We start from the raw sequence: 69605 nt of genomic DNA, 5'->3' as shown, positions 1-69605 counted from the left end.
CATTCGCTTGGCTCCGGTTTCAACGCCCTGCCAGCTCTCAGGATCCGTCGGCGAGACCGGTGCGGTAGGACGCACCATCTCCGTTTGGCCTTCTCGCCTGTGCTTGTGCCTTTGCAGAGACCGCGTCTGGAAGGGGCGTCTGTGCTCGAGGCTCTGGAGACTGGGAAGCCGTCGCCGCACGTCGGCAGTTTCGTTCTCTGCTTGTCAGTGCTGATGAGTGTGTCGCGCGAAGTGGGATCTTCGGATTTGTCTCTCCTCCAACTCACGACGCAGCAGCACATCGACTGCAAGAAACAGTTCGAGCGCGAGATTCTTCTCCCTCTCGTCGACCTCGATCTCTCGCTTCTCAATCTCCTCCTGAAGAAAGGCAACGCCGCCGACGCCCAGAGCTTCGCGGCCGACGCACGCAAACAACGCGACAGCCTCCTCGGTAGGCGGCTCACTGACGAAAGGGGGAGGGGGGGGGGGGGGCGAAACGGGGATGGCAGTGAGGAAGCGAAAGAGTGTGCGAGAGGAGAATGCAACAGACGAGCCCCGCACGCGCGGGTGAACAGCGAGGCACAAGGGCGGTGCTCGCAAGGGGTCGACGGAGAGAAGACGGGGTAGGCGGGGCGGGAAAAGGAAGGCTGTAGAGGGGAAAGCGCGGAGGAAAAGGGAGTGCATGCAGCCGCACTGGGAACCTGCGCAGACACGGAGAGCGACAGGCGCGGAGAGAGATACGGTTCAAATGAGAGACAGGAAGACAGGGAGCAAGGCAGAGACGCATAGCAGGGGAAACAACACGCGGGCCAAAATGTGTAAGCACAAAAGGCAAAAAACTGCGGGGTGGCGCGGGGTGGGGACAGAAGAGAGAGGAAGAGAAGAAGGGAGAAACTGGAAACAGGGAAGGAAACGAGAGAGACGAGCCGGGCAAACGCGCACGGGGACGCCACAGCTGGGGTGATGGTCCTTGCTGTGGCGCTGCTCTTGCGTGTGACTCCCCGCATGGCGAGCTTCCGTGTTTCGAATCTTCCTGGACCATTTCGAGTTTTCTCCTCGCGTGGTTTAGCCAGACGCCTGCGCCACGCCCAAGGGAATCCTTCGTCTTTTGCCCCGTCTCGTGTTGTCGCGCAGCAAGTGTTGTGGGCATCTTGGAGCTGTTGATGGACTGGAATTTCGGGCAAGTGCTGCTCCGCTTCGTGACGACCAGCGACGTCTCGTTCGCGCCGACGGCCGACTGGCTTCCAGTCTTCTTTCCTTCTTCCGCATCTCCTTCTCAGACGTTTCGGCTCGAGGCTTTGGTCTTCCCGCCGGGGCCCGAGCAGGAGCGGCCGAATCTGTTTGCGCTCATTCTCGACTTGTATCGGCACCTGAGTGCGCGGCGGAACGAGGAACCCGCGCTCTTCAAGGTCGCTCGCCTCATCCTGATGCGGCTGACGCGGTTTCGGGCCCACCGCATGGTTGGGGCGCTCTTCGGCACCGGCTCGGCGCCGTCGGCTGTAGGGTCGACAGCCCCCACGCTGGCTGCGAATCTCGCGGCGGCGCGCGGCGAGGCGACGGCAGGTGCGTCTCCGCTGTTGCCCCGCAGCTACTCGGGCCCGATTGGCAGAAACAAGAAGCAAAAAGTCACGGAGTTCGTCTACATTCCTCTCCTCAACGTGCTTCTGGACCTCCTCGACCAGAGCCCGTTCCTCAATTCGCCCTTGTGCGGAGAGGGCGTCACCACTGCCATCGCGACGGCCTCGCCAACTGTCTCCATTGCAGACGGTCCCCTCGAGTTGTCCGAAGATGACGCGGACAACCTGGCGGAAATCCAGGACTTGTGTCTCGCCCTCCACAACCTGGCAGGTACGCGAGAGGGAGAGAAGGAAGCGACGGGTGCTTTGCGAGAGTGAGGGAACTTGGAACGCAGCCTTCTCCCGAACGCGCCGCCCCGGAACAGGCGTGGACCGGCGCGGACTGAGCGAGGAAGCCGGCGGAGGAGGGATCGGGAAGCTCAACGGAAGGACAGAGGGGAAACCACACGAGAAAGAGAGAACATGAGGGAAACGAGAACGCCCGACGCTTCAAAAGAGGAGCTGCAGGGGCGTACAGGCAGATGCACAGCCAACTACGCACTAGCTGGGAGAGACGTGCGCGCGCGTCGCGCAGTCGGTCGAGAGACCGACTGCGCGAAAGGTGTAAGCATGTCGACGGGCAGTCTCGTACTCTTTCTGACGCTCAAGGCCTCTTCAGATAACAGATAAAGACTCGTCCCCGTTCTCTTCCCTGGTGCTCAGAATGCAACGAAGCTGTTCCGGAGTACCTCATGGACGGCACCGCAAACAAGGCACTGCCGCTGTTTGTCCGGTAAGGCGTTTTCTCTGTCACCGGTCTCATGCTCGCCTCTCGGGTGGCTCTGTCCCCGCCGCGTCGCGTTACTAGTCTCGCCATCGTGGGAAGTTACGGCTGCTGGTGGGGAAGCAAACGGACACACAGGAGGTCCGGCATGCGTATGCGTATATGTACATAGATATCTATAGATATATATGCACATATGCATGCATCAGCATATACAGAGAGGTAGACGGCTGTATCTGGGTGTAGATGTATACCTCTAGTTGAGAAGGTGGTCACATAAATGTAGCAGGCCGGAGGGCATTGCTACACCAGGAAACGCGTGTGTCGAAAGATGCGGAGCTTGTGACCGAAAGGTCCGACACGTCCTCTAGATGCCTTCACACACGCAAGAAGAATTCAAATCATGCCTTTCATCCCCGCCTTCTAAGCCGCATACAAACATATATTTATAGAGATAGATCTGTATATGCATGGCTGTATGTGTCTACGTTTGTACGTGTTTGTTCTGCGTGTAGAGTCGCGACGGCGTTGATGAGCGTTATTCTTCGTTCGGATTTGAAACAGCAGGGAAATGCGCACGCAGGCGACTACGAAGAGAGTGTGGAAGCTGCCGTGGGCTCGCTCGAGGTTTTCCTGCAGGCCTGGAGCTTGTGGGCTGACAAGCTGCAGCAACAGATCCTCCAAGAGAAGCCTGCGGCGCAGGCCGAAGCGCGAGGAGGGAATGCGCAGTTACCTGAAACGGGAATCAAAGAGCGGCACTGGTGGTCTGCGTTTCAGCAGTCCATGCAATTCGTCTTCAACGTCTTCGTTGGACAGTAAGCAAATCCGACGCGTAGATCCATTCTGTACGCCGCCAGCGCTTTGCTTCTAGGCACGCTGTGTCGCGGAGAGCAAAACCAGATCTCCACTGCCTGTATAAACGTGTATCTTTGTGCATGTAATGATATATATATATATATATATACTCGTGATCGTGTATGACGCGTGTGTGTTTGTTGATTTGTTTGTTCCCAGACTATGGTCACTGTCGTTCACTGGTCTGTCCCCAGCATCTCGTGACTGCAGTGGCTGACACCGCGTGTGCAGCACTTTTTTGTCGGTCTCTTTGCAGAGAGAAAATGCGTCACGTGCCCTTGGGCCGCTGCAACTCGGGCCCTGCGGACCTGCGTCCCGGTGGCGTTCGCTTTGCCTGCTTCTTGGGATGCCACTGAGACAGTTGCGTGGTGCATGCGATATGGCCGTCGTGCGACTGTGTGCTCCACTGTGTTGCAGAGCGTTGCTGATTTGCTGTCACCGCGACGCAGACGTGGCGTGTCCGAGTGCAGACGCCAAGGACTCGCACGCGTCTTGTCCGTCGCGGAATCTCCTCGGAGGGGCGGGCGGGTCTCCTCTCGACGACTTCTTGCGGTGCTTCGCCATGGTGGGCCGAACGCGGCTGTCTGCGTCACTCATGCAAACGTGTCAGAAACTGGTTTTTCTCAAGGAGCAACTGACCGGATTTCGGCGCGAACAGGCGAGCGCGGGGGCCGAGAGCGTGTGGACGTCGCCTGCAGGCAGTGCCCACCTTTTGGCGCAACAAAGAAAAGGCGAGCAGCTGCTCGACGAACTGAACTTCAGCCTGCAGCTCATTCAGCAGTTGGTCGCGGTGCCGGCCTCGGGAGAAGGCAAAGGGCACCGGCTCACAGTTCCGATTCAAGTCCTCAGAGACGAGGAGACGCAGAGACAGGTGTGCGGGCCGATGAAGAAAAGGGGAAAGCCTGGAGCGGAAATGACGCAAACACACGTGGAAAAACACAGACATGCCACACATATACACATGCATGTGCATGTATAATGTAGATACGTAAAGTATACAAGGAGCAGAGACACATGCATGTGATTATGGGTATTTACATGCCGATATACGGGTGGGCACAGGTACGCACTTGGACGGAGCTTCGGAAACCGGGACGTTGCGGGGAAACGCGAATCGCTGTACGTGGCAACGATGGATATTTATATATACAAATATATTTAAATATATTATGAATATATATATATATATATAAATATATTAGCAACGATGCGTGTATATTTTTATGTGCATGTGGCTGATACCCACAAAACATGGTGTTTTCTTTCCGCTTGTAGCTACTCTGTGCGCCACTTGCTTGAGCGTTAGAGCTCAACGGGTGAAATAAACAGGTGTTTGCGTGCCATTGCCTACCTTTCCTGTGTCCGTGTGTTTTTGGCTCTCTTGCCTTTTGACGTCGGCGGGTCTGCTGCCTGTCTTCCTCTCTGCCCGTCCCGTCACCGTCCTGTCTGAACCGGTCACTGTGGCGTCTCTCGCCCTGTGTCCTGTTCGTGGCTAGGTCATCCAAGTTTCAAGTCAGGTGTTTTCTCTCCTTCAAGAAGAAGTGAATCTGCTGAAGGAGCAGCAAGTGCGCACACTCCCCTCCCACTTCCTCGGCGTCTCACCAACGGTTCTGGAAAGCGGCGTAAACATCTTGTCTGCCATCAGTGCAGCGTACCTTTTGCGTTCGCGTTTCAATCAGCCGATGCTTGCCGACTTCATTCTGCCTGGTACGAGACGACAACTGGGGGAACGTCACAGAGGGCGTCGCGCGAGCTTGACCGGCACGCCCGTACCTGCATAGGTACAGCGCTCGCACGCTTCGTGGCAGTGCAACCGCTGTAGGGGTGTATATCTATGGTGTATATCTATGCGATATCCTTCAAGTATACGCAGATGGTTATATCTTCATGTATATTTATTATGTGTATATGCGTATGTACATATATAAATGTATATATATAAATGTATAAATATATGTATACATCGAAGGTGGCGAGACCCCAAGAGAAGGACCCGGAAAGTGCGAGAGACAGAACAAGGCAAGAGTACGCTGGCGACGGATACGAATGTTGCCGTTTTCTGTTTGTGGCTGAACCAACAGAGAAAGGACAAGAAGCGATGAACGTCGTTGTTCAGATTGTCGCCGAGCTTCTCCATTTGCTTCCCCATGAGGAGTCGCTGACGCTCAGCTGTACACGGACGCTGCAAATGTAGGTTCCTTGCTTCCGGACGTATCTCCAGTTTTCGCCACTTTGTTTTTCAGATGTTGGAATTTTCAGTTATTTGGTCTCCGTCCGTCCCTTTGCCGTGTCTTCAGAGTCTCATCTCCTTTACTTACCCGCCTACCGTAGCTGCTTGCCTGCGCATCTGTCGATCGTTCTCCTTGCTTCCTCGGCGACATGGAGCTCGTCGGCAGGGACGTTCTTGGGGAGGTGTCGTTCTTGCCGTCCCGCTTGCTGGTTCCATCTGCTCTGTTGAGGGCCTCTCGTGGGGCTGTTGGAGAGAGGCGTTTTCGCTTCACGTGAAATGGAATTCGAAAGTTCCTTAGGTGCGGCACACACCGCTCTTCTGCCTTTCTCCTTGTCTCGCAGCGATTGCCACACGTTTTTCCCGTGTCCTCGTTTCCTCTTCAGCCTGTCGTCCGTCAGCAGTCCAACAGTTGCGTACTTGTGGGAGAGCCCCGCGTTTCAGTCTCTGCTCAGTGCGTCGGTGGAGAGCTGCGCCGCGCTGCTTCCCTCGTCCCCGTCGCCGGGGTCAGTCGACATGAAGCAGGGGACCCAGAACGACGGCAAGCCGCCTGCCTCGTTCCCTTCGTTCAATTCCGCGCGGCGGCGTCTCCCTCCTCTCCAGCAGCTGACGCAGAGAACCATCCGCCGTCTGTACAGCTCGTTCTCCGCTTCCACCGCCATGAATGAGCACTTGTGGGGACTCGCCAAGATGCATGTCGCCGAGCAGACGCTGGAGCGATCCGGGACACTCCTCGCCACTGAGGTCGTTGTTTCACGGCAACAGAACCTCTTCGTTAAATGCGAACCTCTCAAAGGTACGGCACACACGACTAACGAAAACTGCGGCACCAAGGCACGGCTAAGAGTAGAGAGACGGGAACGTTTCCTCACGGAGGCGTCTATCTCCCGTTTTCTCTGCAACTACAGACACGTGTCGCTAGAGATACAGCGGAATGTCATTCGTCCACAGCGAATGTGTTCGTGTGAGAGGGCGAAAGAAACAGAGCTTCGTCCCGAGCTTCTACAGTTTCCACGGGTGATATTCAAAATCTTATGTATGCATGATGATACTAAAAATCTTCCTGCATGCGTATTGATACTCAAAATCTTCATGTATGCATATATATGCGGTTGCACGTACAGCGTGTGCGTCAAGAGCAGGACTGCAGCAAGCACTGGAAGCGAAGAGACACAGACGCACGGACGGGGAAGCAGACGGATCGACTGAAAGGAGCTTCATGCTCAGGATAAAGCACTCCTTTCTTTCGGCGGTCAGTCGTTTTCATCTCCCAAGGATTGACTGGCGCCAGGTGATGCACGTGATGTGCATGGCGACGTGTTTGTGTCGCTTTAATTTTTTCAGCAAATCTCCGTCACCTTGCGTCGAACCCAGCGGACACTCACCCTCTCGTCTTCCACGCTGTAAGTTTTGGCCCTTTCTCTTTCCGGATTCTTCGTTTTTCGTTTCGCATTTGCCACACTTGTCCGCTGTTTTCTTGTCTCCTTTTTTCCATTCTCTTTCAAGCGTTGATCCTGTCCTGCGAGCTCTGTTTCCGCCCCTCTTGTTATGCTTCGGTGTTTGACGTGTTCCGCGCTTTGTCGTGCTTCCCCTTCTTTCTTTCCTCATAGACCCCCTTCTAATTGGGCCAGAGTAGGGTGTCTCGTCAGCCGCTCGGGCTCTGACGTGTCAAACGGTCACATTCTAAATTGCTCGTTACAGTTGAATATATATATATATATATAGAGAGAGAGAGAGAGAGAGAGATATGAACGTGCATACCATACGGCATAGTGTCGTATCTGCCAGTCGAAATATTCGCGTGTAAAAACGTGTATGTCTATCGAGATCCGCGTCCAGTTCCAAGTTTCAGGCATGACCCATCGCTATGTCGCGGGTACGGAGATCCGCCTTCTACGCCGTTATCAATTATCTTTGGGGCATGCTTCCTGTGTGGTGGACTATTACGTACCCGTACGCGCACGGGATATAAATGTATATATATAGTATGTATATATATGTATATATTGTTAGGCAGTGGTTTTTCTGAAGCATTTTCGAGGCCTCTTGCTGGGGTTGGAACCTTGGCCGCTCCGCGTGCCTGGAAATGATGCTGTTTCCAGCTGGGAAATTCGTTGTCTATGGCAATCGGTCTCCTGGACGGGTGCTCGAGTCAAGGCGTCGGGGCGTGGATTGCCTGGATCCGAGACGCGCTCGATGCCGTCTTTATGATCGCAAACAAATACCTGCAGTATCCCCATATTTTGCACAAGTAAGTCAAAACAGAGGAACACGGCGTAAATTTATGTCACATATTCGTGAACGTTATAGGGAAAACAGGCAAGAGCGGCATCTGGGAACGTTGGAATTACGCTCGCGCATATATATGTATATATATATAACCATTTGTCCTTCGCAGGCGTGCCTTTCTTCTGTGTGGAGATACAGGTGTACAGAGTGGCTATTTATGTGATGTGTCTGTAGTCATCTATTGAGGAATGCATAAGCATCCGGAGCAGGGAGGCCGAGTATTGTCCAGCTGCGTGGTTTTTCCCCTCTGTCGCTTGGTGTGTTTCCATCCGAGTCCGTTTTCTCCTTTGTTTCCTCTATTTTGTGCACGGAAATTAGAGTTGCCTGTGGAGACACCGAAGGAGGGTGCTCTTTTCTGCTTTCTTGTTTCTCTGCCTTCAGTGCGTTGAAATTCTTTCTGCAGCTCATCAAGAGGGGATACAACTGTTTCGACCAGACTGCGGCCATCTCGCTCTTCACGCAGTACAAGGCTCTCACTCAGCAAGTTGGTGTAAGTAGGGAGAAGCCTCGGTCTCTTCTCGAAGCTGCGGAGTTCTCTCTCATTCAGCACAAGGAAAAACAATGACGTGGGTTGTTGCTGAACTGAACGTCAGCGAGGCAGCACTCGGAACGCGTACACGTTGCGTCGCGTCTCGTGTAGCAATTCCTGCATATATCCGTGCGTGTGTGGATCCTACTGTGTGTCTCCATACACTCATGCATTGTGTGAGTAGGCGCATGCACGCCTAAAGAGTGTGTCGAGGTTTTTGCTTGCATGCGTCCGCTGCTTCGACGATGCTGCGTGCAGTTTTTTTTTTGCAAACATGCATCACGCGAGGATGGGTCATTGGGCATTCGGGAAGGATGCGGATTTTAGTAGGTAGATGGAGACGCAGGGACGTCGCTTGCGAGTCTGCTACCATGGGGAGCTAAAGCCTGGAGGTCGGAAGACAGGGTGAAGCAGAGTGACACGTGCTACTTGGCATCTACAAAGACAACGCACGTTCTCTTCTACACACGCATATATACATGTACATCTGAAAATACGACCGAAGGTGGTGTTTTGTGCCTGCTGGATCAGAACCACTACGCGACCTTGGTGGTCGGGAGCCAGGATGAAGAAAGCATCTTTGGAAATCTCAAACAAAGCTATAAGTACGTGACCCCCCCTTTGTAGTGTGCAGGTCACTGCATATTTCCAAATCAATGCAGCGACCTGTCAATTTCTAAATCTAGCTGGGTGCTCATGTACTGCTATGTGTGTGTGCGTACGCATGTTCATAGGGACAGGGATAAGCAGTGTTGCTTTCCTCTTGCGTTACCTCTCAGAGAAGTGTCGAGTTCCATGCTGACAAAGAACCGTTGGTTCTCACGTGTGTCTCCACTGGTTTTTTCTTAACATGCGGGATTTCTTTTCTCTCTGTGACTAAACGTGGTCTTTCATGTATTCCTTGGAAGACGCCACGCACCCTTGTGCGTGCCTTGTCTCAGAAATAGCTTGTTGACATCGGTCGGAGGGTTCGAGGTTTTTCGTTCATTTGGTTGCCTAAGTCGGTTCTCCTTTTACCGGGCGTTCTTTACGAAACCCCTTTAAGGTTCTGCGAGTTTTTGCTGCTCGAATGTTTTGGTAATCCGTCTCTCTCCTCAGAGTCTTCCAACTGCTTGCGGCGAACAGCAAAGACACCCCCTCGTTCGGCTGGTGAGGCGACAGGGGACCGGGGGTAGGAAAGACAACGAGACGTGCAGAGAGAAAGAGCGAACGCACAGGAAACAGCGACAAGAGGAAGAGGGGCACGAAGGAAGCGCCAAAGACCGGGAATCACACGGGATGTGGGAGAAGCAGCAGGAGCGTGAACCAGGATCAGAGGACCCCGGAGACAGACAGAATACGTAGCGTCAGTCTATGTCAGCGATTCTGAGTTGTCTCGCGTCGTGCTCTGCAAGTCGCTTTCTACTTTTCACTGAACACTGTTCTGGTGTTTCTTCTTCCAGGATTGCAGAAATGCTCGTCGACTGCATGCAGACTCTGCAGCCAATGACCGCGAAGCTGCGGCCGCACGAAAATCCAAAGTGAGGGGATGGATCTCGTACTTGTTCCCTATGTCTCTTCGGGTGTGGCTGGCGGCTTGGCGGTTTGCTTCTTCATGCGTGACTGTTTTTCCTGGGCCATTTCTTCGGGAGCTCTCTCAGTCTCCCAGTTCGAACCCGGATGTGCATTTTAGGGGTATCCTCGGTACTTCCTCGGCTACCTGCATGTTGCGGTCCTCGTCGCTCTGTTTTGGTCTGCGCCTGTAACTGTCTTAGTGTGCACACCTGTGCAGCTGTGTATGCGGCTTCGTGTCGTCGCTGTGTGTCTTCGTGTCAGGGTGGCTGCCCCGCTTCTCCTTTGCGTCCAAATCCTCGCGGAAGAAGACTCGAAGAAATTTGTGGGCCTCGTTCGAGACGTCGACGTCAAAGTTCTCATGCAGGTGGTGAGGATCAGGAGAAAGAGAAGACGACCGGCGAAGCACGGAAATGACGGAAACGTGTTTCGTTACTCAAAAAAGGAGACATATTTGACTCTGAAACGACCGGGGTGGAAGTGTCGTGTGTGCCCCCCGTCTCTTCGCGTCTCAAGCGCCGATCCTAGAGATTCTCTTGTATGTCCTGGTTTTCGTTTCTGCAGCTGCGCGAGGCGGTCATGTCGGACATTGCGCGGATACGGCAACCCGCATATGAGATTTTGCACTCGTTTTGCCGGTACCTAATCGCGTTGCAAGTGGCGCAGCGGGTCATCGACTTCTCCGTGGAGAGGCCGGCTGGGTGCGCGGACCCTTTCGCCTCGCCGGCTCCTGGAGACACAGTCGGCGAGCTGTTCTCGCAGTCGGCGCAGCTGTCGCTGGCGCTTCTCGCGCATGCCCTTAGCAGCCCTCTGTCGAACGCAGACCTCGATTTCTTCTCCGACTGTATCTTTGATCTGTTCTTCATGATTGGCTTGCGCGCGTACGCCCTCCACACACTGCTCGCAAATTTCACGCAGATGTATGCTGCGAACCTCGCGACCGGCCGCGGGGGCGCAAGCAACTCGGCGTCTCCAGGCGGCGCGATGGGTGGCTCCGGCGTCTTGCCTGCAGCTGTCTTGGAGGCACGACTCGCTGGACTTATGCAGACCATTCTCCAGAGCGAGAAGGAACTCGTCGGCGTGCAGTACTGCACTCAACCTGTTGGAACCGACGGTGGCGACGAGAGTGCAAACGGAGGAAACCCTAACATGCCAAGCACATTTTTGGAAACGGGGTCGTCAAGTCTGATCAAGTATCAAAAGCAGCAGCATGTCTTCCGCGACATCTTCAAGTACTTTGTTGTCGAGTGCGCCTCTCCTGCTGCCGCAGGTATTGGCGGCGACTCCGCACGGACGTAGATACTCAAAGAAGAGGCAAACTGTGTGCGCAGCTGCAAAGGGGCAGACGGGCATCGTGGAGGCGCGATCAGTGAAGCTGCGGACGCGGGGGGGGAAGGCAAAACATCATATTGTAGCAGAGATGAAGGACGTCAGCATTTTTTTGTGGTCAGGAAAGACCAGAGATGAGGAAACCGTCGTTCTGCCTTCGACGTGGTGTCCATTCCATAGGCGCGTACAGCGGCATGCGAATCAAAGACGAACGCGAATTTACCCATACACGTTTCCTGTTTCTAAACGGTGCAGCGCAGGCGCCTCGGTCCGCTTTTACTCTTCCTCCACACGGAGAAGGCCAAAGAGGAAAGTGGAGACATACAGGGGGAGGGAGCTCTGCCCATAGTTGAACGCTTAGAGAATCCGCCAGGGGAACGCGAAGCGTATACGCGATGTTAGGATCAGATCGCGCTATCCTGCAGGGTTGTAAGGGGCGGCGTTTTCTCTTCTTTCAGTCGCGAGATGGCGTGTTTCTGTGGTAATGGATATGTGCGCAAAGTGGTATTGGTGGCGCCATCAGTTTGCTGCGCGTCTGTCGAAGCAAGAGGTGTTTGTGTAGGCACAGAACGCGCCGGATGCTTCGAGTGGGAACGTTGTTTGCTCAACATCTTCGCAGGGCGTTCGCCGTGTCGCTTCCGTGCGGCGCCCATGTTGTGAACGCTGGATGGTCAGAAACGAGGAGGGAAAGGTGAAGCACGTAACGACTGGGAAGCAAAGCATGAGGTCCAGTTTCCCTAGGAACAGTGTTCGTTTCGTCGCGAGGTTGTATTTAGTGGAGTGGGGGACACATTTGAAACATGGCGAGGGGCGAATGTGCCGCAGAGGGCACACGAAAAAAACAAAATACCAGGCAGGGGGTGTGCGACGGAAGCAAGCTCGACTCGATGCGTGCAAAAGCAGCGAACAGATCTTTCCTGAAAGCCCCATTATTCTCTTCCCCGGCTGCCTCTATGCATGCATATTTATATCCGCATACAAGAATGTACACGCCTCTATAAGCGTGTGTGTACGACTGTATGTTGTTTGTTCCGGATATCGACATATGGAGCTACGACAGAGATGACCTATGTAGGCGTTGTGGGCAGGACTCAGAATCTGACGCTGCGTTTTTCTGTCTGTGGCGTTTTCACGCCGTATACACGTGAGTTCTCAGGCATCAAAGGATTTTTATATCAACAATAGGCTTGCTTCGAACCCGCTGCTAAGGCCAAGATTGGTTTCAGGGTCTGAGAAGACAGAGCCAGGGCTTTCCGAACTCTCGCTTGCCGCATTATTGGTTCGCGTGATAACGGAAGTCTCAACGATGTTCAGCATTCGTTAGGGCAAGATCACATACGTGCTTCGTGCGTGTGTGACGGAGCGATATGTGTTGTTAACCACCGTTTCCTTGGAGGGTTTCGAAACTGATGTTGGGCTTCCTTTTCGGTGACAAAGCACTCGACGCTATTAGAGGAAAAGTTTGAATCCCGGATCTTGGATTGATTCGATTCCTCATTCCGCCGCAAGAGGCGTGCGAGGCTTTTGACGGCACGCCGTGTCCATGAGATCTCTGTAGTCCGTCCCCCACACCCGCGCACTATCAATCAGGTGACAGTTGAACCTAAATCTTTGTGGCCCACACGGACAGTACGGTGTACCGCAGCTACAAAGAACTGGGCTGTCAGTTGCTCATAACACGGATCGCCGTCAGTGTTTCACGGACTGGTCCGGGAAGACGAAGAGACTAGCACGAAACAGGAATGTACCTTTGTAATTTGCAAACTGAACACAGTTGCAAGGATTGGTGTAGAACGATGCTATTCGGCAGGCCAGGAGAGTCGAAGCCATCAAGGAACACACTCCAGGCAGCACTAATTCTCAGGGGGTGGCTCGTCTTCGATTTCAGCACGGTAGCGCCTTGTGCCGCATCATCCTGCAAGTCAGCCACAGGAGGCACGTGGTCGCAACAGTTATATATTGGCCATTGAAAAAACAAGTGTTCTCTGTCAAAGTGAAACATGGGAGAGGAAAGCAGGAAATACATGTAGTCCAGAAACATGGACCAAACGAAATCGGACGAGGCCAGCAACCTCGTAAAGACAGTTCGGTTCGAATCGATCCCTGCATTTGAGAGGAAATCGAAAAAGGCCAGCAGTCTCTAAGGAAACAGGTACTGAGCATTACAATGTATAAGGGGTCTTTTAAATGGTGGGAAACCGAATGTTTTTGAAGGCTGCTGTCACGCCACTGGACCAGACAGGTGAGCAGAGTCGGCCGGCGCCACAATCCTGGTATATATATATATATATATATATTATAGGGGCACATATCCGTGGGTTGCATATGTCTATATCTTTGCATATTGGCTCCATGTGTCTTTCCAATCGAGGAGGCATCATCGGACTTAACATCGTGTTTTTTAAGCTGTGACGTTGGCGGCGAGGCATTCACACTGCGATGCCGTTCATCGCAGAGCGGGTCAGCAAAATGACGTTGCAGACGACGGAGTAAGTTGAATCAGCGTTGCCTCTTAAATGCGGGTTCTTTTCATAAAGGTAGTATATAGCGGTATCGTTCTTCTAGGATTTCACAGTTTTGGCAAGAATAGGGAATTCGCACCCGGGCGACGGCGAATTGATCCGCAGTGCGGTAGCGCTGGCCGTGGAGGCGTATCGAGTGTCCCGGTCGCTCGGAAGAAATGGATCTCCAAATGCGGTGACTGGACTCGCCTGCAGACGAAATTGCGTTTTCCAGAAAAACGATCACGGTTCAGCTGCGCGTCCTCGCAAAAGATCGTGGTGGCCGGCCTCATTTCGTGTCACAGTTCCCCGTATGTAGTTGGATTCGAGAGGGCAAAGTTGCACGAGTCCTGTTCAGTATTAATTTTAATTATCTTGTAGACTCGACTCTTTCTGCCCCACCTCCAGGGGCGCTTTCGCGCTGTGTCTCACCTCCTACACAGTCGTTTTTGTGCAATGTACAAATCTACATGCAGGTCTGGCGACTTGTGAGGGCCGCCTGTACTATGTCGTTGACGACATGGTTCTTCAGACTAATATCCGTAGATAAGCCACACACCGTCCATGGCCAGAGGGATGTATTATCTCACGGTTAAATCTCTTCCGAAACGTGTAGCGGAGGAACGAGGGGCTGAGGTGAGACTGTTTGCTTTGTTTTCGAAAGGTGGTTGTCCAAGGTTCGGTATGTTGCCTTCCGCTAGTTCTCAGATTCCTGCATTGAGACCCACCTGAGCACTCGCGTCGCGTCTGGCCGCAGCAGCAGCCTTCGCGTCTAACCTCCTGTTTGGTATCGAAGCAAAGGGAGGATACTTCCACCGTTGGCGTAACAAGAATGGAACATGCTCCGGCATGAGCAACAAATAGGTTTCTGTAGCTCCTGGAAGCATCTCTGTAGAAGTGTTTGCATTACACCCACCTCGTTTGCAGCGAACAAGTAAAGTTCTCTCTCAAATACAGATTCATATATAACTCCAATATGAAAACGTAGAGACCACAAAGGTTCCAGATGCCTGACCTTGATGTAGCAGTCATCTTTGGACACGCCTCATTAACGTAGAACGAATCGTGGTGAGTCTTGTCTGCCTAACTGGAGTGTGATGGGACGTCAAGTTGCCCGTTTTGGGTACGTGAAAAAACGAGAGCGCCTTTTTGTACTGAACCCAGTGTCTCTTTACAGGTATACCCGCCTCGTTATGTAGCGGCTGAATGGTTAGATATTTCCGCGGTTATGTGCTTTCCGTAACAGGCCTCGCTAAACACGCAGATCGGGTCTGTTTGCATACTGGTCAGTTAGCTCCAGGTGCTCCCGCATCCATTCTCTTTGATTTTGTCTCCTTCTTCTCTCTAACTCGTCGAGGCGGTCTCGCGTAGCAGCTGCATTAGAGCCGAAAGAAGGAGAAAAACACAGGGGTACAAAGCAAGCGTGGCTTGCTACGGTCGATATCTGGGCTGCCTGCCGGGGCCAGCTCGACAGGCGGCGAGGCCGGGAGGGCACCCGCAGTTGAGGGCGAGATGCGCTCATTCTGTAATGTCTCGTTTCCCCTCTCACCCACAAAAACTTCAATGTATACATACATACATACATACATACATACATACATACATACATACGTCTTTCGTGGTCCTAGAGAATCACCCTTATACGTTAGAGTGGTATTTGTGAAAAGTGGTATGGGCGTACTCAGTGAATCAAATACAGATAGACCAGTGTTCGAGACAACATACTGGAGAGCATCTGGTGTTTCTAGTAGAGAACCACACGCCTCGTTCGTATCGGTTCACGGGTCCTGAAATCTGACTTTCCTTTCAACGACTCGAACGCATGTAAACCGTATGGAGCACTTACACAGTTCCGCTTGCATTTTCTCATTGGCGTGCATTTGTTGGCGGTACTCGCTGACAGGTTGTGACCCAGAGCAGCCGCGCAAGAGGAAGAAGACAAAAACGTTCTGAAAACTTTTTCTTGGACTGTCGTGCCGGAGTTTGAGCACGAGCAGGCAAGAAATGACCCGCCGGCACACACAGAGTTGAATCAGAGGTCGAACATGAGCAGATCGGGATGAGACACCATAACCAGCAGAACTTGAATGTACGCACACGTGTGTTTTTGTTTCTGCCGATTCTTCAACTCCAAATGTAGGAGCAATTCTGCGTTTCGAGAACCTTGCGCCGGGGAGTTCCGTCACACGAGCTCACGTGCTTAGTTCTTCTTTTTGGAGCGTCAGTTCATTAGCAATTGCTCGTGCCTCAGTCAACTGAGCTCTGAAAAAGAGCGAGACAAGGAAGAATTTGGGGCGGGCTGGTGAGGCGCGGTGCTTCGAGGACTGTTCCAGGAAAAAGGAGGCAAATACCCTAGGCAAACAGCTTGGTTCCCACAAACTCCAGATTCCCCTGATCTGCTGCAGTGCCGCTTTGAACCGGCGTTTCGGGCGTTTTAACGGGGACAGGTGAAAATGTTTTTTCAACAGAGACCTCGCCACGGCGCCGACGTAACCCAATGTCAAACGGCTCTGCTTGGCATCCAGTGTTCACCGTATCCGTGGTACCTTGATTTAGGTGCACGATGCGCTATCGGTGCTGTGGTTGTCCTGGTTTCCCTACGTGCAAGGAAATGACTTGAGAGGACAAGGATGTCTGTGTCACGCTCTTGAAGACGAGCACAGTCTCCGAGACGTACCTCAGGCGGTGGTTCTCCAGTTCCGCCGCATCCACCTACAGGTATATGACGTGTTCGAGATAGGGCGCACTTTTGGGCTTCGTTGCCTCAACGGAATTCAGGACTGGGTTTTGACGCGATAACGGCGTCCTGACTCTTGACGACTAACTCTAGCGTTCTCTCGAAAGTGACTCAGGCCACTTTTTTCTGTGTGTTCTCGGAAAGTGCGATTCAGAACTTTCTCCTGTCTTTCTCCCGCTTATGCTTGCAGGACAGACAGAGGAAGCTAAGCATTCAAACCAATGCGTCCAGCTAGGTTGCCGGTTCCCGCCTTAGTTACTGCATGTTATATGTTTTGTAGCGTTTCATGGATGTATCGGTTTCCTCGTTATGCATCTCCAGGAAACGCGTCCAAACGCACCTCCTGACGCAGTTCGGCGACTTGGTCCATCCACCCCTGAACAAAGAGGAAACCGAACATATTATGGATATTCAACTGCGCATGTGCGTACCAGTCGGGCCTTGTTTATTCGTTTTGTTCGTCCGTTCACTGTATACGGTGTTCACGAATTGCAAACTGTTTGTTGCCATTTGAGAAGCTGGAATGTGGCGACTCTGGGAATCGGTTGCTTGGTTGTTCAGCTTGCGCCACGTGCGAATAAGAGTATTGGCAACAGGAGAAAGAATACGTTTTACCGTCCTCCTGTGTACCGGAATGCACAGGGCTCTCTTTCCTCGGAGGAAATTCCCTCAGCAAGCGCAAGACGAACCTGAACGGCACTCTTATGTTTTGCGGCTTCTTCTTTCATCGTATCATGCTCTTGTCGGATCTTCACGAGCTGCTCTCGAAAGTGCGTTTTCACTTCTTTTTTTTCCAGTCGGGCCTGAACGCGCGGCAAACTGAGACTTGTCCCAGGTAAACGATGCTGCATGTCTCTTGAAGCAAACTGCGCATGTGTCTCCTGCCGCGTAACGGCGTTGTCCAGATTGGTCGTCCACAGATGGAACGAGAGGTACTGCCTCTACAGTGCATGCCTGCGTATATTTTTATAGATAAAGATATGGATACACCTCTCTGGAATCGAATACGCACGGGGAAGTACGTACATGCGCGCCAGACGCTCGGTCGTCAGTGCTACGTGTAGTTGTATGTGGAAGCGTCCGTCTATACTAAAGCAGGAGAGTCCATTCTGTGTTGTATATGCATGGGGCAATGTCAGCGGCGCCGCCAGCATACTAAGCTTGGTTTGTCGAGCGACTTTCAGGCTGGTCTTTGCCTTGAGCGAGTTGCTTACAGCGGCAAGTTCGTCGGTCAAGGAATTCTGCAAATCACCTGTGCCAAAGAATATTGAGTTCACACGGCAACCTGAAGCGCGACAAGTTAAACTTCTTTCAGTACCTCAGCAAGGGGGACATGCTCACATGTGGTCAAGAAGCCTTTTCCTACCCTCCCCAACGGCAACCATTTAACTTGCGATTTTCATTTGTGCCTTTTTGAGATGAACACTTGGGATGTGCAAGACGATGGACTGGAAGGCGCGCCGTTTTCAGTAAACAGATCTTGCTTCTAGGCGTGGTGACCCTAGGCTCGCCTGGCGACCGCACAGAAACAGTTGTGAACGGTGAAAGCAACGCACTGGGAAAAACAGCAACTCGACATGAAAGTCACCCGCACCATGCGTTTTCGCCTTTTTGTGTGTAGTCAGCTTAAACAGACGGAGCGTTTGTGCGTCTTACTCATCCCTTTCAGGTTCTTTTTGTACGCCTTAACCTTAGACTCTGCCTTGGCCCTATCGCCGTCGATTGTTTCTGCCTACATCGAAAGCACCGCGGCAAGCATCAAAATCCTTTTTGTCTTTTCTTGCCGGCAACACACGAAAACAGGAAACTGGAAACCACCATCCGCGCCGCAGTCGTTACTCGCATTTCTGAATCACGTAGAGAAACCGTCTGCAACCGCGTATGTGGCCATAGGTACCCTCTACGATTTTTCCCGCGTGGATCTGCGCGATTCGTTCGCTCTACGTCTCCTGCAAAGAGTGTTAAACGGGGAACCAGAGAATATAGAAAACGACAGATACTTGCTTGTGGAGAAGTGTCAGATCATTCTCCCTGCGTGAAAGTTTCTCCTTCAGCTTGTTGATCGTTCGGCACTGCAGAGAAAAAAAACAGAAATAGCGCAGAAAACCGCCGTGGCCCCGGCACCCCAACTTTCAAAACTAAGAATTCCTAGCCTTTCACGAACGCGCTTGCCACGCGGTGAGGACAGGAGGGCATCTGCAGAGCTTGAGAGAGCAAGTCTCAGACCAGAGCACCACTGCGAAGCGTGTTCAGCCAGGAATGCATATAAAAGACATGTGCATTACGCCGGAGAGATGTACGTTCATCCATAGACCTGTAGGTATCTCGAAGGTCTTGGAGGGACAGATAGATGGACATTCAGACAGATACATGCCTAGATGCGTGAATGAAAGTCTGGGCACCCGCTACAGCAGTTCCTATCGACAAAGAACCATATGGATAGTGCTTTCTTCAAACAGGCTCACCAAATCCCTCTTATCCTTGTGCAGCCGATCAATTTTCTCCTTTTCCGTTGTCAATTCTTGCTGAACCTGTACATTGCCCTCAGAGAAAGTTCTTTATTTTGGCTTGCCCCATGCATGAATGAAACTGAACCAATACGGCGTGTTGTGTGCGCAAGGAACGGTTCTTAAACTCGCAAGGTAGTTCAAGCGGCACATACTCGAATTATAGCAGGGGTATCATGTTCAGCGTACATAGCAGAAGAGATTGCTTGGACCGAATTAATGAATCTAACCATGTGAACATGCATATAGGTGTATTTTGCGGAGGGTATTACTTCGCAGTATTGCCCTCGGCCTCCGTATTCTTTAGAACTGCAGAATTCGATCGGAGGTCTATTGACAAGCCCGTTTGCTTGAACGTCTTACAGCGGCAACAACGCTCTCAAGTGTCCGTCGGCTTTTCAATTCCTGTGTAATTCTTGTAGTCAGCTCCTGCGAAAGCAAAATAAAAATATATAGTTGGCTGCTGAGAGGATCTAGAAAGAGCCTCGGACGTTACGAGAGCTTATCAGCTTGTTATTGAGGCCGTAGGTATGCCCTGTGGACTGTAGCGGGCAAACTGAATGCAGTGGGAGCCTCAGAGAGGCGCAAAGAAGAAGGATTGGTGCGGAAGAACATCTAGCTTTTTCTGTGGATCTTCTGCAGAGACGTAATGAGTTCGAAATCAGGAAGACACAGTGAGGGCAACTGACACCGCTGACAAATGAGACCCATCGGAAAAAGGAACCCGTGCGCGCACTCGGCACATCAGCAAAGAACAGTCATATTTTACATTTGAGAATTCGACTGTTTCTTACGTCATTTGTCCTTCGTTCGCGGAGCCATTTCTTGTGGTTTCCAGCGGCCTCTGCCGTCTTGATACGTAGTCGGTCAGTTGTGTTTCTGTATTTGAACTGGGAGGGAAACAATAGTGAGAAACAGATCGCAACAGCCTTGTACTGTCCCAGCTTCCCTGCGAGTCAGGGGGGGGGGCGCTCTTTTCCCTCGACTACTCAACCGTTTTTGTGTTCACCGCTTTTCCAGGTGCTCCCACTGCGCGAGAACCCACACCCTTGTGCACATTTTGTCTCCAGGCACATGACAGACGGGAACGACGCGGAGACAACTTATCAAGGACAACGACGGGGAAGAAGAAAGAGAGGGCAACCTGTCGGCTGCCGCTGGTGGAGCTGACGAAACGAACAAGGCGGGGACCTGGCGCTCCTCCGTACTGAACGTTTTCTTTTACCTCCAGAGCCTGGAGTTGGGCATCCCATAAATCCAGTTCTTCTCGTCGTACGACGACTTCGCCCTTGGGCAGCATCGTTGACAGAGCTCCCTGGGGAATTGCGCAGACACTTGCTGGTGTGTTGTGTGCCAGGGCATCGGATGGGATAGGCCCGGTCATGTGCATTTCCACGGGAGGACTGGACAGAAGAAAAGAGGCGACTCGCTCCCGGCAGCGTGTATGGAACAGGTGGGGCAAACCGCCAACCTCCAAGGCCTCTGGCGTGCGTACAACTGGTGCAGCGCCCTGTATCCCGTACGCCATATTCGTTTGTTCATTATTCGTCTGCCTGTCTCGTGCGGAGCAGCGGTCCCGCTGCTCCGCCGGCAAAGCCCCAGAAAGGGAAATAAGGGCTCCCTGGACAGCAGTCTCGAGTCGCCGACTTGTCGCGGTCTATACAGCGCGTCATCGCAGCGGAAAATCGGATACAGAGGGCGATCTGCAAGGAGAACCGGTTTCTCTTGCACAGGACGAGACTGAGCATCCGGGTCTGTGGTGAGGCATTGATGCAGTGATTGCGAAAGGGGAACAACAGGATTCAACTCGGGAGTTTGCCTATCGAAGATAGTCGACACCCAATGCTGCTTTCAAAGGGAGAGTGAACGAACAAGATACCGAAATGCCTTCACTACTCTCCCCCTCCACTAGCTGTAGAGCCTCCGACGCCACCGAAAAATGGGTGATGAGGTAGCAAATTTTTTCCTGCGCGTATTTTGCAGATTTTGTCTCTCGGGGGCGTCGCTGGACACGTTTGAAGTGTATCTGCCGTCGTCGTATAGTGTCAATGCCGATGTGAACTACATACCTCTAAACATATCGTTTCTGGTTTTACCCCGTGTACAATATATATTTTGCAGAAACAGTTGTGTCATATCATCATGCAAACTAACAACAACTGCCCCTACGTTGGTAGTCAGCTGGGTCGGCTCACCTGAGCCGGGGGAGAAGACGGTGAGGAAGGCCGACAACAGAATATATTTTGTCGTGGGGAAGCCAAGGGATCGCTGGCCTCAAATGAGAGTGGTTTGTGACATTGGGACCGTCGTCCGTGCTCAGAAGAGAAACAGTTAGGCCTCCCAGAATCAACAGGAAAACTGAATCTTCTACAGTCCTCTTGAGAGGACGGAGAGAGGGCCACGGTGGGATCTCTGAGGGGAGTGACGAGGACAGTTTGCTCGGGAACATCGCTCCCAGGACTGGCATGGTGCTGGACGTTCATAAACTTGACTTGTTCGAGAGGATTCGAGAAGCTTTCCACTGAAGAAGTAGGTGAACCTCCCCTCCCTGGGGAGCATAGAGCAACCTCCAGGTGAATGCGTGACAGCCTCTGAGGGCCTCGTAAGACGGGGGAAGGCAGAGCACTATCTGTAACGAGACACTGAGGAGTTTGGCCGGGGGTCGAGGCGGCATCCCGGGCTTCGACGATTGGAAACGGGGGAGCAGAGAATGACATGTCCATATCTCTTCTAAACGGTGACACATCAAGTGGATTCGAGGGTGTGGCCGCCGATCCCACGCAAGCAGACTGCCCTTCGCTGACTATATGACTATCGCTTTTTGTCTTCTCCAGCGAACGCGTTTCGAACACCGACTGCTCCTGCAAGGGCTCTTGCATCCTGGAAACGCAGATGCACGCAAACCTGTGCCGTGGTTTTATTCTTTTTGAGAAAGTGGTGGCCGAGACTGTGGCCAGTCCAACGTTCAAAAGACGAGTCTCGGGGGAGGGTCGGAGGCTGCACACGGCAGCAAAGATGCCTCCTTTCTAGCGGAGTTACGAACTCAAGCAACTACTTTTTCCGAGAAGAAAATTATAGACTGGAAGGAGTGTTTTTCCCAATACAGGAGACTTTCCCTGGTACCTATGCTGTGCTGCATCCTCATAGAACATCGAAGACGAGGTTTCCCAACGGGCTGTCTTCCCGGGAGCGGATGACGCGAAACTGGAGACGTCTCGACGAAAAGATGGCAGGCACCAAGCACGATACGAATGTCAGGGATCACGTTGCTTGAGGCTCTGTCCCAACAAGTCCTGAAACTCTTTGGTCCAACTCTGTATCAATATTCAAAGCCACTAGATCAGCAGGAGACGAGAGGGCAAACGGGCACGGCCGCTGTCAGCCCCCAAGAAGGTATAAAACAGTGCCGATCCAGCTTCCACAGTTTGTTTCACTGCTGACGGAAGGCGGTTTTCTGTATACATGGAGCCATCGTTCGTGTGTGTTACTACGTGGCCGACGGGACCGATTCACAAGCATTCGTATTTCATCTAGCTTTTTACAGAGGTTAGTTATCTCAGGTTTATCCCTTGACTTAAAGCCGGAAGAGAAACAACGTGGAGCCATGTGCAGAGAAAAGCACTGCCACTTAGACTTTTCTCTATTCTCCACAATCTCACAACCAAGCTGTCTGTTCGAGTAGCTGCAATACAGGCTGGTGACGAGTGGAGCGGGTGACCCCGGGTCTTTACAATTTCTTCGTTTCAGGAAATATGATGGAATTAGATTCTCGCCGTACCGAATCCGCAGCACAAAGTTCCACTAGAGGTAAGCTAAAAGCTACACAAACGCTCTCTAGGTTCCCCTTTGTCTGAACAAGCAGTGGTTATCAGCGTTGTGTGTTTCACAGCCGTAGCAGGGATGTGGGCCAGAGTTGTGGGCCACAAACGAAAAGACGCAACGCACAAAAGCAGGAATTCACAGTCCTCCGAAATATGTACGTCCACTCATAACATTCACAGCGTAAAATGTTAGTAGATCACACGGTCTTTGCTGGCTGGCCAAGCCAACTGCTTTCCAAACCACCGGGAGTAGATAAGGCACCTCGACCCCCCCCAAGGTTACCCACTCCACGCCGCATGCAAGTAGGAACAGGGCGAAGCCCAGCGTCTTTCCTAATGTACCGAATACTGACACGTGGATTCCGTGGGAAGTGAAATTGACGATGAAGCCAGTGATAACTTCCTTGACAGCCGAAATCCCTTTCTTAGGCTGTTCTCGATGAGTGGTTCCGTCACATGACACACTGGAAAGCACCACCATATAACGTGTATCTAGCTATCTGTTTTTAGATGCAAATAGAGTATCTTGGCTTGCCTGGTAATATGACGAGGAACCAAGATAAAATTGTCCCCTTGGTGCCGTTTTACCTAGTCAAATTTGCTGCGTTGAGATTTAAAGTGGACGATACGACGCTTGCCCTCTCTCTCAAGGCAGATGCAACACCAAACGGGGACCAGCATATCCAAGTACCGCGTCGGCTTCTGCGGAAACAGCGTCGTAGGCCTCCGTTTCCGAGTGGATAACTCGTGGACACGTCAAAGGCGGTTGTGTGTACTCTACAAGATTTTCCTGCATGACTGTCGTTATGGTACAAAGTTGCGAGATGGTGTCTTGAGGTCGTATCTGCCACATTTGGTTTATACTATGCAGACTCCTATTGTTCCACCCCGTGTGGTTTCTTCAGTTTATGTATCTTGTATTCTCTCCTAACGGGTAAATTTGCTTCTCGGAGCAGTGATAACGGAGATGTTGAAGTCGAAACACCAACAGCACCATGGACTGATACACCGGCAAGCCGCGGGTGCCTGAAACGATGATGACTGCGTGTTGAACAAATAATTCTCACGACATAATTGATACATGTCGAGAGCTCTTGCCCGTTCATGTAATGCAGAGGGTTTATCACACTGGTACCTCGTAGACGGCACAAATGGAACTCCGTGTAGAGTACGCCCCTTGAACTTTGTGCCATAAGATGCACCGCTTCCCGTGTTCGCGTCCTCGTGTTACCACCGGTTGAAATGCGCTTTTACGTGTGATAGAGTCGGTATCAAAACACACGTGGCCACCAAAAGTGATGTAGTTGTGCGCCCTCCTACGGAGGTTATATGACATTCTGATGGTGAAAGGTGAGCTTTTGTCGTAGTAGGCGTCTCTTGATCGTCTTGCTTAGCGCTTGAACGATAATGGAGACCTGTTAGTGCTGCGATATACAGTGGGACTTTGCTTAAGCGAGCATATCTCTCCACTTTACAAAATTGGCTTGTAGTCTTCTACGCGGGACTGGTGTTGGGGATGTACCAGACAAGATTGTTCCTGAAGTTACTAAACCGAAGAGTGCCTTCAGTAAACACAACACAATCCTCTTTCCTTCTCTGACGTCTTGTGCTCGTGCCCTACAATTGCTGTTAATATGAGGCAGCGTTCCGAGCGTTTCGCCCTTCACGTAACTCTACCGTTAGAGGTCGAGGAACACTATCGGGAAGAAGAGGTTCAGCAACGATTACGTTTTTTTCGTGAAAAGTTTTAAACGGACCAAGGTGGTCTTCCCCATGACTTATCGTTCCCGAATTCATTTTTGCTTAAAAGAAAGACATTCGAATCCCATCAAAAGGGCTGACCGCGCACACAACGCACCAGCGTTTCACGGACACGTTCCCGGTTTTTCACGTGTGCTCCAAGGGAGACAAACACAGACCTGGTCGAAGGCTCGCCCGTTTCACTGTACGCAAAAAAACGCGGTTTGTCTCTGCCAATGATCGACTGAGGGTTCTGTGTGCTGCCGATCCCCTGCATCCCCCACCCCCCAAAATTGCCGAACCCAGGCATCTTGGCCAGTGAAAAGGCTCCAGAGACACGTTGTTGCCTGTCTCGGATAATGGGTGAAACCAGCCGCCGTAAACAAGTGCGTGCCGGAGCAACCAGCCAACCACGGGCGGGGTCAGGGTGAAGAAAACTAGACTCTTTGATGAAAAGAGAAAGAAACCACTTTGGGTGCATCCAACACCACAAAAAATAACTCACCGTATATACAGCTCTGTCACACATTCGTTGTTAAATAAGCAGCATTTCGCTCGCTGTTCTGCGAAGGCCAACAGACCGCAGCGTGAAACAAAGCTGTACGACACTGTGGACAGGTGCATGCACACGTCCACCACGTTCACACATGCGTGTCAGGTATACGTTCGTTCAACCAAGGAACTCGTCGCCTCCTGTGTACACATCCTCCGACGAGGACGAAATCCTGTATAAACACGTAGGGCTGTCTCTACTCAAACGCCCGAGATCCTCTCCGGAATTTTCGACAATCAATAAATGGACAAGACCCCGCAAGGCTTCCAAAACACTGAAGAAGAGAGCTACGCCACGTATTTGGCACAGGATCAACATGAAACCACGTGAGAACAGCAGCTGCAAGAGATGGGACGCCAGCACATATCATCATGGGCGTTAGACCGCCGGCACTCAGAATCGCCTTCATAGCATAAATTCCGCCCACTGCCCCTATTTTTCCCAGTGCAGCGCTGATTCCAGAGTATGTACTTCGGACTTCCGGCGGAAAGACGAGAGAGGGGAGAATGAATGTCGTGATGGATGCACCCCAATTGATGAAAAAATTGACGATACACAGCAGAACCAGCTGGGCCCATGCTTGTCCCTTTAAGATTTCAACGGTGGCAGCCATAAGGAAGGCAGACGCAGCTAAGCCCACGAAACCCCAAAACTGCAGCCATTTCACTCCCATTTGCTTTAGAACAAGAATACCCATGAAACACCCCGGGATCCCCATGCCGTTCAAAACGATATTCTGCCAAATGACGTCAGTGACCGAAGAACTGTCATCCCATATTGACTGTGTGATTTCTGGCTGAACCAACAAAATGCCATATGCCGTGACGTCATACAACAACCAACATACACCGGTGCCAAGCAGCTGGCGCCAGTAATTGCGAGTGATGAAGACGCCTGCCAAATGCTTTGCGAAATCTTTGGCCACGTAGGTTCTATCCTCTTTCATTCTCCAAGCCGGTAACCAGATCAGAAGAGCAGGAAGGGCGCCAAATCCGAGGAGGATACGGAAACAGACATCGACGTTATGCGTGGTACACCACAAAATGAGAGCAACAATATAGGGAAACATAATTCCCGGAACATTCATGCTGTATGCCCACGAAACTCGCATGCTTCGATCATTAGACTGCTCAGTGCCTGCGCCTTCTGCTGCGCTCACAGCAGACAAAGGGTAGACGCCGCCTGAGCCCACTCCAAGAATAAATCTGCATACACCCATTATAACAAGAACAGTCACTCCGTCTCCCCAAGCGCAAATGGATGACAAAAGAGCACCTACAAAAACGAGTGCAAGGGTGAAGATCATGGCAAGCCTTCGCCCAATAAGATCTCCCAAGTAGCCCATGGTACACATGCCTACAATCGCTCCAGCATAGGAAAGCATCTTCACTGTGCTACTGCCTACTACACTGTCACTGGCATCCTTATACACGGGATCCTGATTCATCAAAAACAATGCAATCGAAGTAACCGTGAAGTTATAGTTGCTGGAGAAAACTGCCAAACAAGGCACTAGCAAACTCTGCTTCTCCCCCCTGGCGACTCCGGAACCTGGCGCCCCGTCCGCCCGCTGCTCTGACTTTTTCCTCCTTATCTCGAGACTGTGGACAGGTGGTCCACGTGAAGGACTCTCGTCCTGGTCTTTTCCAGACCCCCCTCCTGGATGAACGCGGCCATTCGCTCCACTGCCATCTGACACGGGCACCAACGTGAAGCCAGAGTGAGAGGCAGCAATTATCTCTTCTCCCGAACCTGGATGCACAGCAACCGTTGTCCGGTCCTCTTCGGAGTCCCCAAGTGGCAAATCGTAAAGGGCATCTCCTCCACGTGACTTGGCCTCCCCACAAAGACCCATGTCAGCCTCAGTTGCGGAATGGTAACGCGGCGCCATCTGTAGCCGTTTTGCTACGGACATGTTCCAGTGGCGAACAAAACACAACCTTTGCTTTCTAGAGACTGCAAGACGTTCGTTCGCGCGAAGAGAAGGGAGATCAAACTCGTCGTTGATACTGACTTGCCGAGGGAAATCCCTTCTTGTTAAGACGACCGTTTTGGCCGAGACGGTGTTTGCAATGGAACCGCAACTTCATACACTGCTCCACAGCATGCAACACTCCAGCGTCACTGGGCCTTGTGAGGAAGATGCATCTAGAAACGGAGCACTTTGACAAAAATCCACGGGTCCAATCGGGCAACATGGGAGAGGGTGCACATTTCTTCTCGCGATCACTGTCGTACGAGTGCTAACCCGAAAAAAACTCACGTGTGGGTGTGGAACAGAGAAAGCGGCGCAGTCACGAAACAGAAACAAATTCATCAGCTGAAAAACGCTTGGGTTCGTTTCGTAATTTCTTAGGTGGGCACCAGAACCCGTCCTCGAGCAGGACTTACGGCTCGGGGAGTGTGCGTGACCACCCCGAAAGCCGAAGTCGTCATGCAGCGAAGCTGTCAAAGAAACACCGTGCACAAAATTGTTGTAATCCTCGAAGGACCGCTTACGAAGAGGAATGTGTTCTGCCCAGAAGCCTAGCTTCCGTCGTTCAGACGTTATCGTATCAAGAAAATGGAAGGCCACACTCAATGCCGGTGTGACATGCCAGAGACAGACGGAAGGAAAGTGTGTCGTGGCTTGGGTTCGAGTCGGCCCCTTCCGAGCAGCCGCATGCAGGGTTTTCCTGCGCTGGTGGTGACAAGGCTGACACGACCCATGCTTTGAGCGATGCATACAAGACACACAAACCATTTTGTGTGCTTCAGTATATACATTACGGAGCAGCCGGAAATGGATGATACTTGTTCTGATAGCGACGGAGAAGCTCTTATCAAACCATACGGTTCTGTAACTATATAAATGCACACTTTCGCGTGGCTGAGAAATAGTTGATGATGGGAAACGAACTTCGCATGCGCGTTGTTAGCAGTGTTGCACACAATCCATAAAAAGCAATATCGAAGTGGGGAATGAGCCATGCAATCTTTAAAAAACGGCCTGTTCAAGCCTGTGGAAATGCTACCGAAGTTACTTGTTCCAGAAATTGTTGCGGAGTCGAACTCCGCCCGCCGCACTTCCTGACTGATGGTCCCCGCTCCCCTACACGGGGAGGGCCGGTGATGTCTAATCCGAGAATTTCGGAGATTGGCCGCAAACCCACTGAGCAGCTGTCCCATCAAGCGAACATAGATGCCCGATGAATTCCTACGCACGGTTCGTGATAACGGGAACTTATGGCTGCCGCGGTGGTTGTCAACGCAAACTCGAAGCCAGACTACTGAAGGAAATATGCATTTGACTACGGACATGGGAGAGAACGCCTGGTTCAGGAAGGATTTTTCCAGATGATGATGGCACGGGATCATGTTCTGGAGTGACTCCCCCCGGTAAGCCATCAAGAGTTGCACTTGCCGTTCGCTTCACCACTTACCCGAACGGCCAGTGTAACTCGAGCAATTTGTTCACGTCCGTGCTGAACCAATAATGCGCATTTTAGCGATAAAAACTGCGAACGTACCATGAGAGATCGATGAAGTATATGCTTCATATAGAAGCATGAGGTTGGGCCTTCGACGGGTGAATACCTTTCGAATCCTTAGAAATGATTATCTGGACTGGATGGCAAAGACGAAGGCATGGATGCCTCTGACACAGGTAAGCACTGCTAAATGGAGGATATCAACTCCAACTGAGCTTTATTCTTTTTTTTTACTCGATTTGTCTTCTCTTAACGCGAACGGTGAAAGAGTTTGCAAGCCCAGAGTAGGAGCTGGCGAAATGAACACGGTAGCAGTGTCAACTCAGTTCCCAGCAAAATTCCTAACTTAATATCAAGAGCCACTCTTACACTTCCACGTATTAAAGAGGCGTTTTGTTGTACGAGCCTAGGGCAGCGCGTCAGACTCAAGTCACGGATTCCTCTAGGAGCAGACGGTCCAAAATGTAACTTACCGTATCTCACAGCGCAAGACCGTCCGTTTCTATCAGGCACCTCCACTACTTCCATTGATGCGTCCGCTAGGGCAACATCTACGCTGCTTCCTCCGGTGATGTTGTACCTCGGAGAATTGTGATGCATGCATTTACGTCATCGAGATCGGTGTTTCGATACATTTTAAAAGAAGTGTACCACGTGAGGTTCTCAACTTTGCTCGAGTGCACCCTCTTCTACATGCTGTTAATGCACGGGAACATTCGGGCCACTGAGGTAACCGCACAAAACGCGCTGCCACCGATGTTATCTAGTACAACACACTGCGGCAGCGAGTCTCCATTTACCTCCTCGGTGGACTGTCATGAGTGTAGGCCCGAGGTCCCGTTGGGTACAACTAGTATCCTCCAGTCAGACGAAATTCTGTCATTTGTTGTCACGAAAACCAAAGCAGCCCTTGATTGTTTCTGCTGATATATCTGGTACAAACAATATGCAGTAGATTAATGAGGGCTTTCCGCTTGGTGACAACTGCGTTGCCAGTGGTGGTTCCAGAATTCCTGGTTCCCTCGTACCGATGACCTCGACTGTCACTGCTGAAATATACTGAAGAATGTATTTGTGCGTATGTATTTTAAAACTTTTGGCATACCTACCTGAAGTACAACTAATCTACCTGCGGACGTAGTTGACGGGGGGAGGAGCACATGAATACGTTGGTTGCATGCCTTGAGTCGAAATAAACCCTCCGCGCTCGAGCAGAGTCTCTCGTGCGATTGTTACGCCAGCATGTATTTGGCAGCTTTACTCAGCGCTCCCTCTGCAAAATGACAGAGTGAAGCAGCTTTCGAAGCGATTGGGATGTTCTTGCACGTGCAGCCGTTTGAAGGAAGGGAGCGCGCATTGCAGTACGCATCCCGTTGCAGCCCAACCCGAACGTCACAAGCATTGTTTAGTTGACTAGTTATAGGAGCGATGAGGTAGCTACCTGTCAACAGGGCACTCCGTGTCTTGTGAAAAGCAAGCACTGCCTGTCGGGAGTTGCTGCCTGCTCGCGGTGGCACTTACGTCCCATGCCCCCCCTCGGAGGCGAACAAAAAGATATAAATACCGACAACGGATGCGTCATCATGCAGACTGCCCCGCAGCGTTTGGTTCCTTTGAATTATCAAGTTGATTTTCCCCCACCGCTCTCGTGGGTCAATCTGGACAGATAGACGCAGCAGTCGGTCGTTGTCGAAAAGCGGCCACGGCACGCCTAAGAAGACCTGCTCCCGGTGTTGAGACACGGGGACTTTCATCTTTACTCGAAGCAGCAAACCCCCGTGGTTGTGCAGTGCTCAAGAGTGGAAACAAAACAAAGATGACTGTGATGCTAAGTGGATCGCTGTTACAAAAATGTGAAGTCGGTTAGTCGGGAATGGCTGAAGCAAAGAAGGAGGATACGCTCCTTGTGCAGTTCGCCCAAGACATCACGTAAAAAAATAAGAGCAGTTGAAGATAAACCCTAAATGTGAACCGCAGCCTACCGAATCGGCGATCACATAATCACAGTCACACGCATTGATCAATATCATCTGCTCCACTTGGACGCAACAACACCCTTGCCCTACCGGAATACATCAACATCAAAAACCATTAAGAGCAGGGAGCGCATCGTAAACGGGTCATGTAGTCTATCATCCAAGACGTTCAAAGCTACTTGCGATTTATGAATACCAAGCGCCCTCGTCGATGGCCTGACTACAGCCGCTCCCCAAACGCACTCACCAGACATGGCTTGGCCCTGTTACCTCGCTTAGGTGGTTTACGATACCGCAGCAAACTGCCAAATGACACGTACCCCGGGCAGCTGTCTTGAGTTTATTCCATGAAACGCCACGCTTGGCAAAAACGCCCAATACACTTCCACATATGTGCATTTGCAGTATTGCTGGTTGCCACTTACTCATTCATCTGAGGGTCTATCATCACGATGCTTGACGGCTTCATTATCACAGTTCGTCCCCTCAACTGTTTGCCAGGTGCAGCTATCCGTGAAGGTTTTTCAACTGAGTGCTCGGCTACACTGCCTCTACCGGAGACAGGAGACACGGCAGAAAATGGAGGCACAGAAGGCGATGACGCAAAAAGCACTGGTGAACCAGAACCCGCGGGTCTTGCAGAGATAACACTCGACGGCGTAGGGATATGGACATCTCTTGAACTTGCATCTGCTGCGGGGCTGTGTGCTTGCTCCCTAAGGTGGATTCAAGCGGACTGCTCTCGAGGCCGGCGACAGCATGCATGCCCAGCCCCCTGGACTACCTCTAGGTTGAAGTGGGAGATCCTGGACTCCTCAGTCCGATAAACTGGGACTATGGACGTCCATGGGTAAGAGTGCCTGAGCTGGCAGGAACTCCGGACTCATCGGGGCCTGAGGCGAGACATCCCGTGGCAGATCACAAAAAGCAGAAGTTTCTCCGCGGTCCGATAATTTCTGGTACCCATATGGGGGTAGACGACATAAACGTCACATGGTTCGACACAGCATCTCGAGCTGTCGCTCACCTTCGGAAACCGGAGAAGCCCCTCCGCGATGTTTTGTGTGGCGTTTCTTCAGAGGTAGCGAGGATACTGGGTTTTCACTTTTTTTGCGAGAATTCCTTCCAATACCTCCCTCTTCTGTGCTGGCCACTTCCAAATTAAAGCTTCTCATGAAACTCTTTTGGAGTTCTGGTGGTAATGAACGGTTTAAATTTACGGCTGCCGTCACCATCCAGGGACGGATTGGTCTCGGAGGAGCCGAAGGGGGTCTGAGGGGGGGTGCGGGAGGTGAGGGTTGGTCCGTGTAGGGGCCATAAACTGGAAATGAAGAACCTCCTCTGGATCCGGCGGTTGATGCCGCAGAATCATTTGAAGACCTCTTCCTCCTCTTCGGTAACTCTGCATACAGCGTTTAGAAACACAGTCGTGGGTAGATGCTCTCCCTCGGCAGAACCACTCTCCAATTTTAGTACGCTGCGTCGTCACCTGTGGTGACAGCCCTGCCGCCACCCTTTCTCCTGACTGTCAACAATGATAAGCACAAACTACTATTTCGTCTATCATAACTCCAATACGTATGCCGCCGTAACATCAGCTGTGAACATGTTCACCCCCAAATTATCGCGGTGTGTTCGGAAAATCCGTTGTCACAGTTCGGCTTATGTAACACACATGCTGTGAACTCCTGTTCGCAAGGACGGACAATAACGAAACGGAGGGAGCAGGCAGTCTGCCTGCATGGCAACTGACGCTGACACATGCGGCAAGATACTCGACGTGCCCCAACAGGCATAACGCTCCTCCCTGTAGTACTGAATGCCCTGTAGAGTGAAAGCAGTAGCAAAACCGGAAATGCAGTACAGGGGGTTTTGATGACCTCCACCAAGCCACCTAGACCCCACGAACCCAGTCGTGTTGGACAGACCCAGTTGAGAATGTGCTAGGCAAGAGTTTGTCTCAAGCGTCAGAACTTTGCTTCTCCCGACAGAACGACGCCGAAATAACATGCCTGTTAAACTAAAATACCAATCAGAACGTCCCAGAATTCCCCGCTTGTAGTTCCGCTATCAACCACGGGATGCGAAGCAGTCCCTCAGTTTCCCAGATCCTCCCACCTAAAACCGGAAGCATAAGGTCAACTTCGGCAGGTGGCTTCGGTCCTACACGTGACTGTACTAACGCCTTCCACGATGCGCGTGTTTGCACCCCTGCGAACACGAGCGACAGAGCCACAGCCATCCGGAAGACCTCCCGAATGATACGATGCTATATTACCAACAACGGTATCACGGCAGATCAGTGCAAACACTGAGCCGCAGCCGATTCCCTGTATACCTCAAGAAAGTGGGAGAATGTGTTGTATATAGACACAGGACTCGTACCCATAGCGCGAAAGTGTTCATAACCCATGGATGGCGTCGTTGCGCTCGCACTATAGCTTATCTTCTGGCTAATACTGAGAAGCATCAGTAAAACTCCGACGACGGGAGACCCCAGGCCACAAACCCAAACGTACCTGATGATGAGATACTAATGTTCCATTTACACCACAAACTCAACATGATCCTGACGAATGCTCACGGTGTGCTGAAAGATATTGTGAAAACGGTGAACTACGTAGCTACAGGATAGTTTACGCTGTAATCAGAGAGAAGAAGCAGCCAACAATTAAAAGCATAACCCTTTCGGATGACAGAAGTATTGAAACAAAAGCAAACCAGAATTGCCTTAGCTGCTTTATCACTCCCCATCTCAATGTAAGGATACCGCCAGCATAGGCAGATGCCGTGTTTGCCTCACCGTCGGAGTCCGCTGCTTCTGCAGGGAGTGCCCTGGGCCTGAATTGGAGGATAGAGTTCTCTTCTTCCGACAGAAGCAGTACAACGACCGAACACCCCAGAAAAAGAATGCAGGTCGTCTGCGGCGACCCCCTACCGTCGTCGCGTGTCGCACTCGGCATGTTCTGAGGGGCCTTCCTAAAAGAGGCACATGCCTCCCTCTCCTGGATCCAAGCACCACTGTCAATAGCAAACTGCAGCGGAAAAACCGATTGAGGCCCTGATTTGATGAATGCCGAACCGTAGACCCGAATATGGGCGATGGGAGACAAAAATGAAATTGTAGATCACGACGCCTACAGGTGTTTTTTCGGAAGCGTACAATAAGCGATGCGTCGCGAGTCGGGACGCATCTTGCACCACAACCCGCCACCCGAGGACTGCTTGGTTGACGAGAGCCTGGCTTATTTAGTTATTCATTGTAGATGACAGAAGCGGAATAATGTGCAATGAACAAGATCGCTTACTTTCCGTCCTTTGGAAAATCTTTAACGGAACTCATTTTCTAGCAATGTTACACGGCATGGCGTCTGCGTAAGCATAAGCAGATGCGTCTCTATACTTTGACTGGACATGTGTGTGAGCAATAGCGGAAAAGACCTTTTCAGGAGAGCTTGCCTCACAGGGCATGAGGTGCAGGTAAGCTAGACAGAAAGCAGAAAAACTTTCCCGGTCTCTTCTGCTGTGTATAACCTGTGTTCTTGCTCACCTGAGCAGGACTAAGCTCTGGGCACTGCCCTTCCCCTTGGGTCACTTACTCATTGGATGATAATGTGCAGCTAGCGTGAATACTCGTGTTGCGCTCAACGTTTTTTCACCGCCAACCTAGATGATGGTAAATCTGTTTCTCAGTGGTACTTCTCCCTGCCGCTGAAAGTTTTCTCAGAAACATCTACGAAAATTACTACGATCCATGTCAATATAGTCGAGGAATGACGTAAGGCGGTGCTCGATGGCGCGCTGCAACTGGTTTACATCTCTGTTTAGGAAAACAGTGGTCGCCTATCAAAGCGTGGCACGAGTCCATATCCCGGAGAGCAATAAAAGTGTGTCTGGTAGCCAAGTGCTCCGCGGTTCGACATATTGACTGAAACGATCCGGATACGACCTGCCCCACGCAGGTGTGGCTCTTGTCAACGCGTGAGGTTCCCTACGATATTTCTGACAGTCAAACGATTGCACCACAGTAAAGGCATTTTATAAATTGGGTAACACCATTCCTCACGTTCCTCTAGGCATCCATTGTGAGCCTCACTCATGGACGCCTACCCTTGAAGTTCGGACTAGACTTTTAAAATCACTTCATGTTGCGGGATGTCCATTGCACCCTCAGAGCGGCTTAACCTGTGGCAGGATTGTGTGAAACACTGCGGCTTCTTGATGCCACAGACATCACCTAGTGGAGACGCTCAGTCTCATAGCTCGTTTCAGGATTTATCATCGTTGACCCCGCCCGTACTCTTCACTGTTGGCATGATAAGCTAAAGCTTCCTTGATGTACATGTCGTTCCTTTCCGCTGGTGGCCGAGGATTATCCATACATACTAGGCGTATTTTGTGGGTGAGATTCAGACTTATATGAAAAGGACACAGGTCGTCTCTGAGAATCGTCATGTTTGTAGGTCATACGTGACTGTGTTTTACGGGCACTTCTCCAGCGATAGCAGCCTGGTTTGCCCCATTCACATTCACGAATACATGATGAAGGGTCAACCATAACGAGGGGTTCTCTGTGGCAGCGACGAGAATAAAGGGATGTAGAGTGCTTTACAAAACGAAAGCCAGCATCCAAATGTCAGAGGAGATACTTGGTAATGTGGAATAGACACTACATCGCTTGGGTCTAAGCGCACCATTTCCACCTGGGAGGTCGCACTGGGGAGTCACTCAAGGGACATCAAGTACTCCGTTGAGGCGTCCTTCTTCTGCTTACAAATACATGCCACTCAGCTTACATGCTGGCCGCTTGACGTGGCGAGCGATCGCTGACGTCAGCAGAACGCCGTCTTCTCGGTTACTCGAGCTGTGGTTATCTCCCGGATGGGCATTCCCACTACAGCTCCTAAATATGTTGATCATTCTATGAAGAGCTACAAGCACGAAAGAGGGAGACACGAGGACCGTTGAATCCTTGGTACCACATGGGCATTGTGTATGTGAGTTATGCATTGGATTGCACGCATCAGAGTCCAATGGAAACTGACACGAATAAACCATTCCTGAAAAGGAGCAGATCGTACAGTCCTTTTCGCAAAATACACTGTGCAACACACGTAGAGGCATGCCAAGCCAGGGAGTACACGTACCCGTGAGACAGACTTAAAGGGAACCTGTTGCCCGTCGCGTTCGGAACAGCCATAAGACCGACAGCTTTGTTTTCTAGCATGCCGGAGAGTTCTATTAGGCACATATCACGACATCCCACATTCATCACACATGGCCAGCGGTGGCGCTGTCAGCTTGCTGCTGGCGACTGTAGCTGGCCAGCTGCTTAGCACTCGCACCACAGTTGCTCTCATGATCGGTCCTCAGTTGGCCGTTTCGATAGAGGTACCACTAAATCACTTAGTAAATTGAATACGGACAAAGGCACAGAAACACTGTGGGCACTGCCAGAAGAAAGAACATCCCTTCGAAGCATTCTTCGTGTAGCAGCGACCGGCTTCAGTGGTTACCCCAGTGCGTCCAAAAGCACTCGTTACACACCTCGTCTCACGCTTCGTTTCAGCCATTCACCCAAGTTCTCTGTACTACAACGTTTCTGGACTTTGGGTCTGTGAGTCTTCTCGCCTTCCCTTTTCAGCAGTTTCTGTCGCCTCTGAATACAGCCGTCAAACGTTGGCAATTGGGGAAAGGTCAATGATCCTATTGTGCATGTTTCTATTCGCTGTAAGTTATGATAGAGGAGAGGCACCACAGGCATCTGCGGTATTATAAGCTACCTCCGGGGGGCAAAGTTCCTTTTCCCTCTCCGCTCCTGTCGTCCCTCACGAGAAACAACTACCCGGAGATGAGCGACAGCACAACCGGAATACAGGCAAGCGAATCTCATGAAGGATCATGACCGCAGTACCTTCTGTAAAATAACCCGTTACTCAGTGTTTGTTAGCTCGGGTTCAGCGGTGTTCGTGGTTACCGTGAGACGCTTTGCCTCTGCCCGACTCGAGCTAGTACACAGCACACTCAGCAAACTATCCGAGGTCGCCGGAAGGGGAATGCACTAAAACAATGAATTTGACTACAGAGCCGTCAGGATGGAAACAAACTGGCAAAAGAGAAAGGGGAAATGAGGGGGAGAAGATCGGAGAGAAAAGATTAGAGCCAAAACCCCACACGATGGATATGAACACAGATACGTGCACCGCGATGAAGTTCGCAAAGACCTCGCTTAATTGGCGAGCATGTTCCCGCGTTCGATCCGTCATAGAGTAAGGATGATTATCTGGACTGTCCTGTGCATTCGCGTCCGTTTAGGTTTGACCCTTTTGCAATGTCTATCAACACAGAGCCCGCCAAAGGGTGTCGGGGACACGACCCCTCCTGACTTGTTTTCTCCCACGGTTTCCCCTGCTATTGAGCAAACAGCAGGGGTTCCACCTCCTCGTGTGCGTAGTCTGTGTCTTCAGTTCGGCCCCCCGCTGGCTGTTCATCTTCCTCGCGTGCTTCTCTTGCCTGCTCTGCTTCGATTGGCCTGTCGTACATCAATCCGTCAACCATTCGCCCTTTGAGAACCGAAGCACGCGGTCGCGTCATCTCGTCCGCTGCAGTTTGTCTCGGTGACAACACCCGTCGCTTCTCCGCTAGGTCTGCTGCGTCAACGCGACTTCGATGAGACAAAGCCTTTCTGTCCGTACCGCGGGGGCTTCTCCTGCTCCTTGCCACATCGCTATCGACGCCGTCCGACTCTCCCTTGCGCGGACTCAGCGCAGCTCCTTCTCGTTTCCGAGGTGTTCTACTTCCTCCGACATCGCCTTCTTTTTTTTCTTTTCTCGAGGAACTGCTCCCACGTCCCGGCATCGAAGCCTCGGGATGTTTCTCCAGGTACTCGCGTAGCTTCTCAATGAATTCGAAGAGACCGTCGGACCACAAATTGCGATCTCGGTCTACGCGCTTAAAGAAGAGGTCATGCACACCCCCCGAGTCGTGATAACGTATATAGAAGCAATGCCGATCATGCTTGTCAGGGAGAACGAGTGATATCGCCATAAACGAATATGCTCCTCGCTTCTTTACGCCGCTCTGAAGACAAAAAAACGGTCCGACAACAAAGACAGACTCAATCGCCACCACACAAAAGCTCTGACAGTCTGTAGCTACCCCTCCGAAAAGGATAAAAAGGCCGGCTACCGACATTTCGCGCAGGAAGAGCAGAAATAAACACGAAAACCATCGATATACGTTTCAGGATTGACGTGGACAAGGCGCCCTCCGGGATCGAAAACCCAAGAGTCCCTGTCAACCCGGAAGACGCACGAATAAAACGGAGATAGGGCCCAGTCCCTTGCAAATTGAGGACAACGCGCCGGTGAGGGAAATACGGAAAGATGATGAAAAACCTAATGTCTCCTATGCAGTGGACCTTCGCTCTTTTCTGCCTTTGTCGCGGGTTCGTTTCAGTCATCCAGCCTTAAACGCGTCTGCGGAACCTTTGCGGTGCTCATTCTGCATTCTATTTCTTCGAACAGAAGTTGTGCGTTCTCCTCTTTACCCCACTAGCTCGTCGTTGGCCCTCTTCTGTCATTTTTTCGCCCGCTTGTTACCGTTTGATCCCTGTGATTTATTCACGGCGTACCATGCAGTCGTCCTTCGAAGACCAGTACTGCCATTCCCACTTTCCGTTTCTTCTCTCGGCAGCACGGAAATACAAGCTTTTCCAGGCGCCGCCGATCGAGCTCATTTGCTTTAGTGGCCCCTCCAAGACCTGTGACAGAAAACGAAGGCGCTCAATCTCTGTCATGTTCAGGATGTCGACTTTCAGCGTCTCGCCGCGTGCCTCCGCCTCGGACTGCGCATGCAGCAAAGCTTGGTGAAGCAGGGGGGTCATCTGGAAGTCACCGAGTGACAGATTCGCTGCGTCTAGCCGATGGAAGGACAGCTGAGAACGACAAACGCACGCCAAACGTGCCTCACCGTCAGAGAGAATAGTTTAAAAGTGAAAAAACTCTGCCAAGACAAATGGGGCACACTGAAGAAAAGAACACCGGAAGACGTCGATCCCTGCACTTGATTGTTAAAAGCGCATCCCGCCTAGGCGGTCAGGCCCACCACGACCAAGTGTGTTCTGAGTGACAAGGAACACATGGGCGAACAGGTACACAAACATGAACGAACTGTCCCCGACGGCTGGGATGTTCCGGGTGTGAGTGCAGGGTTTCTCTCGGTATCCCCTCGCTTCTCCACACAGTTTAGAAAGAACCAGTGCCAGAAACTGGTAGCGGCGGATAGCGCCTGTGCAGAGAGGAGCCGTACAGAGATGCCAGTGAACGCAGACAGGGTTGACGCATGAGAATGGCGACGAAGGAGTACACACGGACATGCATCTGCAACTGCATACACACACATCTGCCTAGAGATATAGACCTAGAGATGTAGAACACAATGCGCACATATGCATCGGTACACGCATCCGTAGGTGCGGCAACCCTCCAAAGAAATCCGGCGCCACCTGCAGCAACCAAGCACATCAGTATGTCTGTAGAAGTATGCATTTACGAAGAACGACAGAACATCAAAATGGACGCAGGAAGAAGCTCACACACAAGGAAATCGCCCTACCACAACTTTGCACGTTGTTTTCCCATCTTTTTGACAGAGGAATGCCTGCCGCTTGGGAAAGGCCCCGTCGATGAGATCGGATTTCACGCCTATGATCGCGTCGCCGATATCCTCTGTCGACGTAAGCCCCTTTTTCTTGACGCGGACTGTCAGTATCTTGTCTGCCTGGCGTACGTGGATGCTCACGCGCTCCTGAGAATCAGAAAAGGTTTTGCCAGCTCAGATTTACATGCCAGAATTCTACGGTTCTATGGCGCCAAACCCATCGCATGCCCCCACAGCTTCGGCGAGCGTGAATCAGAGAAATAAACAAACAACACATAAGAACAGAGAGCGTGGAAACCCAGGAAAATGTGACGGAAGGCGGAAGACACAGCTACAAAGACACCCGTCAAGCAATCGATATGGACAGAGGGAACATGGCACAAAGGGAGAAACAGAAAATCCACATTCCTGGGGAGGTCGCGGCTTCGGTCCCTCTTTCTGTCGTCCACGCGAATTCCCGTTCAGTCGTCAGAAGGCATTTCGCGTACAACCCCTCTTGACCTGGTGCTCCACTACGTGCACCCAATCTGGAAATTCTCCACTTTCCTTTTCGGTGCATATCGAGGCGTTTTTCCTTCTGATTCGTCGACCACGGGTTCCCGAAATGGCCTTCCTAAGTTAGCTGTCTCTCTGCTTCATACTTTTGTCGGCACATCGATTTGAGCATCATGTCTCGGTTTGCTCGATCTGTTGCCCGTCTCCAACTGAATCCTAATGCGTCTATCTCAACATGTCCTCCCCAATACCCAACAGCTGGCACCTCACAGACACCGAATAGCGCAGATTGTTTTTCTCGTCTTCCCCGTATTTTTACCTTTCTCCCACCTGCTGCAGCGTGCCTCACAGCCTCCCTGTAAATGGCCACACGCGTCCCCACCGGTCGGTTTTCCCTCACGGGCTGAGGTTTGCTGACATCAGCTGTAGACACCCGCCTCGAATAATGCGCAACACACCTTTCTCTCCCCTCAGCGGCATCGGGACATACTTCCACAACCACCACGCTACACAGAACCAACTAAAACGAAGCACGCGTACTCTGCCTCACGTGTTTACACAGATGTGCTTACAGAACTGTGGCATTACACTTTACTCCCCCCGCCTCCGTAGGCGTCCCTTTGTCTCTTGTAGGCCTGTACCTTTTTCACTTGCTGCTTGTTCGCGGCAGTGTCGTCCCGGGCCGTACGCCCGAGAGTTTGCCAGCTGCCTCGTCCACATGCACGAAAACCTGTTTCCGGAATGCAGCATGCATCAGTCCCTCTTTCTTTGCTTCTTTCTCTCTTTCTCCCTCCACGCGGTGCCCCAGCCAGAAGGAGGCGCGTCTCTGGGCTCTACCTGAATTTCCACGCGTCCCTTCTTGGCGGAGCAGACGCCCGTCCTCTCCTCGCATCGGCCCGCATGCACCTCGACGAAGAACTTGCCGGACTCGGTCAGGTTGTGGATTTCATGAACTTCGACGAGGGCATCAAATTTGTCGTGGTCGTGGCAGCCGCACAACCGATACACCTTCCCGATTAGGGCACATTCGGACGGATGAGGAATGCTCTTCCTCTTTCGATACGCGCAGACGCTCCCGATGCCGCAACAGCACGTGACAGCGCAGCAGCAAATCGCTGCAGGGTCGAGAACAAACATCTTGGGTAAGAGACGCGCAGGAGAGGCAGCGATCGAGGGACAAGAGACAACGGGGCGGACGGCGACAGACTCACAGCTTCACGCGCCGCCGCTCGTAAAAAGTTCGAGAGCTACCCCAGCGGCAACGGCGCCAGAGGCGGTGAAGAGCGGCGAGCAAATAGGAAGGTTTCGGGCTCGTCACTCGGATCGGGAGAGAAGGCGACGACGGGGAGACCAAAGACAGGAGAGAAGAATGGGAGTTTTCCCCAGGAACAGGAAACCAGGAAAGCAGGGAGAGATCCCTGAGAGCGGCAAGAAAAAGGGACGAAGTGGGAAGCAAAGTAGCAGACGACGAAACACTGGGACAGAGAGGGGGAAGGCAACTAAATAGAGAGCACAGCGAGAAGAACGAAGAAAGGAAACAAGTCGGGAATTCTCGTCAGTGGTCTAGAAACAATAAGAGTAGCACGTGGAAGGAGTGGGGATGGGGAGGAAATGCGAGCCGTGAACCGAGCGGGAAGCGGGGGACGAAGGTCCGTTGCAGCAGGCGGTTTGGGCAGAGAGAAGACGCAGTGGAGGACAGACGGAAGAGGGAACCCCCATTCGTAGAGATTCTGGAGGGTACGAACCGAGCGAATAAGCAAGCCCTTTGAAAAGGAGACTCCCAGAGGAAACAGACCTTCCCTTGGTCGTCCCTTCCCCTCACACAGGGTGACAAGACAGCCGGACTTGTCGATGCGCCATGTCGCCTTCTGCGGAAGTGAGATAGGAAGCGGCGGTGCCCGGTAGAAAACAGGAAAGACAAAAGAAGCGGCAAACGCCAACGATTACAAGAGTGGAAGAAACGAAAAAGCAAAGTAAGGCAACGGATGAGCCGTAGAGTGTAAAGACAGCGGATGGAGAAGGACAGGAAGGTAAAGAATGCGCGACGCAAAAAACAGCGACTTGCAGCACCTGGCTGAAAGTTACATCAGACAACGAATCCCAGAGGGAGAGAGTGGTCGAGTGAAGGAAGCACGAGACGAACCAGGAAGAGAAAAAGCAAGAAGAACGAAAAGGACAACGAAGAAACGAAACAAAAAAGACCAGTGAGGCGAGGAAAACGAGAGCAGGCGGTGAAGAACGGTCTTGACGGGGCGTTACTCTGCAGAGATGAAAAGGGGACGAGAGAGACCAAATGTGACGGAAAGACGCCGAGACAGACGGCGAAGGAAAGAAGAGACGGAGGAATGACGCAGCCCTGTGGAAGGTCTGTGGATCACCGGATGATCCGATGCTACGCGGCGCGTTTTGACTCAGGAGCGCCGTTCCTCTCTCGACAAAGACGAAACCCACGGAAAAAAGGCGCACGAAAGAAGAAAGCGAGGAGGCAAGCAAGCGCGAGAGACGAAACATGTCCTGAGACTGGGTACAGACACGCGAAGAACGCAAACTGAGGGCGAAGACACCAGACCTTCGTGCGAAGGTTCCTCCCCTTTGGAAAGCACATAAAACAAAGCCCCTGTAGACTGAAGAGTTCCCGTCCCTGTCTCTCCACCCTCCCCCTCCACCTTTTTCTTTCGCTTCAGTCTTGGTCTCTCTCCCCGTTCTCCACGGGGACAACCGAGTATCGCTCAACAGCAACTGCCCCGCTTTCTCTGGAGACCTAGACGCTCCGCCGGAGCACAGATAAAGAGACGAGGCTACGGAGAGGGACGAAGAATGGAAAAAAAGGAGAGAATCTCTACGACGCGCCAATCTCGCGATCAGCACGCGTAACGGGGCGCCCAGACTGCCGCGCACGGGCTTGGCGTCAGCTGGACAAGAAGTCGGTACGTGCACGCAGCTGCAGGACGAAAGTTAGGGTCAATTTCTGTTTGGCAAAGGGTCACGCCGCCGGCAAATCGGTCTTGACCTTAAAAAACGATGTGCGTGGAGGCAACAGCGGCTCTTGCGCAGCTCCGAAAAGAAGACACGGCGACGAAGTGTCTAGGCGTGCGTGCTGGCGCGGCACAAATTAGCGGGGGAAAACGAACTCACAAGCGCAGCTTCCTCACCGAACCCCAGGCTGCTTTTCGCGTTCTCCCTCTCGCGTTCTCTCTTCTTTCCCCGCCTTTCGTCTCTCGATTTCTCCGGTGAAACCGCGAGATCGCCGCACGCCACCCAACTAGCTGCGCGTGTCTGCCTCACCGCGTGGCCATGGCACGGCTCATCAGAGGAGAACCCCCGGGAAAGTCGGGAGCCTTCTAGGGAACGCAGAGGCAAGAATGCGAAAAACACGAGGCGAGCTAACCGCAGGATGGAGGGCTAAATGCCAAGTCGACAGCCGAGATGCAAGCACTCACCGAGCTTTGACTACGGAGTCGACCAACCTGCGGTTGCACAACGGCCTCCTTCTGCCGCTCGAAGCAGGGAAATGAGAGGAATTGAGGCAGTATATCTCTGCAAAGGCTTCGTCTGCCCTTGCAGCTCGACGAAAACGCGCGTTTCCGCGGTTTTCGAGCCGAGAACGAAACAGTAAGTCAAAACGGCCTCGGCAAGCTGCTAGCCCCCCGACAGCGAGTCGGAGCCCGAGAGAGGCGCGCCACCGGAGACAGACTTTTCTTCTCCCGAGAAGAGACAAACCGTCTACGGTAAAAGTGAACGGAAACTTACTCGTAAGCAAACGCGTGAGAATTCTGAAAACCTGGCGTTTTGCTGCGCTGCGCAGCTCGCCGAGACCCTCGCGCCGAGGCTGCGCTGTGACCTCGCGCACGGACGGGTTTCTGCGCTAGCCGTCCCAAAGTTGTAGAGATCCGAAGCAAGCAAGTTGGGTATCTCTATTGTATTTTCGTTTGCCCCGCCCCTTCCACTCACAGAAAGGCCAAGCTGGAATCGGTGCTCTCTCGCCTCGCGTCTCGCGTCTGGGTATCGAGACACAGCCGGTTGTGAGCCTCTCCGAATTTAAGCCGTCCGGCCAGCTGTGTTTGGCGCGGCCCAGCGCGTGCATGCGGAAAACCGTCTCCAAACCGCCTTGCCTCGTCTTCTGGAGGTGGCTCTATACACACAGGAGAGAGACAGGGTAAGCGAGAGAGCGAGAAAAGCAGAAAGGTGTTTTGTTGTCGAGGAAGGCCACAGCGCGTAAGCGTCGATCCAGAACAAGACGGGTGGTCTGAAAACGGTTTCGAGGGCTCGGAAGAAAGAACGCTGGAACGTGAGCAAAAAAGAGCCACTTTTTTCGGTCCAAATGCACTGTCTTCTCCGTTAGCCAAAGGTGACTCTGTGTTTCCCTCGTAAAATCTCGCCTCTCGTGCTTTTCCCCCGCTCGTCTTCGCTGTTTCTTCCGTAAAATATCGCCTCTTGTGTTTTTCCCCCGCTCTTTTTCGCTGTCTTCTCTGTACATGCGTGCGCAAACCAAGCCTTCTTTCCCGTTTCTCCTGCCTTCGCGTCCTTCTCTCGCGTGCCTTGTCTTTTTCGGCCGCAGCAGAAGCTTGGTGCCGAACGGAACAGGCAGAGACTCGCTCCGGTTTTGCTCTGACACTTGCCTCCTGCTGTTTGAGAGCGGCGACACGCCAGAGAGACTTTTTGGAGTTGCCGAGCCCCTTGGGCAAGAGAAAGCAACGGAAGAGGACGCCCCGGCTCCTCTCGGGGACGCAAGCTCCAAAACTAGGCGTGGAAAACACTGCTGGTCTTCCTTCTCCTCGCAAGAAAGCAAAAATTGGAGAACAGTCCCTTTCTTCCTTGCTGCTTGTGTGTGCGGAGACGCGCGAGAAGGCAGGAGGGAAAGAGAATCGTGAGAGGTTTTCGTCGGACGACGCGCTGCTTCTGGCAGGTGCCTTTTGGAAACTGGAAGAAATCGGAAGAACGGAAAACGTGTTCATGCATGCAGGACGACGTCCCTAAACAGTACGCGCGCGCTTGTCAGGCATCTTCTGTTTTCCTGTTTCTTCACAAAGGGGTTTCGTCGTCTCCGTCCGTCGAGTCGCTTGGTCGATTTCTTCCTCCCCTGTGCACTCCCGCCGAGCAGTGAATGAACATGTGTAGGCATCTACGCATTTCTGCACGACGTCTCTCGAGATCGCTAGGCGTGTAGACACCCCGGCATATGTAGACTGAGCAAGCACCGTCACTTTGAGGTCTACCGTTTTTCTCTAGGGCCTGTGTCGCGACACGCGCCACAGTCACAGTGAGGGATCGCTTTCCTTTCCCCTTCTTCCTAGGCCCGTTGTACGCCGTTTTCTTCCTCTCCTCTCCGCGTCTGACGTTCATCTATCGTTTTTCTCCGTTTTCTTCGCCGTCGGCTTTGCTGTCCCTGCCGTCGTTTCTCTCTTCCTCGTTCTGCGTCTTAGGTCGTGTATCGTTGCTCGTCGTGGCATCCCTTTTCCCATTTCCGTCGTTTTGGGGTTTTCTCTAGTTCGTCTTTCTCTGCGTCGGCCTCCCGCGCGTTTCATGTCTTGCTTCGGAGAAAAGGTCTAGGGTTCTTGCAGCGTCATCAAGACGTATTAAAATCCCCGAGCCTTGCTCAACGAAGCACGCAAAGCAAACAAGCGACAGCGACGAGACGCGGCGAGAAGTAGGAAGCGAGTTTTGTTGGAAATAGTGCCGATTCTGGGAGCGCCTTTGCGTTTTCGAGCCTCTTTGCACAGAAACCGCTTCTGTGACGCCTGTCTCCTTTCGATTGTCTCTTCTTTTGTCTCCGACCCCTCTCTCACAGAGGGCTTCGGAAGTATACGAAAACCGTTCTCGTCACTGCTAAACAGATTGCTGTCTCCTCCCTGTCTCCTTTGTTTACGAAACTGTGTCTCCTCGGAATCCCCTCGGATGCTCTTCCCTTTTCACGTCTGCGACATCCGTTGCCCGTTCCTCTGCGTTTTCCTCTCCGCTGCGTCTCTGCATCCGTTCTTCCTTCCTATCGCGCAAGTCTCGATTGCCTTCGCACTCACGAGGCCTCCCTTCTTCTCCATCTCAAAGTTTCCGCTTCTGAGTTCTCGCGCTTAAGCACTTCTCTCTGCGGCCTCCCGGATATTCCGCTGTCTGCGTGCCGTGTTCTCGCCTCTCTCCTGGCCCTCGCCTCGCTCTGGTTGTCCTCTGCGCTCTTCTTTCTTCGATCTTTGTTACCAAAATGCCGCTCCGCGTCTCGCTGAAAAAACACTTCTTCGCTCGCTCCGAGCGCGTCAAGTCCGTGGACTTCCACCCTACAGAGCCTTTCCTTCTCTCGGCGCTCTACGACGGCCGGCTCCAAATCCACGACTACACGACGCATGCACTCGTGAAAGAAATCGACGCGTCTCCCCTCCCGCTCAGGTCCGGTCCTTTCTCAGTTCGAACCAAGAAGAAGCAGGCCGGGCCGCATGCAGGGGTCCCATCTTTATCTATATACATATATATGTATAGATGTGTGTATGGATATCTTTGTATCTACATGTATAGATATGCATGCATGTAGCGGTCGGTTTGATAGGCGCGGTTCACAGTCTAGGAAAAGCACTGTTCGCTGAAGACGAGGGAATTCCTCTGGTCGCTGCGCCCGGAGATTGTCGGGCCCACGCCGAAATGAAGCCCGTAGACGGCACTGGTCCTGCGACCTGCAGAGTAAAGGTCCAAGTATTCACATGTAAACGCATGAATGAGTGCATGCAGATTTACGTAAAATATATATTTGTTTGTAGTCGCGGAAGCGTGTAGATGCAAATATGTGGATGGGTATGGGGAAACAGGGAGAGAAAAGTCTCGGAGATAACGCGTCGCGTCAGGAGCGGGGAAAAGGTGTGAAAGGGACAATCTAGAAAAAAGCAGAGGAGCGCGATTGCAGCGTTTCGGGTGTCAAATGCGGCTTTCCGGGTTTTTGGTGTGATGTGTCGGGCAGAACGGCGAAATTTATTGTCAAGCGGCAATGGATGATCTGCGGTGGAGACGACTGCGCACTGCGCGTGTTCAACATCCACACGCTGGAGAAAGTGAAGGAAATCCCAAACGCTCACGGCGACTACATTCGGCACATCTCCGTCCACGTCTCGAAACCCCTCGTTCTCTCCTCCTCCGATGACATGACGGTGAGTGATGTGCCGATCGTTTTGCGGCGTGAAACGCGCGCGGTTTTCGTCTCTTCTCACCCTTCGCATCTCGTTCCTTCAGTCGCGTTCTTCTCCTTCGCTCTTTTTCCCCCGCCCGCTCTTTTTGTCTAGCTTCCTCCCCTCGTCTCTCACTGTCTCTTGCCGTTTTGCTCTGGCCCGTCTCTCTCTCTCTCTGACTCTCTGTTTACTCTCGCACACTGGCCTGGTCTATCTCTGTGGGTCTTTCCTTCGTCTCTCTCTCGCTCTCGCAGGTTAAGCTATGGCACTACGAGAAGAACTGGGAAAAGCTTGCGTCCTACGAGCAACACAGCCACTACGTGATGCAAACTCAGTGGCATCCGCGAGACCCGAACCTCTTTGCTTCCTGTTCGCTCGACCGCACAATCAAAGTCTGGGGCGTGCAGGCCCGCAGCGCCTCGCCCTCGACGGCTGCCGCGTTGACAGGCGCCGGCTCGCCTGCGGTCGTCTCGGCCCCGCACTTCACCCTGACGGGACACGAGCGGGGCGTGAACTGCATCGAGTACTCAAAGAGGTGAGGCGGGCGAGACGCCAGAGGGAACAGAGCGTGCCGGCTGAGAGGGGAACGCAGGGAACAGGGACAGCTTGGGCGTCTTAAAACGAGTGTGCAGGATAAGGGACGGTGCATGCCTGCCGCGAATGTGTGGAACAGCTCAAATTTGGAAAACGGAGACAAACGAAACAGATGCCTCGAGGCGGAGCGAACATACGACCTTTCGTCCACTCGACACACACACAAAACCCTATCCGGCGGGATTCGTGCCCGACAGGTGTTTGCGATTTATACAAAAGACAAAGACATCACCATTGGAGATCGGTTGGTACAGAACATGAAACCTAACACTAACTGAGTTAAATAATACAGGGTTGAACTGTGTAAATGGCATTGTGTTTTCTATCGCAAAGGGACTGAGGAACAGAAAGGCGGGAGTCGGGAGGGAAGAGAAACGGCGGGGGGACAGCAGGGTTGTGGAAACGTGAGAGGCGTTTGGACTCTTTTTTGCAGCGGAGAACGCCCGTACCTCGTCTCAGGAAGCGACGACTGCACAGTCCGCGTGTGGGATTACCAAACCAAGCAGTGCATCCAGGTAAAGGCCAAGCTGTTCACGGGGGGAGTGTCTGCATGCAGCTGTCGAAGAGCACGTTTCACTAGCGGGCTTTTGCAGAAAAACGATTTGTCTCACCTCCACACTCCACTTCTCGAAGGCGCGCGGCGGCTGTCTAAAGCGCGTCCGCTTCAGCTGTCTCTCCAGTGCCTCACCTTCCCCCGAGTCTGCCTCTTCCCGTCGCGCGTCTCTGCTCGCTCGTGTAACGCCCATTCAGGCGTCCGAAGGCCACAAGAAAACCTGCATATATATATATATATATATATATATAGTATACGTGTATATATATATATATATAGGTGCCGATGTCACCGTGTAGGTGGATGTGAGGCTGTGTGCGCGTCTGCGTGAGGACACGTCTTTTTTCTGTGTCCTGGGTGGACGTGTCCGAGTCGACTTTGTGGAATTCTTTCCGCATTTCTCGGGGTCTGCAGGTTTTAAGCGGCCACTCGAAAAACGTCTGCTCCGTCCTCTTCACATCGCTTTCCGGACACGTCCTTCCTCTCCTCTTCTCCGCAGGTCAGGCTTCTGTCGGCGCCTGTACCCTTTTCTTTCTTTTCTCTCTCAAATATGCATGCCGATATGTACCGATCTACATTCTCACATGCGTACATCACGTGCATACTTCGACCGTGCGGAGACGCGTGTCTCCGCGTGTGTGCAGTGTGGGAGAGATCCGGTCTCCATAGGCAGTGCGTCCGCGCGCGCCTCCGCGCCTTCCACTGGACAGCCTCTCTATTTTCCTTTTCGGGGCGTGACTGTGCTTTTCCAGGCATCTCTCGAGGCCTACCTTTCGAGAGTTCAGCTGACGTTCAGTAGCTGTGTCAGCTGCATGCAGGCGCGTACTTCCCAACGCGCTTTCTGTGCCATCCGAGAAATACTGGTGTGCGTGTGCATTTCTGTTTTTAGGCGAAGACGCCCAGCTGTTCGTATGGCATGCGCTGACGTACAAAAAGGAGCTTTCTCTGGACTTGAATGTGGAGCGAATCTGGTCACTCTCGCTCCTTGACCCTTCGGCTGCTTCCTCGGCGGCCACGGGTGGAGCCGCAGGCGCTTCGCCGGCAGCTGGCGTCGGAGGCGGAGGCACCGGCGGTCTCGGCGGCCTCGTTCTGGCGATTGGAAGCGACTCTGGAACTCTTGTTCTTAAGGTCCGTCCAAACATACGTCTCAGCTCATGCTTCTACGCGTGTATGTATACCCATACATATGTAGACATATACTCTGGTTCACTTCCCCTTCTGTAGGTGTGCGCATACGTACATATACCTCTATGCATATGTATATATATACATATGGGTGTATGCTTTGAGGTTTTGCTGAGGGCCTTGTATGGGATGTCTTTCTCCTTGCGTGCGTCTGCGTTCAGATGGGCAAGGAGCAGCCAGTTGCCTCCTTGCACAGCGGCAAGGCAGTGGTTGCTCGAGGCTTTGAGATTCTCCAAGTGAACCTCCGGCTGCTGGAGGAACAGCAGTACCAGGATGGCGAGAGACTCCCAGTCGCGTACAAGGAGCTCGGACAATGCGGTGAGTTTGGTGGAATTTGGATCGCAGAAGGGCAATTTAGAACGGCCGAATAAACTGCTCACTCAAGTGTGGAAACCTGTCCGTTTCTTCAACCTTGAGATGTTCAACGAGCCTCAGATCACTCCAACCTAGAACCATACACACAAGGGGATAACGGTCGTAACAACCGATTCTCCCTTGCCAAAATGGACAAGAGCCGAGCTGAAAGGGAGCGACGCGCTGGGAGGCGCCGTCTCGGCTTCTCGTCTCTGCTGCATCCGTCTGCTGTCGGTGCGCTGAGGAAGAGACGAGAAACCTCGAAAGAGGCGCATGGAGCGGCGAGACGCGGCTTCTTAATCTCCCAGCGGCAGAGGGACTTTCTTGTGAGCGCTTCGATTTCTGCTTTCGCGCCCGCAGAGATTTTCCCGCAAAACATCAGCCACCATCCAAACGGCCGCTTCATCGCCGTGTGTGGGGACGGCGAATACGTGATTTACACAGCACAGGTGAGCGACGTTCTCGCGTCAGTGAGACAGAGACAACCGCAAGCGTGGGGAAGAAAAGGCACCCGCACGCGCCCTCATTCCAACGTTTCTCTGCGCCCTCACTTCCCGTCTTCTCTTTGTTTTGCACCCCTCCTTGTTCCCGGGAACGAGGAGATCGACTCTCGACCCTTCTGTGTGCGGCCTTCTTATCTGTCTGTGGTGTGCACTGGGAGGCAGGAGACGCGGAACAGACAACGGAAAGGCATGTCTCGCTGGTGCACACGCGCGACTCTCATCGGTGCTGTATATACACCCGGAAATACGTCTGCTTATGTGCATGTGCATATTTGTGTACACATACATATTCAAAGATGTACGTATGTATGTATGTATGTATGTATGTATGTATGTATGTATGTATATGGACTTGCGCATGGACACATCTGCGTAAATCCCTATATATATATATATATTCATGAGTATCTGTCGTATGGTTTTATGTGTGATTTGTGTTGTGTCAGGCTTTAAGGAACAAGACGTTTGGAAAGTGTGTCGACTTTGTGTGGTCGGCTGAGGGTCACTACGCGATCCGGGAGGAGAACAACCGCGTCCGTGTCCACACGAACTTTGCGGAGACATTTAACTTCACACCGCCTTTCTCCGTGGAGACACTGTGGGGTGGGGCCCTCCTCGCCCTGAAGGCCGCTGACGACTCCTTCGTGTGCTTCTACGACTGGGAAGCTTGCAGGTGAGAGGAAAGGTGCTTTTGCCTTTATCCTTTCTTGTTTTCAGCAATTCAAACCTCAACCTAGTTAATGGATAGACCGCATCTAGCTGATCGCGGCGCGGGGTGGGTTTGACGTCGGAAGAAAACGAGAATTTCACGGTTTCTCGTGTGTCACCCTCGTTTTTGGCGGTCTCAGGTAGACTCCAGAAGTGTCGAGTATTTCCCATTGCCAGGCAAAAAAGCATTCTTGATTTCGTAGACAGTCAACAGGAGAATCGGAAGCTCTGTAGCTATTGAGAGGCGCTGCTACGGAGTCCAAAACCACAACTCGTATTATTTGTCGTGTGCAGTGGAACCGTTGCAAGGCTGTCTCACAGTTCATCCCTGGGAACGCGTAACGCATTGTCGGATCTGATAATGTACTCGATTTTTCAGGCTCATCCGCCGAATCGACGTCGTCGGCGTCCAGCAGGTGCACTGGAGTCCTAGCGGTTTCTTCGTCGCTCTCTTCACGTCGGACAAAATCTACGTGTTGCGCCACGACAAATTTGCAGTCATGGCAGCGAACGCTGCGCAAGCTAGGGAGGAAGAGGGCGGCATCGAAATCGCTTTCGAACTCGTCGACCAAGTAAGGGAACCGACGTGCAGGAGGAAGCCCCGGGGGCGCGAGGAAGAGGGAAGGGAAAACGGTAGAACGGCAGGAGGGAGAGAGACGGCCAGACAGCGAGAGGGAAGGCGCGAGACAGGAGTCAGGACGTTTAGACCTGGTGGCCGGCGACCAGCCCTCGAGGCTCCCCTCGCGTGTGTTTTGCGTCTCGTTGAACAGAGGTTTGGCACAGGTCCAGGCGAGGAAAAGGAACTCCGTTCCTCTCTTTCCTCGTCTCTCAAGCTCCCGGAGAAAGGCGGTACAAACCGGGGACGGAGGCGAAAACCTAACCTTCAGACCCCTCTTCTTTCATCTGTTCACACCCTTACCCTAGATCTTCCTTCCTCTCCTCTCTTTTTCAGGTCGCAGAGACAGCCGTGAGCGGTCTGTGGGTCAGCGAGTGTCTGGTGTACACCACGACGCAAGGCCGAGTCAAGTGCTGGTGTGCCGGCCAAGTGGAGGTTCTGCATCACATGAATGCTGGCCGAGCTTCCTTTCTCCTCGGCTACCTCCCGGAGCAAAATCGGCTGTACTTGATCGACCGCGATCTCGGTTTGAGTGCATGCAGCCTCCACGTGGCCTTCATCGAGTACAAGGTACGGCCACACGGGAAGCCCTCGCGCTTTTCGCGAGGCTTCGTTTTTTACTCTGATAACGGCAGGACGTTTCGGTCGTGGTCACCGCCTCCTCTGAGAGAGAGTCGAAGCCTAGGTCGTAGAGTGCTGTCTCCTTACCGTGGTCTCTCCTTTCTCGGGGATGTGTAGACCTTAGGTTTACTGGAAGTAGCGCCAAAAAGTGTCAAAAGAAAGGTGTCGTCCACGCTTCGTTCTGCTTGTGGTTGCCCACGAAACGGAATAAAAAGAAGTGTAGAGCATCTTCCGACCACGAACTGCATTCAATATAGTCCCTACGCGTTTTGCCTTCGCAGGTGGCGATGGCTCGAGGGGACCTCCAAGCAGCCGCGGAGTTCCTCCCGCGCATCCCCGTCGAGCTCCACGATCGCGCTGCGCGCTTCCTCTTCTCCAAAGGGTGAGACAAATCTGGATCCATAAGGGGTGACAAAGCTCCCGAGAAGCGGGGAGCGAGACAGGTCTCAGGCCAGCACGGGGAGAGCCGCGACCCTGCCGAGGAAATCGGACCGGAGACAGGAGAAGAGAAAGGCAAGAACGACGATAGACAAAGAGAAGAAGAGAGGAATTCAAAGAAAAAGTGGCGATGATCTGGCCGAAAGCGAGGGCGGAGATGAACAAAACATCGGCCACACCGCGCGAGTCTACGGTCGAGATGCTCCAGGGGCGGCGAAAAGGGAAATCGACGGTTTAATTGGAGCCCGTCACGACTCTTTAGGACGACGGCGACGCATAGGGTCTGCTCCGAAGAGACACACTCGGAGAGTCTCGCAGTCATCCGGTTGGCCCGTGTGTCCTTTTCCACGTGCGTGTGTGTGGCGTCAGATACAAAGAAGAGGCTTTGAATCTCGCGCGCGATGAGCAGCTTCGCTTCGACGTCGCCCTGTCTCTGGGGCGCCTGCAGACCGTAAGGCTTTCTGTCTTTCTGTCCTTCCGGTTTTTTTCCTTCTGTTCCCGCCCCTCACAGTTCTGCGCGGTGTCTCTTTTTTTCGCCTTCTCAGTGCGCCGAATTGGTGCGCTCAACGAGCAAATCGACCGCGGAACCGGGCACAGTCTCGGCGCGCTGGAAGCGTCTGGGCGATGTCGCCCTGGAGACAGGTCACCTCGCCCTTGCAGCCTCCTGCTTCCAAGTGAGTTGGACGCGGTTTCGGAAAAGCGCTCTCGTCGCTGGCGGCGCGCTGGTCTTCTCACGCGCCCCACCGCGTCGCGGGTCTTCCCGCCTGCTTTTTCTGGTTTCACCTCTGTCGAGTCGGCAACTTCCAAGTCCTGAGTTCTACTGGCTCCTTCGCACATGACTCTTTACGGGATCTTGCCGAGAAAGCAAACACGCTCATATGGGGTCGAACACCTTCTTGTTGACTGTGGCGAAGTGCTCACTGCGGCAGACGGCGGGAGAAAGGGTGTCTTGCGTTTGGTGTCGCTGTTTGGGGGTTCGATTTGTTCCTGAAATTACACCACGCGAAGGGTGTGGAGGTTTTGCGTGCATGCGCGTTCATCGGAGCGTCGAATCCTGCGCCTGTGTCCCCTCTTCAGGAGTGCCGAGACCACCATTCGCTCCTCCTGCTCTACTCGGCCAGCGGAGACGGAAGAAAGCTGCTGAACGTCGCCGCTTCGGCTCTCCAAAGCAAAAACTTCACGGTCGCTTTCCTCGCCTATGCGCTCTGCCAACGCATCGACGACTGTGTCGACGTATGCATGCATCTAAATAGTCCCATAACACGTCGATCCATATATACATATATATATATATATATAAATGTATATATATATATATACATATATACATATATATATACATATATATATATATATTTCTAAATATGTGCCGGTTTAGGTGCATATTCGTATTCACGATTGTGTACATATGTAGAGGCGTCTGCTTGAAAGGCAACTAGAGTAATTCGTAGGTTTTGTACATGTTCTCGCCGCTGGTGTATTTTGTCGCTTTCTGTGCCTGTTTCTCGACGCGAATCCTTCGTCGCCCTTTGTCTTTTTCGTGCGTTCGCCCTCGCAGGTTCTCCTGGCGGCTGGACGCTTCCCGGAGGCGGCTCTCTTTGCGCGAAGCTACGCGCCGAGTCGGGCGAGCGCATGCGTGAAAAAGTGGCGAGAGGCTCTTGTGAAGAAACAGAGCAAAGGCGAGAAAAGACAGAAGAGCGACGCGCAGAGAAAGGTGAGCTTTCGCCGCCCGCGCGCTCTTCCCTCGCGCCTCTAGGCCCCGCCCAGGCCTGAATGTAGAGACTGGTGGTTGACGCTGACTTGCGTCTTAAACTCGGCCAGAAGCGAGCGAGAAAGGAGGCGTTTCTGAGGCAGCTGAAAGTTGCGCCTTCTGCGACTGCCGACTCGCTGTCGGTCTCGGCGTGTCTCCCCTCCGGCGCCTTCCGTGTCAGTGGAGGTGAATGCGAACGCTCCTCTTTCGCCTTCCAACGCGTTTCTCCTGTCCACTCGCCGCGGCGTGGCGGCCATTCACTGGTTCTTTCCATTCCCCGAACTTCACATCTGCGGCGACATATGTATATATGTATATATATAAATGCAGAGAAAATGTAGATGGATGTGGTGCGTGTGCGTGGAGTTGAGGTCCCGAGGATCTGGGCATGCCTCGTGAGGGGCGCATGCTCAAGACTGTTTTTTCCCTGCCTGTTACCTACAGGAAGCAGAAAGCGAGTGCAGAGGCGGCGGGCCAGCAGACCCCGCGGAGCAGCCAGAGAAGTTCGGCAACCTCGAAGAAGCAATTGAGGTAAAATGCTGGGCGCCGGTGACCGGGGGTGGAGACGGCTTTCTCGCGGGTCGTGGCAAAAGAAAAGAGAAAACGGGGGGACGCGGACGCGTTTGCAAAGGATGGTCTCTTCGGCACATCGTGGAGAAACAGCGGCCGCTTTCCTCGCGAAAGCGACAAGCCGCGTCGGCCTTCCTGGAGTGTATGTACAAAGGAGTTGCTCCAGGTGTGCGTGCGGCTGGTCGAACGTAGTGCAGGCATTTTGCGCGATCAGCTCATGTGAGTGCATGCATATAGGTCCAGTGATTACTTGGTTGTGGCGCGGGATGGAAAGGAAAAAGAAAGTGTTGCCACATGCGCATCTGCACTTCCATAGGTGTGTACATTTCGAGCCGCAGCACGTGTCTGTGTCATGCGTCAGGCACGTTTTTCTGCCATTCTCCCCAGTTGGTTCTATTCATGCCCTGAGCTGCTATTGGCGTGCATGTATAAGGAAGCGTCTGTATGTCTTCGGAGGTGGAGAGGCATGCCTCGCAGAAGCACTGTTTGTCGGAATGTCGTGCTATTGCAGGCGGAGAAGATCCTCCGAGAGCGATACACCCGCGTCGTCCCCGCCTCAGCATTCCCGTCCATGCGCAACCTGCTCGATTTTGACATCGTTCAGCAGATCAACCAAGAAGGCGCGCAGAAGGTGAGTTGAGCGAAAGTTGGTCCGGCGCGGAAACCAGTCAGAAAATTTCAGCTGAAATGGGGGTGAACTGTACAAGAGCGGGGGACGAGCTCAGATCTACCGGAAACAAGGGGGACCAGTCGACACATGACGAGTGTGGAGGCGGTAGAAGCAATAAATCGCGCGGCGACTGCTGCGCAGCTGTCTCTAACGTTGCATATCTACAAGTATACATATATATATATATATGTATATATATATGGGGAGAGAGAGAGCATGTGGACGTGGGGTATTGCGTTGGAACGCGAGGGGGGGACCTCGGAGATCGGTCTCGCGGTTGCTGCGTTCTTCGGTTGTGTTTTCTGCCCCGTGGACCGTTTGTTCCGCTCCATGTTCGTTTTGCAGGTTCGGAACGAGTTGCTTTCGGTTTCCTTGGATGAGCTTCTCGAAGGAGCAACCGACCAGCGAGGCGAGCCGAAGGAAGTGCCTGACCTCCTCGACGCTGGGTCCGCGGGTGGTCCCGTGCCGCCAGGTAAGCTGAGTGGCTCGGCCGCGTGCAACGCGCGCATGCTTTGCATGCAACTGGAAAGGCAAAAAGAATAGTTCGGAGGGCCCCGCTGTGATCCGCTGCTGCGTCAGAGAAGACAGGGGCGCAGGGGGGGATGCCAGGCCAGCTGACGAAGAGAAAGTGCAAATGAGTCTGAGTCTGAGTGGTTTTTGTACCAGAAAAGAGATTCTGGAAGGCAAACGAACTCACACAACACAGGCCTTGCCGGAATTTCCTCTATCGCTCTACTTCTGTGGGACGGCTTCAGTTGCTTTACCACACGTCTACTTACATGCACTTATATATTTACACATGTTTGTGTAGAGGGGTATTTATATACACACGCAGGTTGGCTAGGGGATCAACCCGCGCAGAGAGTTTGAGTCATGTGTGTTGAGGCCGTGTTTCTGGATGAACGGAGGGAGAGGAGAGAACAGTGGCGGACAGACCAGCAAGTTTGCAAACGAAGGCGAGAGAACGCCTGGTGCACGGCGTAGGGGTTTGGCTGTGACATGTCTCCGGAGAGCCGAGGCGAAAAGAGACAGCTGAGAAGCCGAGAGAGCAGCATTTCTGACATGTCTGTCATGGCTTTTCAGGAAACGAGCAGCCCATGAATGGTACAGTGCCTGTGGAAGCGCGCGCGCCGGGTTTCGATGGTACGTTTTTCGTTTTTGAGTCCTGTTCCAGGGTCACTGCCGCAACTCTGGTTTCTTCTTGCCTCAGCCGCGTGGCGCCTGTATCGACTGGAGCTGTCCAAATGCGGCAATCAGTGCGGCCGTCTTGCGCTGTCTCCCTGTTGTTCATTTCCTCGTGTTCCTCGCCCCTCGGGGTCTGATCCAGAACTCGGTGCCCTTCTCTTTTTACGCTTTTAAAACCGTTTTTCTCGCTCCAGCCCCCGTGGGTGCCTCGGACAGGCGCTCTCTCGTCTTTTTCTGTGCGTCGTTTATCTCCTGTTTAAGCTGTAGCCTCCGCTTCACCTGCGTGGACGTGCGTCCCTGTCTGTGTGTGCATGTCTGTTTCCTTTTTTGGTCTTTTCCAGCTACTCTCTCTGGCGCTCCAGCAGACATGTACAAGGTGCCCCACAGCGTGAATGCTGCTGCGTCCCCCGCCGCTTCTCTTACGTCTCCGCATCTTTCGGATGAGCCTGCGTATGGCGCTCAGTCTCAGTCTCATTTATATCAGCCTTCGGGAGTGGGAGGGGGCGACGGCGGGCTCTCTGCCTCGCTTGCACTTCGCTTTGCAGAAGAACCCGCGAAGTTCGCGGCGGTGGAGCCGAAGGAAACCAACCACGCGTCTAACAACTTGAACCTCGACCCCTGTGGGAGTATCCCGCGGTCGGCAAGCGTCGGCTATTCAGACATTCGTAGCACTGTAACGGAGCGAAGTGCGTACACTGGCACATCGAGTCTTGACGGTCAAGCTGGAGCGAACTCGTCGGGTGTCTATACACCTGGTGCGTATGACGCGACGCAAGGAAGTGGCGCTGTGTCGAATCTTGGCCTCGACAGCAGAGAAGAGAGAGAAAGGTACGGGGAAACAGAGAAGAGGGGCGACTGTATGGAAGGCGGCGAGGTAGAGAATTCGGGATCTTACCCCGTGGAAAGAAGTCAAGAACGCGGGCACAGCGAGGACCAGTCACCGCACACGTCTTGGGGCGTACCACCGGTCGTTTCGCCCGGAATTCGAGGTGAATCAGGAGGATATGGCGGGTATGGAGCGCAGCAAAGTGCAGAGGACGCCAACGCCGAGTTGGTGAACGCCAACCAGTTCACGCAATCTCGTCTAGGTGGAGTCGGAGACTTCTATCGCGAACAGAGAGGCGAGCCGGCGGAGTTCCAGCACGGCGAGCCCGAGCCAGGCGCTCAGTTCTTGCAGGACGAATTTGTTGATGTCGCGGACCCCAGTGACCTCAACAAGGTGAGTTCATGTGTGTGTCTCTTCCCCGCGCTTCTCGGCGTTTCGTTTCTCTTCGACGTCCGCGTGCGTTCTCTTGGGTTAACGGTGTGCTGGAGCTGGCGGTGTGGTGTGAGTACTTGCGTGTCTCGCGTCTCTTCTGGAAGTCTGCGAAGCATTTTTTCCCGGTCGTCCTTTTCGTTGTGTCTATATACGAGTTCGCCGCCGGAGCTGAAGACTCGTGGATGCACACATGTTTCAGTTTCGCTGTGAGTCGTTTGCGAAGGGAGGATGCCAGGGCACTCTTCCAAACTCTGCCGCACGTGTGACAGTGTCTCTGCGGTTTACTGCCTGTCTGTTTCGGGTCGGGAGTCTGTCGCTGTTTCCCCCTTCCTCTAGAAGACGGTCCCGTGCGGGCCGCAAGCTTCCAAGGAGTGCGTGTCTCGTGTTGTGGTGCGGCATTCTTGGCTGCTGACACCGTTTTGTTTCTGTCTCGGTGTTGCAGGGCGTGGCCGGCGGGAGCGACATTTCCTTCTCCGACGTTGAGGCGTGAAGAAGCATCCGAGAGGAAAATCTTGTGCGAAGGAAAGCCGATGAGAGAAGGGAAAGGAGAGACGGAAACGCGGCGTCGACAAACTGGCCGTCGAGAGAAGCGAGAGAGACATGGGGAAGGACAAGGCAGTTGACAAGAAGCCACCACGGAAGCAGCGCTAAAAGGCTGGAGAAAAAAGAGTCGTCGGTGGGGAAAAAATCACAGGGAGACAGGCGCACAGGCCCCAGCGGGGGAGACAACGATGCGGAGACGCGCATGCAATGAAGGGATAGTGAGAACGCGCAAGAGACGCGGGAGATTGGTAACGGGGGAAATGTAACAAGAAGGGAAACGACCCCGAGCAGTCGTGAAAGGGGAGTGGAGGAGCTGATCGCGCCGAAGAGGAGGCGATGATTTCGAGGAATTCGAAACGGGGGGAAGAACCAACGGGGAAGAAACGGGATGTGTCGGAGGGAGGAGAGAGGATACGAACTGGAAAGTGAACAGTGGTTGCCAGTGTCCCCGACGAGAGCGCATAACCCAAGAACAAGACGGAGATAGAACGGGGAACAATGAAAATTGACAACGGACTACTGTGGAAAGAGAAGGAAGGGGGTTTTCCTCTGGTTTTTTCCAGGCTCGCGTTTTTCCGTTTGCGACTCGCCTCGAAGGCGTCTTGTCCTTTTACTCGCCTGTTCTTGAGAATTCAGGGTGCCGAGGAGTTTCCCCACGTTTGTCCACAGCACAACGCGTTTTCTCTCTTTTTAGGAAGATAGGGCGACTGCAGAGTTGAATTCTCATCTTGCTCCGCGCACTTCTCTCTTCCACGTAGAGAGCGCACAAGGACTATAACTGTTCTGGTGTATGCACACACGCTCTCCATGCGCTTCCAGAGAGACCAGACTGCCCATCATCCCTAAAGGCTAAGGGAGGTACCCGTACCCTTGTGTCCAAAGTCCAGTTTTCACCAAACATTCATGTAAAACCGCAGTTTAACTGGCAACCTCTAGAAAAACACTGGTCTGTAAACGTTTTTGTAGCTGTGAGGAGATCAACAGGAAACGGCTCGGCAAACTGCGTCCTCGTGACCTGTCGAGTTACTGCTGTCTGGGGCACCTCTCTCCAACTCTCGTGGCACTGTCGACCTTTAGGGGGGGGGGGGCGGGTGAGTTGAGATCCCGAACTTCTCTTGTCGAAAGCACCAAGCTGGAGACGGGAGAAAGCGATGGAGCCTCTATTGGAATAATTCTGGGAGGCGGGACCTCTTCTGCACACCCACCGTTGTGCTTCATACTCAGGTGGCCGTATTAACTTTTTTTAACAGTTAAACTTTAAGTCCATTTTTCGGCTCGGGACGTGCGCGACAACTGAAGCACTGCTTGGGAGGGCCTGTGCGACATTCTGGCTGTCTGTGTTCTCCCAGATCCGGAGAAATGGACTGTGTTTGCCGCTGAATGAACCGCGGTCTATTCTGCTAACGCAGTCCCGTAAGTCCAACGACGTGCGTTTCATGGCGCATCTTGCTTAGACCGGTAGCATTCATGTAGAAAGCAGATGGGCGCGAGTCTGAACCACAGCAGTGTCCTCTGATTCGCAGGGAGATTCCTGGCGAGGCAACGGCCCTAAAGCTACCTCGAAATTCGCGGTTTCGGAATCCCCCCAGCTACGCGCAGGTCCGGTAGCATGCAACTTTTTTCTAGAATTGGGCGCATCTTTTTGAAGTCACAGTGTTGCTGTCCGTGGGATTGCAATCGCGTAACGTGTGCTTGTTGGAGGCAGCGGCCAAAGTGCCTCCAAGACAAGGGCGGGAGGCCGAGAAATCCGTGCCCAAATTCCCCATTCAAAACGCTCGCCATACGTTTCAATCGCTAAAGAGAAGGATAACCACATATCTCATCGTGCGTGTTGGACCGACGTAGGTGGCTCGCTTGCTGTTCCTCCGGAACGGCTCTTCGCGCTGCGATCACATAGCCCTTTAAAGCAGCCGTTCGGGTTTTACCAGGGCGCGGATCGAGTGCGGTTGTGTGCTACGTATGATCACGCCGCTGCCGAGGACAGGTCGTCCTGTTCGAAAACCATGCAGCCAGTGCCTTCATATACCGTGTCCGTTTCAGTAAGCTGTGCAATTTTAGGACGTCGAAAAAGCAGTGGAGGAGAGATAATCCAACCGTCGTTCGCTCCTCGCGTTGTTCCTGTCGAGTGCCCGCGGGCGCCGTGCACTCCATTACTTTGCGCCCCTTGTAGCGCGTGCTTTCTGTCGTTTTAGGAACTCTGTTGCCACATGTTGGTTTGCTTCTTATCTACGTCGTTTGTGCTGACAGCTGCGCTTTATTTTCCCAAGTCTTCAGTTTCCCCCGCCACTGTTTCATCTGTTCCCTGTCAGATCCCCCCCCCCTCCCCCTCAGCGTCTGCTCCTGCACGATGGATTACTCTTACTCGTACGCGCCTTTTGCGGAGACCCCCGCGGGAGAGACCGCTGTGACATTAGGGACATATGAAAATGAGAATGAAGAGCGAAAAGCAGAAGAGGGTTCACCTTCGCTGGCGTACCCAAACCACTCGAGGGTGCCGAGAGTACGCCGGGCCTCCAGAAGGCGCGCAGTGGAGCAGGGAGAAGGAAGTTTTCGTTCATACAGGACACGGAAAATTGCCCGAGGCGCCAAGGTAGATCCACTGATTGTCGCCGCTGGACTTGTGCTTGTTTCCCTGCTGGCATTCCATGGCGTGAGGCAGGTTGTTCAGCGAGCTACGGCCCCGCCACTCCACTTGAAATCGGCCGATGGAAAAACGCCTGCGAGCAGTGCAGTAGCAACGGAGAAGAAAGATCGAGAGGCTGCTCAGAACCTACAGACACAAGCGGGAGGAGTGCATTCTCGCGCTGTGGGCGAGTCTACTCCATCAAAAAACATTATCCAGCATTTTTTCGCTACGATGCCGTGGGGGAAATTCGTGGTGGAGCACTTCCCTGTAGTCTTGGCGCTGTACTCGCCTGTTCTAGCCATCACCTTTGCCATAGCCTCATTTTACCTCAGGGAAGTGCCAGGAGCTATGGATAAGGTTTTGGGCCTCTTCAGAAAACAAGATGTCACTAAAGTGGTCGCCAACGCCAAAGTCCTGCTCGGCAGTACCGTGACGACGCTTGAGTCGCTGGAAGAACTGCAACGGAAAAACAAATAGAGGACCGCGTCACTACGCGCGAAAAAGCTGGTAGGCGGCTATACAAATGCATTCGACGGGGTGGAGCTTCGCTGGCGGAAGCAAGGACCAAGCACTCTTTTCTTGAAATTAACAGAACGGTCGGGTGATGTGCCCGTGGACGTTTTACGTCCCCGGCCAGCAGTTCTCTCCTCTACAGAGTGAGCGAGAGACAACACATGGAGAAGGAAGCTCCACGGTGTAAGGAAGGGCAACATCTCAGGAAGAGGCAAAGGAATATGTCAAAAGGGTTGCCAAGAGCCTGAAGGGGGGAAAATGAGAGGCCACACATTATACCTCTATAGTCATGCACACCAGGGGTGGAAAAGAAGATGGACGCCAGCCTTCCAAGCGCTGGGACGCCTCAACCGATGTGGCAAACTGCGGCTCGAGAAAACAAGAATGGCGACTGAGAAAAAAATGTTAGAAGGGAGATGATACCACGGGGGGGCTCATCAAGGCGAGGTACGTGTGCATGTGGAAGGACAGGAAAACGCCAACGTGCCGGTCAGTATGCGGATGGTGGTAGGCGTTGGTGCCCCGTCGTCGTTGTTTTTTTTAGGTTCTATTGGGAATGCGTCTCTCCTTAAGCGCCCCAGCTAACGAGTTGGTTTTCAAGTCGAACCCTCACAGATCCCAAGGCCTGTCTTTTTCCGATGTGGCGGAGAGCGCAGGTTCGAACCCACTGTATCGTTTGTCATCTTGCCTGCCGCATGTTCGTCTGGTGGAAAAGGCGAGGTGGCGCCTTCTTTGTGAAGCAGAACGCAAGGAACTGGACAAGGCACGGATATCTGGCGAACGGAATTGCTCGCAAGGAATGCGCGTCGCTGTGTGGCTCTGGGTTCGACCTGGCGCGGGGACACTTTTGGCTGCAGTTGGCCAGGACTTGCAGGGGCGTTGCTAGCTGACGCTCGAATCCTCTTCACCGTTGCTGTTCGAGGTGCTTGTCTCTTCCGGAAAGGGTTACTCTCTCCCGACACCCATAGGCAGCGTTTGTTATATGATGCTGTGTTCACCTCTAAATGAACGCAGCTTTTTGTGCTCCTCCTGGTAAATGTAGTGTCGCACTGTTTGTAACGCAGGCGCTGTGCCATTCAGGTCTCCGAAAGCCATTTTTTCATTTCCTGGCTGGGATCAGTCCACAGGCATCTGAGTGTTGCGTATGTGAGTGTACACGCCTCCACTGGTGGCCAGTGCTGTGCAGTGCTATGGACGGAGAAATGGGGGCAGCAAGGACGCCCAATGCAATCAACTTTCGAAGCATCAACGCGTGCTGTGTTGTGTAGTCCTACACTGCCAAGAGAAGAAACACGCTCGAAGGGGAAGGAGGTGGCTTCTTGTGAGGCGTTGTGTGACCGTCAGAATTGTCGAAGGATGCGAGGAATCGTGGCAGTCATTTGTGCGATTCCGTGGACTATTTTGTCTCTATAATCTGCACTCCGATTTTGAAGCCCTCAAGTCGAAGCTTCGGTTACCATTTGGAATCCGTTTTCCGCTAACGGCAAGTTCTAGGAGACGGCACGTGCACGACCTTCATGCCGTCCTTTAGTAAGCGTCTTTTTGGTCACCCACGAAGAGGATCCAGATGGAATATGTCTAGCTAGACCACTTGGGGGGTACCGCATTAAGACACTGGTTCTCTCTATGTAGTACAGACTAAACCGCTGTTGAAACAGGTAGTGCTTAGAATAGGTTACTCAAGCAGCTAGACCACATCCCATCGTCCGTAAAGATACTGGAAAACGTATAGAGTACAATGGATCCCGGTCGCGGAAGCCCCGAAGCCCGATAAGACTCTGAGCAGTCAGGCCATTTTCTGGTCGTTTTGGAGATTGGTTAAATACAGAATGTACAGCACAAATTCGATTCTTGACAAAACGAAAGTTTGGAACCTTTGGGGGGGATCATAGTGAAAGCTAATCGCTGTTAGCCTCTCGACAGCTGACCCATGCCTGGGGATGTGAAGGATTTCTAGCCGCTCGCTTGCCGCTATGCCCACATTTCTCGACCTCCTCTCACGTACACATGGCGAATCCACGAGTTCCCCTCTGGCAGCAGCAGCAGCGGCAATAAACATCCGTTTGCTGTATTTTCATCCGCCTTCACTGTAAACGCGGAGAGAACCCACACAGACACGCCACCGGCTCTGAATGGTATTACTGTTAACACCGCATAATATGCTACACAATACATTTACTTGGAAGCTGTAGTCAGTGAAACTGATACTGCTTTTTCCTCTTCCCCGCACGAGGCCGCGTTTCACTGCAAAACGGGGCAAGCGACGATCGGTAAGTTCTTTTGTCGTCCTCGCCCTTGTTTTTAGTATTGTTCTGCACTGATGCCATCATTCCGGTCTCATAATATACCTTTTGGGATCCGGGGGTGACAACCGTTACTTCGCATGGTCTGCAATGCATTACAAGTAGGTGTTGAAGAGTTTAGTAGGGTGATGTCGATCTTATCAGCGTTGGTGCTGTCCAGAGAACCGTACCGCCATCTCAACACTGTAATGGCAAGCGTCGCCAGTACTTGCGAGTTGATTCGTGAAAATCTGTCCTTAACAGCAGACGACTTTTGTCTCAAAGGAGGCTTCCTTATATGCATTTTCTTCCCTCCCTGACTACGTCGTCACCAAAACGCTCAGACCATAAGTGTTCAATCGTTGGCAACACGTTGATAAGGCACGAGAAAAACGCCCTCATCTTCCCACCACGCGTTCTTCATCAAAAACACGAACGTTTCATAAGCTTTCATGCGCTTGTCCTCTTGGTTTGGATTTAAGTTATGTGTGCTAGCTCATCGAATGCTCTCCCACGAAATTAACGCATATCCCAAAAGGCAAGGTTGCGAGCTTTCAACACAAGAATAGACTGTTGTGCCAGGCATGAAAGTTGGATCAGCTGCAAGACCACAGGCTGTTCTTCCTCAAAAAGTCTATCTATCGCCCGCTCCCATCGTGTGCACAGTATACAATCAAAACGGAAAAACTCTCTTTCTTTTGGTTTTGGGAAATCTCACCACTGTGCCAAAAATTTGTTTAAGCTGCCTTGATCTGTTTTGCGGCAGAGGGTGTGAATCAAATCTGTGGGAAAAACCAAAAAGAGTGGGCGAGGAGCAGTTTGAAATCTGAAGACGACGGCACTGGGACGGCACAGTTTTGGGAGTGCACATGCCTATCCACCTGATTTGTCTGATTTAGAACCACAGCAACACATCTCAGGTGCTGCCCGATAGTAAAAGACAACGTGTCTTTATCATTCCTTCCGTTATTGATTTGCCATTGCGCAGGTCTCCTCGTTGTCTGCATAGTGAACGAGTACATGTATTCCTTACCGCGTGTGAACTCTTCTCTTTTTTTGAACAGCAATACGGCTGTGCTCTATTCAACTGTCTGCTGAGACTCCTCTATTGTGGTCGCCCACGCTACTGTAGCAATTGATGTAAAAGTGAGTTGCGTCGGTGTGTTCACGGTACGCGGAAAATGTGACCACTTGCGGGGAGCTCTGGATGTCTTCAAGGAGCAACGGCGTGTGTCTTCTTATATCATGGTATGTGCCTAAACGTTTTACGGCATGAACAACGTAGCCGACGACAGGAACCGGATTGTTCGCCCGTAAGGTAATCTTGGGAATCAGCCACCCTACCATTGTTGGGTACACAGGAAAAGCAGAGAGAGGGACTGTGACCCACATCGAGCGACAACTCCCCCGATCAATCTCAAAAACGGTGTTGCCCCCTCCGTTTCTGTTCTACTCGGTCAGAAAAACACAAGCGCAAGGTACTACATCATGGTGATTGGTGTTCCTTTTTACGCGTCCCCAGAAGTAACTACGAATGCCGGAGTCGCCTCCATCCACAGCTGCCGCAATATTTTCTTCCTCCACCGAGAGTTTGTTTGCTTACCTCTTTTGCTTCCCGTTGCTTAAGGACTTCTACCGATTGTTTTCTCTTCCAAAGTCCTCAGATGTCGTAGAAGACAACGGAAGGGTGTAAACAGGAAAAACTAGGAAGGACAAGATAGTATTTTTTGCACCCCACCATTGCAAGCTGAAGATATGAAACCGTTTGGGCTGACATCGATCATTCCTGGAATCCCCGCGAGGACGGAAAACTACGTGGCTCTCTCCTGACATGCCTACACGTTTTTTTTTCAAACGCACCAGGCAAATGAGCACAGGCGGATTGCAGAGAGCGGGCAACATTTGAGTGAGAGCGACGACGTAGGCGACGGCCAAGCATGAAACCGGTCAGGGAGAATGGATTCCGACTATCAGGGTGGTGGTAGTAGCCGTATGGATCGGCCAAGTAGCCGAACGTCTAGGCGTTCTAGTTTAGTGAGCAAAGGAGGAGAACATCATGCGCCGCATCCGGGAGTTATGCATTCTAGGGAAAGAGGTGTTCCCTCCACTTCTGGGTTATCTTCTGTAGTAGAGACTAATGTGGAATCCCACAGCACGTCTTCTTTTCCTGGCGGCTCTCATTTCTTTGCAGAAGGGAGCGCCAAACAAGACGGAAGATCGAATTCAGGCAGCCAGCATGGAACCGAGGTCTCAAGTTTGGTTTTCGAGACGGGGGACGGTAGCGCACTGAGCTTTTCAAACGCGTGCATGGGAGTGGGAAGAAGCGACCCGGCACAGACACGAATGTCCAACGACAGCAGCTACAGTAGAAGCCATCTTTGTGCTATGGTGAACCGTAACGAGGGGGGAAGTAGTCGGAGACACTGTATCCAGCTTGTTCATGATGGCGACGCTTCCTCCAGAGACGAGAAGAGACCTGTGTTCTCTGATAGCACGGACTTTTTTGGGATGACAGAGTCTAGCGGATCCTCCGAAGACACCAGCCTGGGCAGACACGGTGTTGGGCATCGAGCAAATGCTTCGTCGTGCGGTATAGTTAGAAACTGCAGAAGTCGAGAAACAACAAACGAGAAATTCTCTCCGTTGCCGGGCACTGGCGTTGGCCCTCAGTATCCAGTTCCGCACTCTGAAGACCACAGTATCTCTCTTTCTTCGAATACCGGGATGCATACTCCGCGCAACACCTCCATCCACGATGTGTTGTCGAGCGGAGGACGAAGCACGATGGAACGTGTGTGTTCCCATCCAGGGGAGTTGCGTTCAGCTGCTGTGGAGGCAAACACAGAATTGTCTCTGTCAGTACAGGGCAGCAAAAGGAATTTTGGTGCCAGTACCGGTACGAGTAGCTTTAGGAGTGCCATAGTAGGGAGTCTTGGCTATGAGGAGAAAAGAGGGGGACGAGAAAGGGAGGAAAGTTCTCCAAGGAGATCTACGGCGGCCTCCGTCTTGACAGAGTGTCAGGACGACAGGGTTCGTGGTCTTAATAGCAGTGGAGGAAGACACACAAAAAGAGACTCTTATGACAGCGGTGTTGAGAGGGACCTGGCGAGAGGGACTTCTGGGGCGAAGCTGGCAAGCAATGGTCGCGAGAAAACAGCAGACAAAGAGGCAAGCTGGTTACCAGAAAGACGCAGAAGCACACTGGAAGAGGATTATCAGGCAGAGGGCGAAGCATCTACCAACAGCAAAGATCGAGGAATGTACCCGGATGAGGCAAAGGCTGTGCTACGAGACGCGCTGCTTCTTCCGAGTGGTCATGTCTACCACTTAGGTGAGTACCGTTATTTTGAAATATATATATATATATATATATATATATAAATGTACGTGTCCATGCAGATACAGACGTACATGTGTACATACCTATGCCAGTTTTCTTCTGTCCAGTGGCCTTCCGCCTTGTTAATTTTCGTCTTAATTTTCTTCCTCCGTCTTTCCCGCAGTGGTGTTCTTGCCATCGTCTTTCCTTTTCTTGCACATAATCTCGTTATTGCGCATTCACTAGTGCGTGCATAGAGTTTAGTACACATGCCCACATCAGCGGATATTTTTTCGGTGTCTATGTATTACACATGTGCAGCACATGGAAAACACATATTCGCTTAGGAGTTGCTCTCTACCGTAACGATAATGCACTTGGCAATACTCTACTGGTACGGAAAGCGAGCGACGCAGAGTCATATATGCATATCCAACTAAAGTGTGGTGAATCTCTCCAGTGGAGATCGGCATTGGCAGCCCTCTTCTTTTTCCCAGTTTTCTGCGCCCAGTGTCGCATCTTCACTTTTCCTGCAATTCCCTCTCAGCCGTGCGGAGAGGAGACGTCCATACAAGAATTCTTACCGTCGGCCACACAGCGAGAGCGGACCGTCTTGCGGATAGCCTCCTGGAAGCGAAACGCAGTCGACTGAGTCTCACGAGCTCTCGGCTATTCAAAGTACACTCGGGTAAGACGGCAGAAACACGGACGGGCTTCGAAGGTTAGTCGTGTGTTTCCGAAGCTTGCTCTCTTCAGATGGCTAGAGCCTTTAAACCGCGACTCCTTCGCAGTTTCCCTAATTTTCCCTCTAGGCTATTACAAAGGCACCAAGGTCTCGATCATCGCCACAGGCATGGGGGCACCAATGATTGAGCTTCTCATGCGGGAAGTCTCGTACATCACCGACGGCCCTCTCGCTGTGGTTCGCCTTGGTACGCTGCAAGGGAAAAACAACCACGATCCACTCTTAGAGTCAGACTTCCGGCAACGGCGGTGGCCGTTCGGGGTTACTGGACCGTTGACGATGACACGCAAACGGGCATCTCATATAGACAGTTGCTCGTACTCGTAGGCATAGAGATGTGATTCTATACACGCCTATGTCTGTGGATCCATCTAAACAGCATGCAGCTAAGTACCGGCACCATGTGCATATCAGAGAAGTACCGACACCAACGTGCATATATATATATATATATATGCTTGTGTGTGTGCGCATGCATGTATACGCGCGTATAACTTGTGTACTTGCATGTACGCGTGCGAACGCAGAAAAATACATCAATAGTTACATTTCCGTCTTTCTCCATCACTTTGTTAGAGTATGTATGTAGAGAAGTATGACTATCTCACGAGCACTGCCATTGTGTTGTTTCGTCTCTTGTTTTCTGGGGGAACACAAATGGAATCACCGGAACAGGAACCTGTTCGCTGCTGAATCCACGGCTGCGCCCGGGGTGCCTGGTTGTCGCGACAAAGGGAGTCATGGGCTGCTACAACGATTACACTTACTTTGATGGCTCGATGGAGGACGGGGCTAGACTAAAGGGTAAGAAAATCTGTGAGTGTCTTGTACAAAATGCGCTGAGTACTCCACACGAACTCGTCCCCTTCTGTTCTTTCTTTCTAACGCATGTAGCCGTACCGTATATATATATATATATATATATATATATATATATATGTATATATGTCCACCACGCCACACAGGGAGACATCCAGGTAGTGTTGCATCTATTTTTTATTTACGTGTATCTGCATGGTGCCGATCGTTTCTGACGGGTTTTTGTGCTTGCCTGTCAGGCATATCGCCGTACGTCATTACGCGTCCGTGTGCCCCAGACCCCGACCTGTCTAGGTAAGTCTTTGCAGAAACCAGATGCGAACCAGGCGTGCCGCGGCGCTGGATAGCCGACTCGGCGGCCCTCTAGGTTTTACCTTGAGTAACTACGGGTGAAGACAGATGCCATGTTCCCTTGTGTGCGAGTGGTCACGCATGTACCCACAAGGGGTGAGATTTCTGTCGATGGATGCCAGTAGAAACACCCGTACGCAGCTGCGGCGGGTCCGGGCCACGAAGGACGATTTAGTAGGATGGATGGGTGCCACAAGCGCGGGACAGTTTGCCAAAGAGAAACAGATCCCCGGATCTCCACACCAATGCTGCCGGCTCTCTCGTTTGAGGTTTAGACTCTGTTTTTCCTCGCGAGCAAATTGCGAGGGACGTTTTCCCTTTCCTCTCTTCTAGACCCTGGCCACATTTTCTCCAAATGATCTCCGATTCGCACTCTCATTTAATTCGATTCCCAGTTTTCAGTGTTGGACTACCTTTCCTGTTTGCACAGCCGCATAGCGGAAAATATTTCCAAAGCTATTGATGACCCCTCACTTCTTCACTTGGGTAAGAACGGAATCGATTGCCACGCATGCGTACATCTATGCACCAGTCTCGATGAGTTATGCATAACTATGGGCAAAGAGGGAGATGTGGTGCTTGACATATTTGTACACACACAGAGGAACATCTGGAGGCAGATACAACTATGCAAGCACATGCGCACGCTCAGTGACAGCGACGAAATGCTTTTCAACCAACTTCCATCATGGGATTG

General features: G+C 52.4%; 6 protein-coding genes across 6 annotated transcripts in view; 4 read left to right on the top strand and 2 right to left on the bottom strand.

Moving 5' to 3' along the window:
• NCLIV_049740 (conserved hypothetical protein) overlaps positions 1–11069 on the top strand; it is a gene marked incomplete at both ends in the record, with an annotated part of 12694 nt that extends 1625 nt beyond the window's left edge. The window contains 16 exons of the mRNA XM_003884526.1: positions 118–430; positions 1114–1827; positions 2259–2328; positions 2835–3134; positions 3592–4045; positions 4671–4881; positions 5256–5364; positions 5788–6197; positions 6746–6804; positions 7504–7652; positions 8072–8180; positions 8751–8824; positions 9318–9368; positions 9662–9739; positions 10035–10140; positions 10335–11069. Of these exons, the coding sequence (XP_003884575.1) occupies positions 118–430; positions 1114–1827; positions 2259–2328; positions 2835–3134; positions 3592–4045; positions 4671–4881; positions 5256–5364; positions 5788–6197; positions 6746–6804; positions 7504–7652; positions 8072–8180; positions 8751–8824; positions 9318–9368; positions 9662–9739; positions 10035–10140; positions 10335–11069 (3942 nt within the window). The remainder of the gene's footprint in view (positions 1–117; positions 431–1113; positions 1828–2258; positions 2329–2834; positions 3135–3591; positions 4046–4670; positions 4882–5255; positions 5365–5787; positions 6198–6745; positions 6805–7503; positions 7653–8071; positions 8181–8750; positions 8825–9317; positions 9369–9661; positions 9740–10034; positions 10141–10334) is intronic.
• Positions 11070–25154: 14085 nt separating this feature from the next.
• Positions 25155–26849, bottom strand: NCLIV_049730 (hypothetical protein; the record flags this gene model as incomplete). Its single annotated transcript, XM_003884525.1, has 1 exon — positions 25155–26849. One exon carries the CDS (start codon positions 26847–26849, stop codon positions 25155–25157), a length of 1695 nt encoding a protein of 564 aa, XP_003884574.1.
• A 9966-nt stretch (positions 26850–36815) lies between these two features.
• NCLIV_049720 (conserved hypothetical protein) lies at positions 36816–40697 on the bottom strand (the record flags this gene model as incomplete). Its single annotated transcript, XM_003884524.1, has 4 exons — positions 36816–37484; positions 38038–38340; positions 39021–39212; positions 40398–40697. The coding sequence occupies 4 exons, from the start codon at positions 40695–40697 to the stop codon at positions 36816–36818; spliced, it is 1464 nt and encodes a 487-aa protein (XP_003884573.1).
• Positions 40698–45756: 5059 nt separating this feature from the next.
• Positions 45757–58200, top strand: NCLIV_049710 (hypothetical protein; the record flags this gene model as incomplete). Its single annotated transcript, XM_003884523.1, has 22 exons — positions 45757–45938; positions 46501–46687; positions 46960–47240; positions 47733–47814; positions 48267–48351; positions 48742–48980; positions 49199–49355; positions 49752–49840; positions 50341–50567; positions 50982–51174; positions 51555–51788; positions 52121–52221; positions 52647–52728; positions 52823–52951; positions 53355–53510; positions 53836–53991; positions 54472–54558; positions 55109–55228; positions 55613–55739; positions 56351–56410; positions 56794–57671; positions 58153–58200. 22 exons carry the CDS (start codon positions 45757–45759, stop codon positions 58198–58200), a joined length of 3900 nt encoding a protein of 1299 aa, XP_003884572.1.
• A 2400-nt stretch (positions 58201–60600) lies between these two features.
• On the top strand, positions 60601–61356 carry NCLIV_049700 (conserved hypothetical protein; the record flags this gene model as incomplete). The annotated part of the gene is made up of 1 exon (XM_003884522.1): positions 60601–61356. One exon carries the CDS (start codon positions 60601–60603, stop codon positions 61354–61356), a length of 756 nt encoding a protein of 251 aa, XP_003884571.1.
• A 5576-nt stretch (positions 61357–66932) lies between these two features.
• The window catches only part of NCLIV_049690 (Uridine phosphorylase, related), a gene marked incomplete at both ends in the record, with an annotated part of 3719 nt that continues 1046 nt past the window's right edge, over positions 66933–69605 (top strand). The window contains 4 exons of the mRNA XM_003884521.1: positions 66933–67005; positions 67806–67925; positions 68797–68851; positions 69339–69394. Of these exons, the coding sequence (XP_003884570.1) occupies positions 66933–67005; positions 67806–67925; positions 68797–68851; positions 69339–69394 (304 nt within the window). The remainder of the gene's footprint in view (positions 67006–67805; positions 67926–68796; positions 68852–69338; positions 69395–69605) is intronic.

This window comes from Neospora caninum, chromosome X (genome assembly GCF_000208865.1).
Source record: "Neospora caninum Liverpool complete genome, chromosome X".
Taxonomy (NCBI): domain Eukaryota; phylum Apicomplexa; class Conoidasida; order Eucoccidiorida; family Sarcocystidae; genus Neospora; species Neospora caninum.
The sequence above is the reverse complement of the archived record's forward strand: the minus strand, read 5'-3'. Positions and strand labels throughout refer to the sequence as shown.